The sequence below is a fragment of the Cryptomeria japonica genome, chromosome 10, assembly GCF_030272615.1.
Source record: "Cryptomeria japonica chromosome 10, Sugi_1.0, whole genome shotgun sequence".
NCBI classification, from domain to species: Eukaryota; Viridiplantae; Streptophyta; class Pinopsida; order Cupressales; family Cupressaceae; genus Cryptomeria; species Cryptomeria japonica.
This window is the reverse complement of record NC_081414.1, coordinates 364,962,899-365,034,987: the sequence shown is the minus strand read 5'-3', so window position 1 is coordinate 365,034,987 and position 72,089 is coordinate 364,962,899. Positions and strand designations below refer to the sequence as shown.

The 72,089-nt window shown below is 36.6% G+C and overlaps 1 protein-coding gene across 2 annotated transcripts; it reads left to right on the top strand.

Annotated features, from left to right (window-relative positions):
• The first annotated feature begins 21,512 nt into the window (after positions 1-21,512).
• On the top strand, positions 21,513-26,242 carry LOC131079976 (uncharacterized). 2 transcript variants are annotated; one of them, XM_058018028.2, is made up of 2 exons: positions 21,513-22,858; positions 25,561-26,242. In XM_058018028.2, the coding sequence occupies exons 1-2, from the start codon at positions 21,914-21,916 to the stop codon at positions 25,693-25,695; spliced, it is 1,080 nt and encodes a 359-aa protein (XP_057874011.2). In that variant the 5' UTR covers positions 21,513-21,913; the 3' UTR covers positions 25,696-26,242. The 2 variants fall into 2 exon arrangements, with proteins under 2 accessions (XP_057874011.2, XP_057874010.1); XM_058018027.2 differs by having other exon boundaries at positions 21,516-23,516; positions 25,561-26,233.
• The last annotated feature ends 45,847 nt before the right edge of the window (positions 26,243-72,089 follow it).

The window sequence follows — 72,089 nt, the reverse complement described above, 5'->3', positions numbered from 1 at the left end:
CTGCTGGTGTCGGTGGTCTGTGTGCCAGTGTAGAATCTAACTTTGCTGGTGCTAGTGGATTGCCTTGCCAGTGTCATAGGATTGTAAAGTTGCCATTAATGACAAAACCTTCAATCACCTATAATGTCTCATTGGAGTGTGCATTTGCCAACATAAACATCACAATGGTAGAAGCTCCTAAGTCTATCATGCATTTTTTTAACAACTTATTGCTCATAAATAATGTCACATAGAATGGATCAATATGTGATGGACACTTTTTCAATACTGTCCCCACATATACCTCTAAAATTTCTTCAACTTCTTCATCATGGACCTAATTGACTTGTTCTTAACTCTACCTGCCTTATCCCAAGTTTTGTCATTTTTAGTTGCCAATTCATTTACACTACACTAGAGATTAAAGACAAGGCATTTATCTTGTGATCTTTAATCCTCATCATCTCAAGTAAAGAAACATGCACCTAGATATGAGACAATTCTTTTACCATATCAAAAGAGATATAGGGAGATACCAAAGTGGTGTGAGTATTGTTAATTCTTGTCATAGTGGATTTTTATTTCTCCTTCATTTTCTCTTCACTTTGGGTAATTTTTTCCTTAGAATCTTCATTCTCCTTTTGTTTCATCTTCATATTTACCTTTACACTTTCATTTTTAGGTTTACAAGTATCAACAAATTTTATCTTCTCTTCATCTTTCTTATGACAACCTATTGCTTTACTATTATTATTTGTTCTTTTAATAAACATACCACTAGGCCTGCCTTGATTAGTGTTCACAATTCTACTTCTCAAATTGTAGTTTCTCTTGGCTTGTTCCACTATAGCAACTATAAGAGACAAAATTTCTTCATTAGTAGGTCTTCCAATTCACCTAGCCTAAAGATTTTTCTAGATGACCCAAGGAAATCTCTTATCATATGAAAATACTTGCTAATGATATATTTCCTAATTTTGCCTTTGGATGGCAACATCACAATCATATTTTGATGAGTAACACTCTTCACTATCAATGTATAGCTTTATTGATAACATGTTTATATCATTACCTTGATCATAATGAGTTCATTACAATCATCATATGGCACACCTGATTGTTCTAGAGATTGTGCTACAACACACTACACTGGGGAATGGGGCAAGTTACAAGCAACACACAATGGCCTATCTTCTACCATATTAGCTCCTTCCCTTTGTAAAAGTATTTGATCTCTTTATTTGTAGGACCTCTCTGATAGTTTTGCACTAGTTCTCCATTTCACCATTTTGTATTATATGGCATGTCATGTAGCCTCATTGGAATTTCTTGCTTATAAAAGTATTGTTAGACACAATGCACCACTAAGAGGGGGGGTGAATAAGTGGTTCTCAATATTTTCCCTTTGACAACCTTATGTGAGTATATTGGTCAATAGATCTAACTGAATGCAGACTTACTAGTTAGTGAGGATACTAATCACAAGTGCATTCACACAAGAGGGACATCACATAACACTAGCATATACGAGGAAAACCCAAGATGGGAAAAACATAGGTGAGAGATGTTGTTGGAGACTACTACTCCAATCCAGCCTCACAATAAAACTCTGATTACACTATTTAGGGAACCAACCCAAGGAGATACAACCCCTGCACCGAGATACAACTCAGTGAATACAAAAACATAATCATTTACAAATTAACAACCTTGTTACAAATGGATTTTGTAACTCTTCTACAATCTCTCTACGGGATCTTCTATCCATTTAACTGCCAATTCTCTACCTCACCCACTCACTGTTGCATTCTTATCTCCTACTACAACCTTATTGGTTCAGTCTCTTCTCCTCCTTTGCTTGTTCTCTCTTCTTTCAAATACTCTGCTGACCTCCACTAGTATTACCTTGTGTTGGTTCCTTCTTGCCTTCTCTACACTCTTCGGTTGCTCTTCTCTATCGGTTTGGTCACCACCAGTTATCTCACTATTGCTAGTTGAACACTTCAACCTTAGCCTCACACACACACACTCAATCTCTTTTCTCATACTCATTGATTATTTGACTGATTTTCTCTCACATGTAGAAGAAACACTCTGCCCTTCAGCAGCCCAAACAATATCTTTGTCTCACATACATATAGCCATATTTTCCTACCAAAAGCCAATTTGAATTTAGGCAATTAGGGTTTCTTCTTCGACCAATCAAATATTCATGAGATCTGATCCAATCTTCCTTGGATTGATCACTTGCATTGGAGGAATGCATCTGTACGCGTTTTCCATCATCCAATGCATATTTGTTAGAAAATAAAAAATCTAACCATGTTGTTCAGCCTCAAAAATAGTTGACACATTTATGATCCAGTTGTTTCCTTCTCTAGGTCATCTTGTAAGCTTATTTTGTGCCTTGAATACGACGCCAACAAAACTCTGACCTTCCTCTGTCGTTCATCCTTCATCAAGCCGCAAACCCTACAACTCCCTCGTGATTGTCGTAGTCAACATTTAATGTCAACCAACCACAACTACCTCTTTGGCACTAGACATCACCGACCTCTGCATTACCGCCACCTCAGATCCATGTGACACCATTGTCAACATTTGCCTTAGCACACTGTTTATGTCAGTTCAGACTTAGTCACCAACCACACACATAACCGGTACACTGACCCTACCGACACAAATCACCTTGTTGGTTATCCTTCCTGCCAATATATCATGTTTGCCTGATCATCAAACATGTCAGACTTCAGCAACCATCAGGAGTAACTCATCATGTGTACCTTCATCAATGAATGTCTTTCACTTTTGCTCATTCTATTCACTCTATTGCATACCAGTGATCACCTAGACGACTCCATGTCATCATCCTCCAATGCTCTACACGTGTGGCAATACAACACATCATCTGCATAATGGTAACTTCATGATTACAACTGTAGACTTCATCTTCTCCTTACTGGTTCTCTTCTCTGTTGGTTTGCCAAGATGGAAAACTCATCAATTCAACTCTCTTTCTCTATCCCAGTAGCACATTTTATCCTCACATGCTGATCTAGTGTGTATCTCTGATATTATACTCTAGGACTTCAATATCTTCCACTTGCTCATCCGGTCTCTGCATCCACTCACCTGCCTGTCTTAGGGAATCATTCTATCGGTACAAGTGTGACTTCACCAAGGAGAGGATACAACTTCTGGTTGACATATGTCACCCTTTCTCATAGAGGCAACACCCTTTGTCAGCCTATCACCTAGCCTGTGATAATATCTTCATCCAGTGGGAGTCCTGCTAGTTGACCTTACACTAGCAATCCAATGGCCTGCTCATACTTCACCTCCGATGTTGATGTGATTCAAGTAACATTCTACCTCCTCATCACAATCAACAACCCATCATGTAGTCTCTTCATTCCGTTTATATTCATCACTATGACAACAACCTTTTTCTCACTGGTCACTTTACTGCACCTCTAGCATACCAGTTTACACTCTTCTACATGATGATGGTCACCAATGAAAACACATCAAAACTTCTCCTATACCAGTTATCCTACTATAATGATTGACATCAATGATAGTAGTACCAACAATCTATCATACCATTTGCATCCTTCTATACCGGTTGACATCAACGATAACATAATGCCAACAATCTCCCCCTTTGGTGTTGATGTCAACACATGTGGTATCTAGTATACTACGATATCTTTCTCCCCCTTTGACAACAATGGAAAAGTGTCACATTGTAGGCTCTTTCTCTCCTCCTTGTCAGATTATGCTACATCTCTCTCTTGAGAAACATATAGGGAGCCTTCGTCTGACACAAATCATACTACTTTTAGCTTTATCTCTTCCTCTTTGACCTTCATTTTCTTCACTATCTCAAGGAGCACTACAAGAGATGGAGGGCTCTCATACCAACTAACACACATTGTGTGTACAAGTCTGATACCAATTATTGACAAGAATGATTGTTCCTATTTCTCCTCCTTTGACCATCAAGGGCTCAAACACTGCCAATTTGTTGATGCTAATATTGGTAGGAATTAAATGTGATTGTACTATTAAAATCACACATATGTTCTGTGCAAGTAGATCTACTGGTTAACCAGATTGTTCTTCCTTTCACCCAATGACAAGCACATCTTCTTCCTATTCTTTTTTTTTTTCACCGAGACAATAGATGGTGACTTTGATAGATAGACATACAAAAGTCACAAACACACATGTGTTTTCAAACATTTGCAAAATCTGCTACTGAGTTCAACATGTCTGATATTAATCAGAAAATATGGCCCTGAACTCCCCCTGAGTCCTGCATCTCCTTTAAGCCACAGGAGATATCACTTGTGCATTGAATGCACAATGTCAGTCCATGATCTACCAACTTATTATGTCATGTCTGCTTTATTTCTCTATTTTCCACATCTGCAGTCTTGGGAGCAGTGTTGACCTTCTTCTCCTTGTCGGTTCTCTCTTTGCAGATAGTTCTATAGTAGCATACAAGATCCATGCCAATCTCATGATTTGGGAACCTTCTAACATACAAGTTTGTTTTTCTTTTTCTGTTCATGGCATTGTACATGGTTGCCAATCTCCATGGATTCCTTGCATGTGTAGGAACACTTTTCTTCTCATTCCATGCAGGTCTTTGTCTCTCCTATGTTCTATAGCCACCTCTGAGTTGATTAGGATGGTTCCATCGGTTGTCGTAATACTGCAAGTTCTTCTTCTTACATTTAAAACTTCTATGACCAAATCCATTATCATTATAACGTACTATATTTATATTTTTAGGAGCAGCACATGGATTCTTGTTAGCATAATTAGGAAAGGGAACATGGATGTTTCTACTCTATGAAATATTCTGCTCATATGCACGAAATCTATAGCCACCTGATTTACTATTCCTAGGAAGAACACTTTGTCTATTCCTAGACCTCATTTTACATTCTTCTACCCTATAGCCATATCCTTTACATGCAAAACAATAACCAGAGGAAGGAGGCTTATTATCTACAAATTTATTCTGCCAAACATGAGGTGATCTTACCGGTTTGGCATCTTCATCTCTGCTTCTCCGGGAATGGATCCTAGGTTGTGCATTCTCTGCAGGCCTTCCATTAGATCCCTTCTTCTTCCACACTTGTCTTAATTTGTGGACAGCATCATCTCTTTGTCTTCTTCATGTAGGAGGTCTTCTAGGTTGTCTTCCCATGTTCTTGCTTCTGGTTAAGCTTTCTTCTCCTATCTTTTCATTTCCTTTAGGATCTGAATTGTTTCTTCTTGCAACATCAGTCTTCATCCTTAGCCTCGTGTCCTCACCCATTGTGGTTAGATCTATTTTCTTGCTTGTGGAGCATTCACCGGTACCACAACCTAATCCACCTGCATCCTTGGAGTGTTTTTGTTGGCTCAACATCCTATCCAAGGCTTCAGTGCCACCATCATACTTCTTTCTCAATTTAAGCTCATTTTGGCACTTATCAAGCTCTAATGTGAGCTTTGCAACTTCATCCTTTAGAACATGACACTCCTTTCCTTTAGTCTCCACCTCTTACTATAGCACTTTGCGCCTACACCTGTTGGTATCAAAATCTTATCTAGATTCCACATTCACATTCTTAGTGTCAACCACTTGTGCTTTTAGATTAGCAAGGGCTAATTCTGATTCTTGAAGACTATTAACAAACTAGTTCTGTTACACAATGCAACATTCTTGAACATCTTGTATTCTTTCCTCAGAATCTCCATTTCACTTTCCTTGGAGTCCAAGACTGATTTCAAATCATCAGTCAATCTTTTTGCCTCTTCTAGTTGAGTGGTCAATAAACTAACCTTTTGGTTTGATTCTTCAAGGCAGGTTCTCAACTAGTTGCAATCCTCATAAACTGATATTTTGTAGTTTTTAAATTCATTTCTAACATTTTGCAGCTCTTCTAGTGCACCTACTAGTTCACCTTAAAGATCAACTTCAACATCATCTTCTTCTTCATCATCACTTCCAAATAGATCTTTTCAGCTACATCTATCTACCTTATCTCCTTCTTCTTCATCTTCTTTATTATCACTACCAAACACATCATACCGGTGGGATCTATCTATATTAACCCCCTTTGATGTGCGATTCTCAAAATCTGTCTCATGGGCCATGAAGAGATGAGTCTCCTCATCACCATTGTTGTTGCAACAATCTAATCTGCATCTATCATTTGCACATGTGTCAGCTGCATTTCTCTTCTCACTCTCATAGATTGATCCAAAGTGGTAGGCTCATTTCCATAGAGCTTTTTCAGTCTATCCCATAGACTTTTTGTTGATCTGCACTTATCCACCTGTGGGGAGACATCACCAGTGAGCCCACTGAATATAGCCTTCATGGATTCTTCATTGCACTTGCATCTTATTTCTTCTTCAGAGCCAGTGGGAGGACAAACATTCTTAGGGAGACCATTAACTACTAACATCGATATATCAAACCCTAGAGAGGACAGGTAGACTTCCATTCTACAACTCCAAATGGAATAGTTTGAGCCATCAAAAACTAGAGTAGGGATTGATACTAAACAAAGCATTGTGTCCTTAATCCAGAATCTACCCAAGCTGGAGAAAGCTTGTCTGACTGGGAACCTAAGCTTTGATACCAATTGTTGGACACAATGCACCACTGAGAAGGGGGTGAATCGGTGGTTCTCAATCTTTTCTCTTTGACAACCTTATGTGAGTATACCAGTTAACAGATCTAACTAAATACAGACTTACTGGTTAGTGAGGAGACTAATCACAAATGCATTCACATAAGAGGGACATCACATAACACCAACATATACGAGGAAAACCCAAGATGGGAAAAACCTTGTTGAGAAATGTTGCTAGAGACTATTGCTCCAACCCAGCCTCACAATAAAACTTTGATTACATTGTTTAGGGCACCAACCCAAGGAGATACAACCCCTAATTTTAGGGCACCAACCCAAGGATCTACAACCCCTCCATCGAGCTACAACTCAGTGAATGAAAAAACATAATCATTTACAAATTAACAACCTTGTAACAATGGATCTTGTAACTCTTCTACAAATCTCTCTGTTGGATCTTCTATCCAATTAACTGTCAGTTCTCTACCTCACCCACTCACTGGTGCATTTGTATCTCCTACTACAACCTTATTGGTTCAGTCTCTTATCCTCCTCTGTTGGTTCTCTCTTCTTTCAACTACTTTGCTGACCTCAACCGGTATTACCTTTTGCCAGTTCCTTCTTTCCTGCTTTTCTCTACCAGTTTGGTCACCACCAGTTATCTCACTATTGCTAATTGAACACTTCAACCTTAGCCTCTCACACACACACTCAGACTCTTTTTTGATACTCATTGAGTATTTGACTGATTTACTCTCACATGCAAAAGAAACACTCTCCCCTTCAACAACCCAAACAATATCTTAGGCTCGCATACATATAGCCAGATTCTCCCACCAAAAGCCAATTAAAATTTAGGTGATTAGGGTTTCTTCTTCAACTGATCAAATCTTCATGAGATTCGATCCAATCTACCTTGGATCAATCACCTACATTGGAGGAATGCATTTGTACGCGTTTTCCATCATCCAATGTATATTTGCTAGAAAATAGTAAATCTAACCCCGTTCTTCAGCCTCAAAAATAGTTGACACATTTATGATCCAGTTGTTTCCTTCTCTAGGTCATCTTGCAAGCTGATTTTGTGCCTTGAATACGACACCAACAAAACTCTGACCTTCCTCTGTCATTCATCCTTCATTGAGCCGCAAACCTTGCAACTCCCTCGTGATTGTCGTAGTTAACATTTAATGTCGACCAACCACAACTACCTCTCTGGCACCAGACATCACCGACCTCTGCATGTTCACCACCTCATCTTCACATGGCATCATTGTCAACATCTGCCTTAGCACACTGTTTATGTCAGTTCAGACTTAGTCACTAACCACACACATAATCGGTACATTGACCCTACCACCACAAATCACCTTGCTGGTTATCCTTCCTGCTAATGTCTTTTGGATCCTGCCGATATATCATGTTTTCCTGATCAACAAACATGTTGGACCTCAGCAACCATCAAGAGTAACTCATCATGTGTACCTTCATCAATGATGGTCTTTCACTTCTACTCATTATGTTCACTCTGCTTCATACTGGTGATCACCTAGATGACTCCATGTCATCATCTTCCAACACTCTGCACCTGTGGCAACACAACACATCATCTAAATAATGGTAACTTCATGATTACAATTGCAAACTTCATTTTCTCCTTACTGGGTCTCTTCTCTATCAGTTGGCCAAGATGGAAAACTCATCAATTCAACTCTCCTTCTTTGTCTTGGTAGCACAACTTGTCCTCACATGTTGATCCAATGTGTATTTCTGATCTTATGCTCTAGGACTTCAACATCTTCCACTGGCTCATCTGGTCTTTGCATCCACTCACCTACCTATCTCAGGGAATCATTTTGTCAGTACAAGTGTGACTTCACCAGACATATGTCACCCTTGCTCATAGAGGCAACACCCTCTGTCAACCTATCACCTAGCCCGTGATAGCATCTTCATCCGATGGGAGTCCTACTAGTTGACCTTACACTAGCAATCTGGTGGCCTACTCATACTTCACCTCCAATGTTGATGTGATTCAAGTAACATTCTGCCTCTTCATCACAATCAGCAACCCATCATGCAGTCTCTTCATTTAGGTTGTATGCATCACTATGACAAAAACCTTTTCCTCACTGGTCACTTTACTTTACCTCTAGCATACCGGTACATACCGGTTTACACTCTTTTGCATGATGATGGTCACCAATGACAACACATCAACACTTCTCCTATACCGGCTATCCTGCTATAATAGTTGACATCAATGATAGCAGTACCAACAATCTATCATATCGGTTGCATCCTTCTATACCGATTGACATCAATGATAACACAATGCCAACAAGTATGATGTATTATTTGTCAATCCCTTTTGATTCCTAGAAACTTTATAACTTAAGTCCTTCAATGCATTCATTATCTTATCTATCTTATCCTCAACTACTGGTTGCTTCTATTGATGAACTTTAGGATTCCACAAAATTTTCATGTCATCTCTTTTGCTCACCTTTCTAGATACGTTTTTTGTTGTTCTTAATATGTAGTGTAATCCTAAAAGCATCCATAAGTGACTGGGGCTCTTTGTCCCTTAATTGACAACCCATCTTTGAATCATAAGAATTTTGATATAAAACCAAACACATTGACTCACTTGGTCTCATATGGTGAGGAAGTTTCTTCATCAACTTTGTAAACCTATTGTGAAATTCAAAGATTGACTCATTGTACCTCTTTTGTATGCTAGTGAAATCATTTACAATAAATCTAGGGCCAAAATTATCTCCATACCTTTCTGTAGACACCTAAAATTGTCCAGTTTAATTAAATAAATATCTTTATTTATTTAATTACTTTAGCCTAATTCTTCTATTAATTAAATAAATAAAGCCTAATTCTTCTATTAATTAAATAAATCTTTATTTATTTAATTAATTCATTTATCCTCTTCTAGCCTTATTTCTCATTTAAATAAATACCTTTATTTATTTAAATTATCCTTTTCTCTTAAATTAAATAAATACTTTTATTTATTTAATTAATTCATTAGCCTTTTCCACCTATGACACATGTCATTCATCTCTTAATTCATACACTACCTACCCTCTCATTATTTTCTTATTTCCTCTACCTACCCTGTAATCCTAGCCGACCATTTATCTTTTACACCTCTCAATCTTATCCCTCCATTTCTTAAAGTGTCTTATATTTAAGGAGATGCTTCCTTCATTATCAAACCTTGATCAGTTGACTACCTGACTACACTACGCTTTCGAACTTTCATATGCGATCAAGCCTACTTGCAAACACATTTCCGTTCTTTGTTGAGCTCTTGTGCACACATAAAATCTGAGAGCAAATATATCAAGCAAGATCAATGGAGATAGGAAGAATGTAGATTCAAACCCTATTGGACATGTGATGGTATAATCTTTGTGATTTCATTTGATTTGCATTGTCTTAGGTAATCTTCATATGTTATGGTGGATCTTTGTTGTTGTTAGGCTAGGGTTTTGTGGTTGAATTCATTTAGTCTTTCAATATTGTTTTATCCATTTTCACCATAAACACTTTCCATTAAAACTCCCTTGAACTCAACCATTATAGATATACTTAAATCAGGTTATTCTCTATACCATTCCCTAGCATCTTCAATGAGTGACTATATGAACAATTTCATCTTCACATCTTCATGATCAAAATCAAATCCATCCATAAAATTCATGAAGGCCCTAAAATGGTCTTATCCTAATAATGCATTATTTCCTATGAGTTTTGATAAGGCCTTCCTCACTTCATTGTCTATTAGATTAGGGTAACCTTCTATGTCATTGGAAATCAATTGTCTATTTCTATCTACATTTCCTAATCCCCTAACCAATACAGTATCTTCGATTTGACCTCCTTGGAGGTTTTGAGGTGAAACTTGATTTTCTTGTCTTTGTGAATTTTGGTAACTAAGATTTACATTTTGATTGTTCAATTTCTGATTAACATTCTAATTTTGAGGAGAATTATGCCATGCAAATGGATTATAACCAAATTGTTATCCAATGCTAATTGTACCTATATTATGGGACTGGTGAATTTTTTGATAACTTGAAATAGGCATGAAAGAATCACATACACTTAAAAGATAAGTTATTGAAACAACAACAATAGAAACCAATCTCTAAAATGAGTTTGAAGTCTTAATTGTGATCAAAGGTGGTTGTGAGATAGCAACTCTAACATATGAAACTTGTGGGATACTAGTTGCTAAAAATCCTTGGGAAGTAACATGAGAACCTCCTAGAACACTAGTAGGTGGTAATATATTCATGTCTTGAAACTATTTAAGGATCTCTTCTCTCCTTTTGAGATTTTGCATTCTTGCTACTTATACTTCCAACATTCCCACCTCTTTCCAAATCCTCGTCTAAATGAGGTCTTAAAGTTGATGGCATTGCATGATTTGAAATTGAACAATGATTTTCATTAGTGTATTTAGGTCTTAAGTATATGCAATAATACCTAATCTTACATATGGGTCTGAGTTGCGCACTTTAAGGATTTGTGGACCAAATGGTCCTGATTGAGGCTCTAAATAACAAATTTCATCACCATTTGAATCAACACTTGATGTATGTCTAGGGAGAACATGAGGTTTACTATATGAGTGATCATATCTATTTGGGTCCCATGCATTTTCAGTTAAACATATTCCTTTTTCAAAAAAGGTGTAATTATGTATATGCTTGTATTTATATCTTTATCAAAAGTAGCATTTTAGGTTGAGATATAGACCTACTTGTATCCTTTTCTTTCTATCTTTTGTTTAAGAACTCACCCACCAATTATTTATGTGGATCTTTTTGGTACAAAGATATTCTTCCATCCAGGATTTAGTGTTCATTTTGATACTGGTCTTTATCAATTCAAAGTTGTCACCCACATAATAGGAAAATAAGGATTAATCTTTAAACAATGAAAACCAAACTATTTATTGAATATCAACCTCTACAATACAATGACAAGGCTATTAGATTTTAAACATGTTACTTGCAACTTTTCCCCAATAGAGTGATCAATTTGATGGCATTTTCTACCTGAGTTCCCTATAATCCTCTAAAAACTAGCCCACACTTATGATTAAGGACTTCGAGGCCAGTGGTCAACGAACAAGGTTAAACTCTAAAGTCCAAACCTTCTACACTTTTGGCTCTACAAAATGAGGGTAATCTTATGACAATATCTCACAGTTCATCTTTTGAAACTTGATATTGCACTTTTAGCAGATATATTATCATCTAAGAAACCCAAAATTTATGATATATCTTTTAAGGCTAGGTTCTTTTGGATTTGATGTCCTAATGATAAGCGAATAACAAATCCTAGAATAAACAAAACTGAGAGAAATTAAAGTAAAATAAAATAGATATTTTTTAATGTTTGAATTAAGAGTTGTCCTAAAATACTTATCTCGTAAATCTTGTAGACTAGTGCCTTATAGGGCATTAGAGTCCAATCAAAATACTATCATTTGCAAAGTGCTACACACATTCTTTAATCTTTGGGCTAATAGATTTAATGCAATACGCTAAGATCCCCACTATTTATTGAGATGTAATTCTTCTCACAAATTATCTTTAAGCCCTTATATCTCGATCTAGTATTTTAACTATTCCCTTATAAAATAATAGAAACCAAGATATAAATTGCAACAAAACTACAATCATGAAATATCAAAGACTTGCTTCAATATTTCAAAAGGATTAAATACAATAACAAGGAGACAATTGCACCAAACAAGATCCAAAATACATTTTCATTATTTGATATGAAAATATGCTTTACAATCTAAAAAATGATATGTATGTCCTCTACTATCAACCCCTATTACAAACGCTACTCGATATTCTCCATAGAGATCAAAATTTTAGAAGTACAATTGCTATGAATTCCCTTTTATAGGAGCAAGAAAGTGAAAAATCTTCAAGCCAATTGTATTTGACAATCATAAATGCACATCATTCTAAGAATTAGGATGTTAGAAAGTAGTGGGAGACCAAAATAGAAAAGAAGTTCTGAGAGAGGAAAGGATCTTCATTTAGTTACAAAACAAGTTGACCAAAATCTACCCTTGATGAATTCAATTCCTTGGAGCATAATGTTGGCTGCTACTAGTGGAGAAAAACATTTATTTCTTGGTGCTACCCAAAGTAGTATGCTAATTTGTGATACAAAACTCACTCTTCTCCATACTTGGCATCCCACTATCCAGATATTGCATTGCCATGCTAAGGATATTTTAGCATCACATCCAATTTCTCAAGATAGGTACTATATTTTTAATTCATTACTAACCTTGAATCCTTCTAATAGATCTCATATTTGACTTCAAATGCATACAGTTCATCTAGAAATTGATTTAACTTCTCCATATTCAATTCATCTTCTTCATACACAATTGAAATTACTTTGGCCAGCAATGAATTGACTTATAACTTCCATCGATCTAATTATTTTGGGCTTCCTTGACCATCCTTTATGTTTGGCAACACTTTACATTCCATTTGATCAATGATCTTCAATTTCTACTCCAATTGCACTTTTAAGCTCATTGCTGATTTGGCAACATCTTCAAGCTTTCTGACACTATTGAACATTTCTCTCAACTCTGGTGGATTTTTATTATCATTCTTTGATCTCTTTATCATATCCATCAAGATTTGAGTCCTCCTTAGCAAATTTTGTTTGATTGGATCCAATTTCTCCATATCATGATCATACTTTATCTTTGCATTAACTAGGTTATAATTCCCCTTGCAAGCATCATCAATTTTCAAATTGATCCTTGCCAATTTGTGACTAACTAATCCAGTAACCATGTTTGTTGTGACCTCATTCTTTGGTGTCTTCTCTTTGTCAAGTTCATCCTTCAACTCTCTTATTTATGTCATCAAATATTTCTTATCTAAAAACCCTTGCATTAGAGTTGTAGGGTTTTGAATAATTGAGACAATTCCTCCTTGCAATCAATTTTCCTTTGAAGCTTTTGATTTTCAATGACTTGATGTGTTATTTCTTCAGGGCTTCATGGTATGTATACAACTTTTATGTGACTACCTTAAGATTGGATAGTGTAGTGTTCACCATTAAATTTGTAGCCTTAAGAAAAGGCTTGTCAACTACTATCTTTATTAATACATTTCCCCTAAACTAATCATAATTTTGAAAAAAATCACGCTTGTCAGTGTTAGGAGACAATGCCCAAATAGGCCATGACCCAAAGTTAGGACTAAAAATAGAGTGAGATAGATCTTATTCAACTTCTTCCTTAATGTGGTATATTTTTGTCTCTCCTTCTTTGTAGGGTGAAAAGATAATGCAGTGGCAATGCCCCATCTAAGTGACAATATAGCACCTACATCATTTACCATCTACTTACTTTGCTCTAGAGTTATGTTGAAATGATGGTCTCTTATTCTTCTCTTCCATCACTCTCTTATGATATTCCTCACTTCTCCTTATTACTATAGAATCTCTAAACTATTTTGATTTGACAAAATCTTCATCACTAATCGATTGATTACAAGCTAAGGCCCTTATAGCTCTAGTGGGACCATCTTCAATTTTTAAATTTTAAAGTTTCCTAATTAGTGGCATGACCAGAAATATCTCCCTTGATGTTTGACCTCTTGGAGAAAGTACTGGTGATGGTGGATAATCTACAAGTGTTGGAGGCACTTGTTCTAGAAAATCTTACTCTTGACAACTTGAGCCTTTGTGACATCAACTATTTTCATCCCTTTTCAATCAATGGGTGCTCTACTACTTTCATTTTCTTTCCCTTTTTTTAAAAGACATTAGACTTCTTTGCTATCTTTATCGTATCTCTCTTCAAAAGTTCTTTTGCAGTCAACATCATGTTTTTAATTCTCACCAAAGAGTCAGTTTCATTATTGAAGAATCTAAGGAAATCAGGTTCCCTCTCCTTTCTGATCTCTTCAACTCTCATTAGCATGTTCCATCTTCTTCTTCTCTCATGCACCTACTCAATGGTCAATCAATTCCTTATTATATCCTCATCATACAATGTTTCACCCTTGAAGTCCAACCTTAAGATCCTCATGAAGCCCTCAAGATTCTCATGAAGCCCTCAAGATCAAAATTTCTAGATTTCTCAAGTCTCATCCTATATGGATTCAAAGTTGTATAAATTTGATTCAAGCCATCATTGTTAGCAATGGTGAAGTCAACAAACTTGAATTGTATGGGGAAGAATGAAGGTTTCCTTGGCTTAGTGAAATGAATGTGATCAACTTCACTGAACTGCCTTATGACCTCTAAGGAAGCAATTCTCCATGGCAAACATTTGGGCAACACATGGGGTTGCACTGGACTCCCATAGACTTTGATTGTAGTTATTCTTGAATGGAGATACCAATATCCCCAATTATGTGAAATCCTAAGATCCTTCTATTGGCAAGAGACATTGTTTTGGTGATGATTGATGCATGAGGAATGCTTAGGGGTTGTCATTGATGGCAACTCAGTTAGGTAACCACATCCAGTGTACATAGATCTGATTTACTGGAAGTCATTTTGTTCATAAAGCATAAGTTTGGAAGGTGGAACACAATAACTAGTAGAGAAAGAGTAGAGTGAAAAATGGTGCTATTTCTCAAGGGGAGTTTGACATTTTGAAGTTTTGCAGTTTTGAGTGTACAGTTCATTTTTCACAGTGTTGCCATCAATGCCAAAGGGGGAGATTGTTGGCAAGAGATATTGTTCCAATGATGATTGACACATTGGGAATGCTTAGGGGTTGTCATTGATGGCAACTCAGTTTAGTAACCACATTCGGTGTACATAGATTTGATTTACCGGAAGTCATTTTGTTCATAAGGCATATGTCTGGAAGGTGGAACATAGTAACCAATAGATCATGAGATCATAGTGTATAGCTTGAGATTGGTGTTGTAATTTTGGTTGTAGTGATTAAGGAAATTGATTCGAGGTCCGAGGTAGTTTGTTTCGTGATCCCAGTATCTGGTGTTGAATTGTAGCAGGTTTAAGAGGTATGGTATCCGGTAATCTAGTTAGGTCAGAGTTATTTTGGTGTAATGTTTGTTGCGAAATATTAGGGATGATTTTGGTGATTGGTTTTATGTTTGAGGTGATTGGGCCGACTTATGGGAAGCTAATTATCATCTTGTTTTGGTCCGCATTTGTATTTGTGGACGGTTTGAGACGACTTAGTGATACATGTTTTATGTTGCGTGTTATGTAGTTTTTGGAGGTCAACATGGTTAATGATTCTTTTTGTTGGTGTGGATATATAAGATTGATTTGGTTGATCATTTTGGTGTGTGATATGATCGAAGAGAGTTTGTATGAGTGAATTTGTGTGTTTGGTGAATGCGATTGAAGGTTTTGGTGGTCCGGTGAATGACAAAGCAAGAAAACGGAGTATAGAGACAGATCGGGTGCATGAGAGAATTTGAGCCTAACCGAAACTGCAATTTGGCATAGTTAGATGCTATACTTTAGTTCATTCATCATTGCAATCATTTTGTATTATCCTATAAGCCAGTGAGCCTTCCTTCTAGTTGTAGCCCTTATTGTAATTGAGTAGCGAGCTCTAGGCAGTGTGCCTAAATGCAAGTGCATTCCCCTTATGTAATATTATCATACTTCTGGCCATAGTATAATAATATTGTGGGTTCAAATCCCACTATGGTTTTTCCCTTTTCGGGTTTTCACATAAAAATGTCAGTGTTATGATTGTTTGGTTATTTGTTTTGAGTTTATGCATATTACTTTCTTTCTTGTGCATCTGTTGGATTAAGAATCAAATTAATAAGTTTGCAAATTATAAAACATCGATTCACCACCCCCTCTTAGTGTTCATTGATTCCAACACCTTCCACCTTTCTGAAATCTTGAGAAAGTCTATCACATCCCTTGGGATCATGTCTTCTGGAATTGAAAAATAACTTCACACTTTCTGCACAAAATTCTACTAAAAAGATACAAAATTTGAATTGATGCAATGAGAATCCCAAATGTATGTCCAACACTGAATTGGTATCTCATTTCCTTCATTGTCCTACATTTTGAGTGGCAATTTGTCATTCCAAATCTTCTTTCCACTCCATAAGATCATATGACAAATTAGAGAGTGCCACTTGAAATCAAACTTGTATGGATATGCTTTGGCCTTGACAAAAATTTCATGAATCTTACTTTGCAAGTACTCTGGAAAATCAAATTCAATATTATTCATGACATGCTAGATCTCAGTTGCCACACGCATCATATCCACATAAATGGAATCTTTTGCATCTTAACCTAGTATTTGACATAGGCTGTAATATCTCTTCACAAAATAGTCTTCAAATATATCTAAAGAGAAGGGTTCTTTCTCAAGTTTAGAAATTGGAATAGGCTTTCTATCTGGGTCATCCCACCTAAATTTAGGAATTAATATTCTTTTGTATACATGATAATGAACTTTATATCCCTCTTCAAGCTCCTTAAAGTCAAATTTGGCTAATTTTTCTCTACTAAAACCAAATGTGTTTTCAATGACAACCTTATTAATATTGATCAAATCTTGGCCACTTGTAGTTAGTACTGTCATCCTCCTAATATCATATTTGTACCAACTGTTTCATGAGATATGCATCAACAAAAACATTTGGGATTGCAACTTTACCTAGGCCAAGCTCCAATCCATTTCTCATTGGTATCTTTAAGCCTCTTTACTAGTACTAGTGTAAAAAACGGTTCCATCCAAGCTTTGTAAATCTTGCATCCCTAACTCCATGTAGGTTATCCAATAATCTATCTTTTATACCTCTCGAACCATATACTAGTAGAGGCACTCTCTTTCCATGAAGTTGTTTGATTATGCCATCATCAATCTTTTGAGGAGGCTTCTTTCTGATTTTTGCAATGTAGGGTATATACTTTGTAACCTAGGGTTTTATGCAATTCACCTCTAACACAACTAAATTTACTTCTTTTTACTATAACTCAAAAAATATTGCAATTTTAACTAGAATAATTGAAGAAACTGAAAATTAGTTTACTTATCGATCAAAATGTGTTCCCATTAATATCGCCTACAAATGAGATTGCTTGTAACGATTACCGAGTCAAGTTACCATAGTCATTTTACCATTACTCCATTCGTGTGTGAAAAACCTATCAATTGGCTATTTAATCGGTTTGAATATGCACCATCCATTTGAGAAGACTACACAAAAATGAACAACCACGATTAAAAGATCAAACATTCAAAAATACTTCTTCTCCAGCTTGCTTTGTGTTGGGCTTCACCTAGAAATGTGTCACAAGAGTGTGATGTCGGGGGCATGACTAGGCACTAACACTTTTGGCTTTGCGATGCCATAGTCCAATGAAATATTTGTGAAGTGCTCCAGTGTGTCTTTGAATTGTAACATGCCCATTTATTGATCAGATGGTCCACATTCTCTTAAGGGATTGACAAGAGGGCCATATGGCCACGAGAGCCATCGATCTTTCCTAAAAGGAACTTAAGAGATATTAAATGCATGACTTATGAAATATTGTTGACTAGGAAAATTATTTTCTAAGTAGGAGGGGATGGTGATGAACAACATGAGACCACTTAATCTTATAACTTAAAATCGAATACCAACAATAGCAAGTCACCATCAAAATATAAAGCACAAGGTTTAAGGCTTATAACATGGCATTGCAACCTTGGGGTTTAGGATTTAATTGGTCCTATGATGCAAAGAAAGGGTAGAAATTATGTAAACTTATCAATCAACAAGTTAGAAGGGCATTTGGGGCATCACACTAGGCACTTTCTTTACAAAGCTTCTGTAGGCCTTGTAGCCCTCCTAACAGGTTTGTTTGTCCATAACGTTTGACGAAGATATGATATTCAAATTATGAACATAGATTTGGATACCAATTTGGTCCTTATAAAACATATCTCAAAATTCTATAGGGTTCCTTTCTACGGATGGGGTCAAAAATTGTATGTCCTTGTTCTAAATAAGCCTAATTTGGTTTGTAGGTTTGTATAAAACTTAGGACTTGACCTCCAAAGGTTCTCAGGCAAGGTTTGAGGCTTAGGTAGGGTCCATACACTCCATACATCACCCTACTTCATTCCAATTCACACTTGATGAGATGCAATGCAAATTTGGTTTTTCTACCAAGAGTTTCAACCTGATACATAGAGATATCAAACCTAGGGCATCACTTTTCCATAAGCAATCCTCTCCCCTTGTTCTTGCAAGTTTTAAATATTGAATAACATATAATTACAGGCCATTCCACCAATTTATAGGGTATTTCACTAGTGGAATGGAGGATTATACATTTTTCTTTGTTATTGGATACCCTAGGTAGCGTTTTTGACCTAACTGGAAAGAATTGCTTGTATCTCCCTCAAAACTCAATGACAGTCAACCAAACCAAAGCCAAATGAAAGGTAACTCATTTATATTTCCAACCATACCATGTACTTGTCATACATACGTCGTATAGACCCATACAAAACACTGCAACTATCAAAAATGTGTTCAGATTTACATGAATCGATTTAATTGATTGCTTCAACCTCCAAAAATGTCATTCATTCTCTTGGGTCAATGATACAATGCCTTTTACATGTTTACAATTATTCTCCAACTGACCCCCAATCGATTCTCAAATTAGAGACTAACTAAAACATCATTATGCACTCTATGACAAAATATGTAAAAGTTGCTTGGCAACATTGTGCAACTTTGACAATTTTTACATTTTTGCATTCTCTATCACCTAAGAACCCAACCATGACTCTGATCAAACTAGGATGGTCACAAAAGACCTTATTACATGAAATACATCACACAAAACCAAAAATCCAACTTTGGACACTTCGGACCTAATAGAGCTAGCCTTGGACCTAGGGTGCTCTTGCACCATCCTAGGACCTAACCATACATCAAACAAGGATATTATGAGGCAAAATTAACTCAAAACTTGTGGGTTATACTAGAGTTGACCACAATCACACAGTGGATGATGAATTTCATGAACAATGTGGTGAAGTAGCAACAAACAAAGGCTTCAAATGAGGACCAACAAGACGAGGAAAAGTAATATTTTTTTGTTGTCTGGTCTCATCTCATGTCTTTTTGCGCTCTAAAGTTATTAGCCGAATGTATTTAGGGCATAAGTATCTATAGTCCTTTACTATGTTCTCATTTGTGATATGATGAAATTTTGCTCATTAAAGGAGCTTTTTTGGGTATGATATTTACAATTTCTAAATAATCATAATTGCAATAGTGACTCTATAGTGTATTTGGCTTACCATGATAGCATTTCGTATCAATATACAACTCAACTTATCTAGAAAAAAGGAAAAATTCTTAACATAATAAAGATTAAGTATAAAAATAATTATATAAACTATTTACTATTATCATATCTTTAAGAGAATATATTTATATATATAATTATTGTATTATTTTAACCAATAATTTTTTAATGTAAGCTTTTTATTTAAAATTTAATTATACTTAAAAATATATTTAAATTTAAATTTAATATGTATAGTCTTAAAACACATGGTTGTGCAACAATAACAATATTTATATATTCAAATATTAAAAAATATTTAAAAGTAAATTAAATAAAGTATCTTCCCAAACCACTTGGTTGTACAACAATAACAATATTTAAATATTTGAAAGTTAAAAGTATTTAAAACTAATTAAATAAATCACCATTTCAAATTTTAAATTTAAATATAATATGTAGAATACAATCACATGTTAAATTTAGTATCATTAGGCTACATGATTTTTTTATCAATATTTCTTTTAGATTTTTATTATATGGATTTTTATTATACAAAACATTGGTAATAATAATCTACAAATGAAATCTAGAGAAATATTGACTAAAAATCAATATGACTTGGAAATTTCTCCAGTTTAAGTAACACACCTTGTCACTTCAACATAACCTCTTCTTCTATTAAACCTACTTGTAATCTCTAATACCTAAATATTGCCCAAAATTGACTAAAAATAAATATGAACCCTGAAAATTTCTTGATTTAAAGTAACATGTCCTGCCACTTTAACATAACCTCTTCCCCCTAAAACCCACAAATCAATTTGACCCGAAGATATTTCTTGATTTTAAGTAACATGGCCTACTACATTAACATAACCTAGTAACACGATCTGTATATACTCTTCCCCATAAAACCCACTTATATACTCTTCCCCATAAAACCCACTTGTAACCACTTGTAATCTCAAAACCTAAATATTGACTAAAAATCAATATGAACGGTGGAAATTTTCCTTGATTTTAAGTAACACGATCTATCACCTTAACATATTCTCTTCCCCATAAAATCTTTCTTGATTTTAAGTAACATGATCTGTATATACTCTTCCCCATAAAACCCACTTGTAACCACTTGTAATCTCAAAACCTAAATATTGACTAAAAATCAATATGAACGGTGGAAATTTTTCTTGATTTTAAGTAACACGATCTATCACCTTAACATATTCTCTTCCCCATAAAATCTTTCTTGATTTTAAGTAACACGATCTGTATATACTCTTCCCCATAAAACCCACTTGTAACCACTTGTAATCTCAAAACCTAAATATTGACTAAAAATCAATATGAACGGTGGAAATTTTTCTTGATTTTAAGTAACACGATCTATCACTTTAACATATTCTCTTCCCCATAAAACCCATTTATAATCTCAAAACTTAAATATCAATTAAAAATCAATATGAACGATGGAAATTTCTTGATTTTAAGTAGCATGATCTGTCACTTTAAAATAACCTCTTTCCCATAAACCCCTACCCACTTATATCCCCAATACCTTCATTTAACGGTAGAAATTTAAAAAATGCGTGCCCAAAATACATGATTGTGCTTACCATGGAAGACCAGATGCTCCGAACTATGGAGGAAGATAGGTGCTTAATCATGTGATACTGAAGGGATGTTATCATATTAACACTCTAAATATTCTTCAAAGCAGAATTCTGAACCAAAAGTCAAATTTTAATTGAAAATAATGGAGGGCTCCAAAAAGATTTGACACAGAACAATGCATGACTCCAAAAAATCTTGACAGAGAACAATGGAAGAGCCCAAAATGTTTAGGTCGGCACAAAATTTCCATATTACCCAACTTTTGGAAGTACCTCAAGGGTTCCTCACGCTGCAAGTTTTAATTCTATTTAACCTCAGGGGTTTGTTAAAGGCACCTCACGGAGATGATGGCTTCCAAGAGAGAAGCAGACAATTCAAGGTTCATTGATGGTATTAAGAGGATGAGAATCTGCTTGAATAGCGTTCTCAGAGAAGAGAAAGAAGGGGATATTTTTCGAGGATTTTCAAGTACAAGTAAGCAGCCTTATACCAACTGGCTCACAGTTGGTATTGGGCCATGGAGACAGGATGGCTCAGGCAAGGGTAAAATAATAGTTCCAGAGATGAAAGGTGATTCTGGATCAAGTGGACTTTCTACCAATTGGCTTACCCTTAAAATTGGCTCATGCACAGAGGATGGATCAAGCAAGCATATATATGGTATGCTTGAGGCCAAGAATGCAGAGAAGAAAGGGGAGAGTTCATCAAGTATAGAGGATGGCCCAGACAAAAGAGTCAGCTCATGTAGTGAGGATGACTCAAACAAGAAAGTAGAAGGCAGGGAAGAATCATTTTTCGTAGGTCATGTTCCAGAGGACATCTTGAACACAATATTTTGCAAACTCCCTCTTCATACACTGTTCCAAGTTCAAATCGTTAGCACTTCATGGCAAAGTATTATTTCTAGCTCTACTTACTTTCACAATCTCTGGGAGCAGAGTAATGTGCAAATGTGGCTGGTGATGGATCTAAATGATGAAACAAGTGGGTGTTCTAATGGGCTTGCTCTCTATGATGTCAGTAGAAGGCTAAGGTATATGAAGATATTTAATGATGAGTCCATATGCAGTAACTCACAATGGTTTCTCAGAGCTGGAGATGGGGGTCTCTTAGTTTATAGCTGTAGGAGAAATGGAACCCTTCGAGTGATCAATCCACTGACCATGCAGTCCCATTGTCTTGAAGATGCAAGATTGACCAGAAAAAGCAAGATTTCGTTTTACATGAAAAAATATCATGATAATGTGGCTGTGCAGCTCAAGATTGATCCAAAGGGGAAGACTTATCAGGTAATTCTTATAATTGGAAATCTTTATCTTCTTAGAAGAAAGAAATTTACTGTTTTGATTTATAGGTCTGCACAACGAAGATGGGAAATAAGAGACGCTCAATTAGAGCAAGGAGTGTATGGACATATGACAATTTGCTTTTTCCCATTCATTTTAACGCAGAACCAAAAAATATACTGGTTTTCTAGAAATGGGGCAGATGTTGGTACTTATGATCTGAATGGAGATGGAAATATCAAATTTCGTTATATTTTGGGGAGGCAAGATGTACAAGATGTGCACCAGACCTTAGGAATTGTTAGGTGCAGGGGCAGAATAATAATGGTTTGTAAACGTGAACCAATGAATCGCCCACCATTTACACATGCCTTGCTTTTTTATGAGCTTGATGAGCTCCAAAGGCGGTGGAGGCTTGAATATGAAGCTATTGTATCACCCAATGGCTATGTCAGCCATATAACTTGTGTTGGGGGGGATTATATTTGGGTATCTGCGGAAATCGAGGGCCGTGTCAGCCATATAATTTGTATAGATATAGATACTGGGGAGCTGAAAATATGGCCAGAAGTTTACCCGTGTATGTTCAATGTGAGAAACTGTCTATCCATGCCACTGAGCTTTTGTCCATGCTCTTAGATTTCCTGTCATTCTGTTGAAGGTACTCTTCATAGCTTTTCCTGAACCAATGAAATCTCTCTGCTGCTTCATCAATAAAGGATTTGTGGTTGTATTAGAATTTTTTTTTAATAAATGGTTGCATTAGTCTAGTTTATAGTAGAATGTATTCAAGTTCTGCAAATTTGTGAAATAAAGAATATGTTTCCTTTATATTTTATTATGGTAAAAGAGATCGAAACATTCTGAACCTTTACAAACAGTATCTCAAAAGTAAATAAATTAGGTTATGAAAGTATAAGATTTTTTTTTCTTTCTTTTATGTTATTACAATATAGAATATACTTATTTTCTCATTTTATGTGTGTTTTGGGGCTCTGATAGTAGTATCAAAATAGATTTTTTTTTAAAAATTGAAAAAGTTTTATTGTTTATATCTCTGTTGAAAATAGTAGTTATTTCAGATTGAGTTACTGCTAATTATAATTATTTTAGATTGAGGAATGTGGAAATATAGACATGAATTGTGAAATATTTAACAAAATGCCTTAAAAGTATTTGCAATATATCCAAACCTGAATCTATTGAAGAGGCTCTATAAAGCCAAATAAACTTGTCTGCATTGAAACACTGTTTGAAGTGTAGTTGCAGACATATATGCAGAAAGTGAAAGTATCGATAGAGGGCATGAACATAACAGATCTGCTGAAAGGATTTAATAAGTTTCAAGCAAATGCAGTTGGTGGCTGTAAAATCAGAATGCTTCGCTCGGGTGATCTGATATTATTTTCGGTCTTGGGTGAGATTATTAACTATTATCTCTTTTTATTGGACTTAAAAGGCCCTGTTCTTGGGCGTCATAGGGAGTTCATGGCAATGGCAGTCAGGTTTTTAGAATAGAGATTTTTGGGGGATGAACTGGACAATGCAGACAGAGAAGATGAATTCCTTGAATTTGCTCGGTTGAATGGTCTTATCCCTCCAAAATTGGAACGTAATGGGAGAACTGCTGATGGCCGAAGAGCTGTGAATGCAAGGGGTCGTGAGAACAGGGGTTGTGGCCGTCCGAGAGGGAGGGGTCATGCTCGGGTTGTGGATTCAGTTTAGGGCTGCTTGATTTCCATGCTATGCAGATATGATCTTTGTTTAAAATCTGTGTCTTTGTTTTTGTTTTTATAGATATGTCTGGACTCTATAATTTTTTGTTCTAATGGTTTAAGTTCTAGACTTTGAAGGCTGAATGTCAGCCCTTTTTCAGCTTAAAACTTTGTAATTCTTATCTAATGGAAGAATTTGGACAATTGAAGTTGCAAGCCCAATTTTTTTGTTTTTCAATCTAAACAGAATATTTGTAAATGTTTATAAATATTAATATAATCCTTTGACTATACCGTTTACCAATAAAAAAACAATCTTTACAAAAGATAATGAGAACTTTCAACATAGACATATATGCAAAATATGAAACCATAAACATTGTATGTAAACCATTTGATAATTGCCTCAAGGAAATGAAATCTATTTGTTGAACCAATGAAATCTATGTGCTACTCCATCAAAATGTTAATTTGTGGTTGTATTAGAAATTATAAACGGTTGTATTAGTGTAGTTTGTAATAGGATGTATTAAGTTCTGCAAATTTGTGAAATAAAGAATATGATTCTTTTATATTTGTATTATGGTAAAAGGGATTGAAAGGTTCTGAAATTTTACACAAAACATAATTATTTTAGATTGAAGAGTGTAGGTAGAATGTGGAAGTATAGACACAAAATATAAAGTATTTAACAAAATGACTCAAAGTATTTGCGGATACACAAACTGCAATTTGAAACATTGTTGAAAGTATATGCATCGATAGAGGGCATGAACATAACATAACAGATCTGTTGAAAGGATTTAAGAAGTTTCAAGCAAATGCTGTTGGTGGCTGTAAAACCAGGCTCTACAATCTTTATCAATGTTTCTCCCAGCTTGTGCTACAATGAGAGCTTTCAACAGAGACATATATGCAAAATATGAGCATTTGAAGGTAGAGTTAACCTACAATAATTATTTGACAAAATGCTTCAATGATTTTGTGCAGCGGATAGAAGACATGGGTAGGAGTACTATTTCTCCACATACAAGGAATGGGTTCAGTTCATACTTGCCTGTGTTTACAGCTAGTGCTCAACTGGGAGCTTTGAAAGAGGGCATAGGCATCCGTAAAATAATATAAAGAGAGGAGTGTCGCCAAATGGTGTAGCTGCAACACCTGTTGCAGACGTGTGCAAAACAAGTAAGCATAGACAAAGCACGTGAATTGTTTGACAGAATGCCTAAAAGAATTGGGGTTTCATGGAATGTAATGATCGCGGGATATGCACAGTTTTGGAGTTGTTCAAAAGGCTTTAGAAATTTTCAAGCAAATACAATTGGCAGGAGAGAGACATCTATCAAGGCACCAGGATGAAAAGTTTGTTAGATGTTAGAGGTACGTTTTCCCTGGTAGACATGAAGAAGGTCAAAGGTGGATGCTTGGACATTACATGAACAAATCGATCTGATAAACAGACACTTAATGTAGCAGCTAGCATAGGTAAACCTTATCTGCTCTCCCTTACTTGTTCTCAGATGGATTCATGCTATTGTTTGATTGGAAAGCACCCTTCTTGATATCAAGAATAATTGCTAAATGGTTTCATCAAACACCTTTTCCTTGTTCCAGGTGAAAATATCACATATACATGTACATAATTCTTAAAGTGTTGTCTTAAAAGTGTTGTTGGGTATAGAGTTGTAATTTTACTAAATTTTCACAAATCCTTAAATAATATATTGTACATGTGGTCTTTAAGTTTGTAGAATTAAAATTTAGACAATTGAAATGTATTACACAAACATTATTAGTAAGTTTCATGGCATCTCTTCATCTTATGGATCATATATTAGGATGTGGTTCGATATGGGTAATGGTTCGAAAATGTTAGTATATCAAGTATTATTGTGTTTGATCTTACCAAATCAACACCCTATTGACGTTGAAGTCTTCCCAAGTCACCCTTAGTCTTTACTAGCACTCAAGGCATGAAACCAACATCTATGTATTTTATTACCCATGTTTTCATTAGTTTTTACTTATTACACAACATCCCAATGGGTTATACTAACAACCCCTCTATACCTCAACCCCCATTGGATGCCACTTTCATCATTGAATATAATTCCTACCCTAGGCTCAACATGTTCCAACGAATGTGAAAATCAAAACAAAAAGCAAATCAAAAGCAAATGATTCAAGGTTCTCATACTCACACTATCCTAGAATTTATCTTGTAAAGTGATAACAAAACGTTTCATCACTACACATTAATAGTAAAGATACTACTTGAAATTATTAAAATTGGTAGAAGACTAAGCAAGATATAAGAAAATAAGAGATTTATTTATGTTTCATATATTGTTTTAAACACAACTATTATAATCTATTTGGCCCTAAATGTGTCAAGATATCATTGTAGTAACCCTTGATTACATCTATTGGAAGTTTGTATGCGCATTCTTAGAATGCTATATCCTTTCAACCTCTTATTGGCATTGTTGTACTTGCTCAAGAGTTACTTAATCGAGTCTTGATGATCAATAACTTAATAATATAGTTGATAAGGACTTCATTAACATAGCCAAATCAATATATTTGTGTAGACATTGAAAATCGTCCTTCACTTGTGATAATGCTTTTCATTAATTTTCCGTCTCCTCTAATTGAATGATTTTTATCGTTCAATTAGGGTTAGTGTCATTCTTCCATTTCCATGTAATTAAACAATTTTGATTATTGAATTATGGTTTTCTTCCAATCCTCTCTTTCACCTTAATCAATTCATCTCTCATCGTTTAATCACCTTGGCTTAACTATTCTTCTAAGATTAAATAATTATGTAATTATTTAATCCCTTTACTAATCACTCTTCTTAGATTCAGTAATTCTTAAATTATTTAATTCATCCCATTTTCTAAATCTCATATAAATTAAATGAATTTAATTATTCATTTAATTACCACTAATATGTGGGTGAAATAAATAAATTTTATTTATTTATTACACTCCACTTTCCTCACTTCTAACTCTAACTTAGCGAATCCCTCTCTTCACTTAACTCTTCCACTTTTTTAACCTAACTCCTCTTTGTCTCCACTTTTCACTCCCACTTGCCTATTTCTCTCACTTTTCTTTCCACTTAGCTCCTCTTGTGCGATCTTGACCATCCATTCCCTGAAATTGGAATTGATCCAAGCCATCCATCGATCCTCAAGAACCTATAAATTTCAAATCTCTTCTTATCCGAAGAACAACCACCTCTTTGATATCTTCTCACTACTTTCACATCATTTGGAGCTTTCAAATTTGCTTTGTGCACACATAAAAAATTGAGAGCCCTTTTGGATAAGAATAAGGACAATGGAAATTTCGTGAATTCAATGTAACATGGTTTTATGGTTTGTGTTTTGTTCATTGCATTTTGAATTCATTTTCTTCATTGGTTGAATAGTGGTATTTTTCTTTGAAATTTGAGTTTGTGGTTGCTCACATGTTTCATTGCATCTGTCCCTGTTTTATATTTGGCAATTTATAGTAAACTATTGCATGATTAAAATAAGGAAACTATCTTTTAATTTGATGGTGTAGTTAAGATTGGGTCAAGAAAAATTATTTGTAATCTTTTTTTTACTGTTTTATGATATCTTATTAATGATCATGAAAATCATAATCAAATGTAAATGGTGAATGCCAATATTATATGTTTAGGGAACTATACTAACACAAGAATATTATATGAATCTCAAATAGAACTACTTTCCTATGGGTTGTGTGTGAAAGGAAGCCAATTGTGGAATAAACACTTCCAAATGCTAAATCTAACAGTAGAGATTATGCAAAAAAGTTCTTACAAACACTTAACTATTACAAATTGGATAAACATATGCAAAATCGGAATTAAACAATTAAACTCACAACACTAGATATACGTGGGAAAACCCTTTTGGGAAAAAAAGCCACACTCCAAAAGTTGGAGTCAATTATATTATCACCAACAACCAACATTTACAATACAATTCCTAGAACCAATGCTCTTCAGGGGTAAATACAACAACAAAGAAATCTAGAGAGTATCTAACACAAAATCTTATTAGAAGATATCCAACACATCATACAAAATACACTAAGAAGCCACATATTTATAGAAATCAACACAAGTGGAAAGTGCCCATGGTTTCCAAAACCAACTCCAACACCAAAGAGATATGTGCTTTCATAAACAACAACTTGCTAACCCCATGGCATGTTGCACATAGAGAAACTTCCAAAGCAACAAAGCATAACTCATCTATAATGGTCACCTTGCCATATGCAACACCTACCTCTCACCACTTGTAAAAAGTGAACTCAAAACATAAATACTAATTGCCAAATAATAAATTTCCATTACTCTTCCATAGAACCAGTAACTGTTATAATAAATAAAAGAAACAGACATAGTTCCAACATAGCAACCTATGACAGTAGTCCCCTCTTTTTAGGACTTCCAAAGTGGGTGTAATAAAATAAATAAATAAAATAAAAAAGTTTGGACTCTAAGTTTGAGACACCTTAATCCCAATAGTGTGAGCCAAGGTGATTATGTATTGATTAGTAAACCTAGCCCCTAAGTTGGTATTGTGAAATCTTAGGAACTTGTGCATAGGTGTCCTTTGAGAAACCTTGTGAGAATAACTATGTATGACTTTGATCCGTTTGGAAGCATGCATATAAGTAGTGCTTAGATGAAGGGTACCCTTATGACCTCAAGTTTGTAAGGGGAGTGTTTAGGGGAAAACAAATCTAGATATTAGAGTAGTCCTTGACTTGTTTGTACTTCCCTCTTTTGTAGGCTTTAGATGAGACTAAAATGGGTATTAAAAGACTACATGAAAGAGTTAATAAAACCATATAACTTGCATTCAATACATAATGTTGTTTTGAATAGAAAGATAAAGGAAGTGAATTGGTTGAGTACCATATAGTTGATATTTTCTTAAGGGAACATGTTGAGTTGAGGCCATCTTGTGTTGGTTCTATGTGATTGTTATATGTTTGTGAAACTTAACCCCAAACTATAGGAATCTATACATTGAATCCTAAATCATTCGATTGTGTTATATTTATACACTTGACCAGTATTGTGAATCTTGTTATGTATGACCCTCACAAGTGTTAACTATTGAGATATTTATGTAGTGTCAAACAATCATTAGACCGTGCCTATGATCAATCTCTAGGCTATTGCAAGAGATTAGTCAACATTCACCTGGTTCATGTAAGTGAAATTGTTAATGCCTACCTTGGATATGATATGGTAATAGTTAGCATGTTGTCATTGGACTATTTCAATGGTATATGTCTAAGCTATTGTTGTATCTTTTGGATTAGCTAGCATTCACCTTGTTCATAGAGGTGAAGGATTTCTAGGGGCTATGCATAATTTGATACGGTAACAGATGCATGGGTAGTTACCTTACTATGCGAGTAGCGGTAATTAGAGCTAATTGCTATATTAGAGGGTTCACTGGTAGTCACTTATAGCATGAGGGTGATTGATGCCAAGTGTTACCCAGGACTGTGAAGAAGATAGTTGACAATATCACTAAGGTCACCACGTGGTACATGTTGGAAGGTACTTCTTCCTGGGTGGATAGACTTATAATTTGTATAGATATAGATATTAGGGAGCTGAAAATATGGCCAGAAATATGGGAGTTCGATGGGAGAGACTATCTATCCACGCTATTAAGTTTTCACCCGATCTCATAAATTTTTGAGATCTGGTGTCTAGTTGTAGGCTCTCTTCGTAGCTTTTAGGGTCCCTTTATTGTATTTCCATTGTTTCCTAAATCAATGAAATCTATTTGTCGTTCCATCAATAAAGGTTTTTAAAAGAGTTTAGGATTCAAAATATTATATGGTTTTGTTGGAAATTATCTTTAAAAAAGAGTTATAGTAGTTCAGATTGTAATATAATTTATTTATTTCTCTTAATTTACAAAATAATGAATATATACATTTTTACTTTTCTTTTATGTTTTTATTATGCTCCCAACCTTTACAAATAAAATCTGAAAGGCAAATAAATTTGATTCTAAGAGTAAATTTATGTTGTATTCTATTGTATAGATAAGTTTTTAAACAATAGAATATGTTTTTTTAAAAATTTTATGTGTGCTTTCTAATTTTAACAATAATAATATCAAAGTAGATTAAAAAATAAGAACAAAAAAATTATTATTTTTGTTGTTTCTTGATTCGATTATATGTGTCTATTTTGCATCAATGTTTTCGATCACACTGTGATCCATCTTTCTACCCTTTATCTATCCAACATCTTGATGATGGATTTGTGATCCACAATGTCGATACAAAAAAGACACACACAATTGAATCCAGAAACAACACAAAAAATTATCATGGATTGTGGAAAACTGATATCTCGTAAAAAAATTATTATTTATATTTCTGCTAAAGATGATAATTATTTTATATTAAATTAATATTTTTTATTAAGAGTCAAATAGGTTTTGAGGGGACCTGAAACCCCTTACAATGGGTTTTGAAGGGACCCGAAACCCTCTAGACATAGCGGGAGTCCAAACTGTTGGCAGTGGGCCAGCGTCCCTCACGGGGATTCGCAACATGGTTTAACAACCTCCTGTGGATTCTATAAGTCTAGTGGTTGTATCGGGCATTGACAGGTTGATCTTTTGGTGCAACGACAACCCTAGCTTGTAAAAAGTTGTATCAGAGCTTGGTCATAGGTTCGAATCACGCAGACCATGACGAGTGATGTTGGGAGGAGGATTGTTGGTAGTGGGCCAGTGTCCCTCGTGGGGATTCGCCACATGGTTTAACAACCTCCTGTGGACTCTATAAGTCTAGTGGTTGTATCGGGCATTGACAGGTCAATCTTTTGGTGCAACGACAACCCTAGCTTGTAACACGGACCCCATAAACAAAGCGTTGCTAAAAGATACCCCAAAGACTACCAACAACCAAACATCAACAACTAAGCAACAAAGATTTGGCCAAGACACCCACAAGGCCTAAGCCATAAAGCAAGAGCTATCAGATTCACATTAACGAAGGGTTTTGCAAGACTCTTGTAACCTTTGAGAAAAGGGTTTTTCTAGGCTCCCTTAACCTTAACTATAGGTTTTAAGAAGCCCACATAACCTTCACTTTTAGTAACAAATAAATAAAACATAATAATCTTGTTGGAAATTGGGTTTTAGAAAGGCTCCCAAAACCTTCAACTAGTGTTGAAACACAAACCTGTCAAACACCAAAATATTGAACCCCGCCATGGTCTCCACCTCCATAGGAGAAAGTTGATAGATAAATAGAAGCAAGGTGTTCACAACATTAGTGCAACCGCCCATCAACACTAGGGCATAAAAATATCGCTTGAAGCTCCTTCCAACTTCACCCACATGCCATACTCCACCTCAATAGGATCAATAAAATGGGAAGAAGGGAGGAAATAAAGCCAAACCTTGACCATCCCACAAATAGAATCTCCACTTCAATAGGAGAAAAATAGAGGAGAAATAGAGTAAAAGCATCATAAGCCTTCGAAAGAAATCTATAACTAGAACACCAGAGAGCTCCAACAATCCACACAAGGATGGCTATCACCTCGAAACCCAATAAATCCCTTAATTGAAAATAAGAAGCCACAACAAAAAATGCTCCATAAAGAATGGAAGCCAATGACTCAAGCATGGAAAGAACATCAAAAGCCCCATCAAGAGCAACATAAAAGGGAAAGAGAGAATGAGTAAACCAAAAACACATACCCCACAAATGAAGCAGGAGGAAAGCCCCAACAGAGAAGGAAGCCTCAAAAGCACCAAAAAAGAACCAAACCCTTACATTGCTACCACTGAAAACATTGACCGAAGGAACACAAGCAACCCCAACAAAATAGATTAACCCCCGAGGATCAAAAGATCCCAACAATGCCACAAAATAGGGGAGTAGGGCACCAAAACCCTCAAAACGAAAAAGCATGTAGCAACAAGCTGAAGCCAAAAAAGAGACTCCAAGATCCAAATTGGCCATGGAAGAACATGAAAGCATTTGAAAAAGAAGCCCCAAAAATTCAAAATGACAAAACCACGAATACCAAAACCCAAGGCCTTGGCACCTGTGGCAACCAAGGAACTGATCCCAACCACCTCATAGAAGGTAACATGAGCAACAAAAGTATGACCTCCCTATGCACCCACCATATCTGCCTTCTTTGTCACAAAAACACCAACATCTAACCCAAAACCGATAGGGGCAATGAATCCTAACAGAGAAGTAGAATTAAGAAGGACATTCGAAAGATGCAGAGGCACCTTGACCCAACTTGAACCCTCCATGAAAGAACCAAGAAATAAAGAGATCCCAACAACCCATGTAAAGGGAAAAACGAACCAAACCCTCAATGCTACCCATACATCCTCATCATCACCTGAATCAAAATATGCCACATTTTCTTCCTCAACAGAAACTACTCCTCTGACAACCCTAACCCTATCGCTTCTTGATGCCCTGAAGCTCTCGCCCATAGCTCTTGTTGCCCTTCAAATTAAATTAATGTTAATTTTTGTTAAAAAGTAGTCTTATTTCAAATTGAAGATTATGTGTAGAATGTCAAGTATTAGACAAAATGCCTCAAAGTATTTTAATCTCATAGAATGTGTGGTTGCAAGATATACACACTAAGACCTATTGAAAGGTTTTATAAATCTAGAAAGGAAGCATAATAAACAAATATATGCAGTGAAGAGGATCTATGAAGTCTTTTACAATCATTATCAATAATACTTTGAAACTATTTGAAGCAATTTTTAGGTGATGGGCTATATTGTATGGGGTTTTCATCTTAAACCCATCTCACACAAGAAACCAATTGTTGGTAAACAATTTTATAGTCATGGTTTTTGTTGATGTGAAAATTTCATTGCCTCACACCTAAAAATAAAATTTTGCCTTGCATTTAATATAGATCTGTATTATCAAATGGAATTCAGTCTTGAAATCTTGGGTAGTAGTAAAACCCAACAATTAGATCTCTTTAACACCACCCATACTTGAAAACATGCTACCATTTTTATTATGCTTAACCATTGGAGAGATGTAAATGACCATCCAATTTCTAGGATGCATTAATGTATAAGTTACTCTCATACACATAATTTATATATTGATACATGTAGAAATTGGATAACCATTTCTATAAACAACAGAGAAAAAAGTGAATTTATAAATTTTTCTCTGATCATATGTAAGATGGTAATTGAAAGTTCCTGAGTTTGTTGTAGTGGCTTATAAATGAATCTTGATCTGTAATAGAAGTTCACAATTTTATTTGATAAGGGAGACAAACCTGTTGGTTCACGTTTTATCATTTATCGAACATTAGAATAAAATATCCAAGGATACTCTAGCCTATCTTGAACAAAATCACTACGTGTGCCAAGATTACAAGAAAGACCGCATGGCGACTCCAAGGTTTATATGTGAAAACGAGCAACTTTGTGTTGGATAGCTACCTTGGTTATGTATGCTGAAATACAAGGGGGACTTACACTTGGCTTGTTCAATTCACAATGAAGATCCATCGTTTGGGTTTTGAATAATGGACTTTAAGAAAATTGAAAAGGATATAAGGGTTAAGAGGTTCTAATCTATTCCTAAGAATTCAAGAGATGGTATTGACTAGGTGAACCCAATAACAACACTTTGCTTCGCCACGCTAGGACAACTACACAAAGTGGGTGCAATCTTCAAGGGATGTGCTTATGATTTTCATGTCATGAATAACTACCATCAAGTCGAACAATATTCATCTAGACATAAGTTAAGCATCCATAAAGTAAGCTCAAACTAACTTTACACAATGAACAAGGATCATTTGTGCATCAAAAGTATTTGTGGAAGATTCACCATAAATAAATACTTATTATATCTTGCATTTGTCTAACATACGTGAAATAAAATCTAAACTATGATGAGGGATAAGAACCATGCGAACTCCAAAATAAGAGAAGTAATCACCATCAATTTGAAAAATGCATTACTTATTACTTTGGCAGTCATAAACAACAATTTACTTATCTCAACATGTTTTGCAACATGCTCCCATGACTTACAAATAAGGGGCGAGCTCAATTTAGGGTCCCCAATTACAATTCAATTGTTAGGATTGATTTCAAATCAATGGTCGAGATTATAAAATAAAACCTAATTAGGGTTTTGTACAACTAGCTACCCCTTTATGATCCAAGAGGATCCTGAAAACCTAAAAAAATTCAGTCTCAAAATCCAACAAAACTTGCATCATTGGAAAGAGCTCACTGACAGATCCTAGTGTAACTTGAACCGCATCAAAAGGAGGTTATATGCATGAGTTATGCTCGATCAAAATTTGGTCAACACGTGATCAAAGATGGTCAAACAGAAAAATTGATAATCATGGAACATTTCTCTACAAGCTCCATCACGTAGAGCTTGACAAGAGCTTTCTAACGTATTTTGAACAGACCAAATGCGAGTATGTATGTGGAAGTTATGACTGGTCAAGGTTTTGGTCAAACTTAGTCAAAATGATGATGTGGCTTGACACTGGTAGTTGACTGGATGTTGATGTGGCAAGTGTAGGTGATGTGGTAAAAATTTGGATCCCCCTAAATTCACGTACCACTACACCATGCTTTATTTTTGAGAAATAAAGTGGTGGAGGTTTATTTTATTTCACAAAATCCATTTTTGTGGGATTCCAAGTGATTTTGTGGGATCCCAAGATTTTATGGGATTTAAAGGCAAATCTCCTAAAATTAACAAAACAACAATTAACCCATTTAAAACAATTTATAACTAAAATAACCTTTAATGGCTATTAAATAAAAGACAAAAATCTAATGAATAAAAACAAACTCCCAAAACTAATATAGCCCATGAATGGAAAATGATAAGGGCTTAAAAAATAAATTAAAATGGTTTTTAATGGGGATTCTTATTGTTTTATTTTTAAAATAAGGGAAATTATGTATAAAAGGGGAGTGAAGGTGTTTGATTTTTCATTGAAGTGATTTTTGACAAGAAATTCTCTTGAAGAGAATTAGTCAATTGGGAGGATTTTTCCAAGCACAAAGACATTGCTATTTTGTAATATTTTCCTTTGTAATTGGGTTATGAGGCAAAATTGAAGCCTAACCTAAGTAGGAGAGTAAGAAGGTGACTTTAGGTGCAAAATAGAGATTGTGAGAGATTTTGGTGTAGGACTAAATCTTGGGTGATGTACAGAAGCTGTAATTGTTTGGCATCATTAATAAAGTAGTTCCTCGTTGAGAAGCGGACCTAGAAACGTAGCTCAAATTGAGAAAACTCCATTATCAATCGCGTGATCTCTATTCTTCTCTTATGTCTTATAATTCTCTTTCAGTATCTGATTCTTTGAGTTTTATAAATTTGAAATATAAGTAATTAGTTTATGTTTCATTAATTTGGATAAAGAACAAGTGAATTCTACTTTTTGTAATTTCAACAGTTAAAATACATAACCATGCAATTATGTTGGATCATAGAAAATAGTTTGAAATTAGGAGTTAAGTGCAATTACTTTGTAAACTTCTACAATCAGATCAAGTGGTATCAGAGCAGTTTAACAGGAAAAATTGCAAGTTAACCATGTTGAAATTAAAGCAAGGAGAAGGTGCACTTGAAGCGTTTAATCCAGAGATTGGATCGAGGTGAGTGACTCAAAGATCAACCATGACACAACCAGAAGAAGGGAAACATCTTGGTCTTGAACTCTTTGAGAGCGAAGAACAGTTTCTTAAAGCATTCCTAGACATGAAGATGATGATGGAAGAGTTGTACAAGGACACGGAGAAGAAAATGGAATACAAGGACAGAAAGAAGAAGGAAGTTGAATCCTCGTTGAAAGAAGACAAAGGTAAAGGAGTAGGAGGTGGTCGTGACCCTCCCGAACCTCCATCCCCATCTTCTTCATCCTCTTCATCTTCTTTGTCTACTTCTAAAAAGAAACAACCTATGCAAACACCTTTGTTAAAATTAGATGTTAAATTTGTGTTGCCTATTTATCACGGTGAATTGGATGCAAAAAAACTAGATAATTGGCTTAAGTAGATTGAAGTGTATTGCAGGGTTCAACAAAACTTGGACAATTCTTCCAAAATCTAGCTAGCTACTCTTTGAATGGGAGGCACTGCATTGGTTTGGTGGGAGAGTAAGATTCAAGATGATCTTGCTATGGATGGTTAAATCATTTCATCTTGGTTACTTCTTTAAAGAAACAATTTTATCCTTTGGGTTATATGCAACAAGCTATTATGGACTAGCAAAATATAAGACATGGTAAAGGACAAATGGTGCAAGAGTATACGTAGGTGTTTAGGAAGAAATCACTTACTCTTGGTATCCCTCTTTATACACAAGAAACATTATTAAAGTACATAGGTGAATTGTATTCAATTTGAAACATACAATCCCAATGTTTAATCCATCTAACTTTGATGAAGTGTGTGTTCAAGCAACCCATATTGAAGTAGGTGGAAGGAACATAAGTTTCAGTTCAAAGAAGGAATTTATTCCTCCAACTGAAGGCAATAAGAAGGGTAAGGAGAGGAAAGCATCTACTATGAAGAAAGAGGAAGGTGAAAAGCCTACTTGTTCACTTTGTTAGAAGAAAGGGCATGAAGATGCGAAGTGTTGGAAATTGCATCCAAAATTGAAACCAAAATGGTTTAAGGATTGTAAAGGAAAACAAAAGGCCACAATTGTCGTTTAGGATCTTGGATCAGATTTTGATGACCAAACAAATATAACAGTTGTGGGTTTGAAAGGTAAAGATTTGGTTGGAAATGATTCTACCACTGATATTTCATGTGCTTCTACTTCTAAAACTTGTGATGTTCCTAAAGATAGCAAAAGATGTGAATTATTTTATATAAGGGTGATTTCCAAGAGCTCTAAGATTGATACACTAATAGATAGTGGGTCCCAAGTTGATGCAGAGCATCATGAAAAACCAATCACAACTCTAGGATCATGTTTCAAGCCATATTTTAATCATGATAAAAATTCATTAGAGGCATATTTCATCATTCTTCAATAATCAATCAATCAAGAAAACTTAATCTAGGTATCAAACTTGCCAACTTGTTGCCCCTTTGGATAGACCTATACACAGAGGTCTATACCTTTTTAATCAGAACTAAAAATCTCAATCCCTTTGGTCGGATCCTGAATAACTGTATTATAAACAATTATCATCTCTGCACAAAGACCAATTTTGACTGTCATAAATCTGGAAAATGAATGTTTGCTACCTACTAGGGCATCATATTTCACAACAAATACTTAACCAAACTAAAACAATACCATACTAAAATGAAATCCCTCTGAGTCTACTTTCATAATATACAAGTCATTAATTTTTCCAATGGTGAAATCACAAGATAAGTACAAACCATTTCCAACAACTCCATTTAAGACAATTTAAAACCAGTTTTCATCAAAATCTTCATAACTTCTACAAATATAAACAAAAACGCCTCAAACCAAAGGGAAAAAAAATATGATTCACATATCTTTCCAATAATTATATTTAGAGGTCTTAATAATATCATATGAGTTCATACCACACGCTGCAATGTGACTGTTCTCAGGAAGTATCAAATCTGCAATTAACAACTTTCACCAAAACTTCCATATCTTCTTCATTTCTAAACATAATAACTCCAAACCAAAAGGAAAAGAAAGGTAATTAACATATCTAACTATCCATTATACATATACAAAGGTTTATAGGCCATACATGGTCTTACAAGGCCTGGAACCAACACAAAAACTGGAAAGCCAACCAAAATAACAATAGTAGAATGCACCAAAATGTATCCAAAATGTTCTCCTTTCTTCTCTATTCTTCCAATAATGATTTGGTTCGACCAATACAAAATATTTATAGACTCTTTGGTAGTTATAAACCATCCAACTACATTTATGACCCTTCATCTTCCCTTTTACAACTTTATGTGCAATTTTTGCACTTTTACATTTTTGCAAATGTTGCACTTTTGCAATTTTCTTGCAACCTTGACACTTTTTCCTAATGACTCTCCAAATTGTAAAAACCCCCTAAACATGTCCAAATAATATATTTAATATCTTTTACATACTTGATAGCCTTCTCATGGCCTTTTATACAATTTTGACCATCTTGACCTATAAGGGCCTATATGGACAACTAGGACACTTGCTTACATTTTTAGGCTTCCAAGCCTTACAAATCATTCCAAATGGATTAAAATACATTATAAATGACCTTAAAATATCAATTATATTTCAAATGATGACTTTGACCATATCTTGGTCTTACACCATGGGTGCTCCTGCACCACACGCTAATATAATTTCAGAAGAATTTGTTGAACAGTTGGGATTGAAAACAAAGTCACATAAGAAATCTTATCCACTAGGTTGAGTGTGCAATGATAATAGATTGCGAGTAACTAAGCAATACAATTTAAGATTTGCAATAACATCTAAGTTTATAGATGAGGTTGAATTTGATGTGGTTCCACTTGATATCTGTGGGATTGTGTTGGGTAGCCCGTACGTATATGATAGAAAGACAATCTTCTATAGGGAACATAATTAATATCACTTGTTTACAAAAGGAATTGAATACATTGTGCATTCTCATCCAATTAAGATTGATAAATATTTTGTGACAACAAGACAATTGAAAAGGGTAGTTAATGCAAACAATAATTTGGCACTTATGTCTATACCATAGGAAGTGTCATTGCATGAAAGCATATACAATTTTACTGTTGTTCCAATTATGAAAGACAAGCATGATGTTGGTGCATTCTTTTTCTCATCTGCATATTCAGTTTTGTTATTAAACTTTCTACTATTCAACAGTGTATGGTTGGTAGCAACAACAATGAATGTGGATGAAAATATGATGTACTTAACAATGTCAGTACAATTTTGATTGTTGTTGCGATGAGTCAGATGCACGGGTTCTAAGAAGGAAGGACAACTGATACTGGGCAAGTGAGGCAAAAATGCCCTCACTTAAATTACACAAAAAACAAACTTTTGGTGGTCCAAAAGATTCTCAATTGGGAGGAATGATTCAAGAGGATCTAGAAAACCTAAAAAAATTCATATTCTCAAAATCCAACGGAACTTGCATCATTGGAAAGAGCTCGCTGACACGATTCTAGTGCAACTTGAACCATGTCAAAAGGAGGTCATGTGTAGGAGTTATGCTCGGTCAATATTTGGTCAACACATGGTCAAAGATGGTCAAATGGAAAAATTGATGATCATAGAACATTTCTCTACTAGTTCCATCACATAGAGCTTGACAAGAGCTTTTTGACGCATTTTGAATGGACCAAATCTAAGTTCGTATGTGGAAGTCCGGTCAAAGTTTTGGTCAAACTTAATCAAAATGATGATGCAACTTGACACTTGGTAGTTGAATGGATGCTAACGTGGCAAGTGTAGGTGATGTGAAAAAAATATGGATCCCCTTACATTCACTTACCACTACACCATGCTTTATTTTTGAGGAATAAAGTGGTGGAGGTTTATTTTATTTCACAAAATCCATTTTGTGGGATCTCAAGATTTTATGGGATTTAAAGACTCCTAAAAATTAATAGAACAACTAATCCATTTAAAATAATTTATAACTAAAATAACCTTTAATGGTTATTAAATAAAAGACAAAAATCTAATGAATAAAAACAAACTCCCAAAACCAATGTAGCCTGTGAATGAAATATGATAAGGGCTTAAAAAACAAATTAAAATGGTTTTTAATGGGGATTGTTATTTTTATATTTGTAAAATAAGGGAAATTGGTTGTAAGGGGGTTATATTGTTGTTTTGATGGTTAGGCCTTATTAAGACATTTTTATGTCTAAAAGGGGGGTGAAGGTGTTTCATTTTTCATTGAAGTGATTTTTGACAAGAAATTCTCTTGAAGAGAATTAATTGATTGGGAGGATTTTTCCAAGCACAAAGACATTGTCATTTTGTAATATTTTCCTTTGTAATTGGGTTATGAGGCAAAATTGAAGCCTAACCTAAGTAGGAGAGTAAGAAGGTGACTTTAGGTAAAAAATAGAGACTGTGAGAGATTCTGGTGCATGACTAAAGCTTGGGTGATGTACAGAAGACGTAATTGCTTGGCATCATTAATAAAGTGGTTCCTTGTTGAGAAACGGACCAAAGACGTAGATCAAATTGAGATAACTTCATTATCAAGCTCGTGTTCTCTATTCTTCTCTTTTGTCTTATAATTCTCTTTCAGTATTTGATTCTTTGAGTTTTTTAATTTTGAAATATAAGTAATTAGTTTATGTTTCATTAATTTGGATAAAGAACAAGTGAATTCTATTTTTTGTAATTTCAATAGTTAAAATGCATAACCACACAATTCTGTTGGATTAGGGAAAACAGTCTGTAATTAGGAGTTAAGTGCAATTATTTTGTAAACTTCTAAAATCAGATCACTTGACCAATGAGAAAATTACATTTGAGGACCCTTGTCCTTCTTGCTAAACGTAAACCAATAATAAAATAGAAGGTTGTTGCATTCTGAAGTGTACGTTCTAGAAGCTTTTGGATAGGTCAAGTTCATTGAATCTAGACATGTTGACTTGGAATAATCTGATTGTTGAATGTCCTCCCTGAATTCTCCAATTTGTGTTGAGAAATTGTCTAAGTATGGAAATTTGTTTGGAATACTCTTCTTGCCACCATTTGATTTTGATTGGGAGCTTGTCTTTAATTCTTCAGGAGATGAAATCCTTCAAGAAGTTGCCCTGATTGCTTCAAGAGGTCTTGGATTGTAGATTGTAGATGAAATCCTCCAAGAATTTTGGAATTTCTTTTTATATTTTCGCCAAGTCTGAAGACTTTCCTTTCTTGATGCCTTGAAATTCAGAGAAGAACTCCCCTGTGCCTACACCACAATGGAGGAAACTGGAACTTTCTCTGTGATTTATTTCCCATACTTAGCCAAATTTTGGCTATTCAATTTCATTTTGTGACACCTTCATGTGACCCTTCCAACACCTAGCCAAGATTTTGGCCATCTCTATGATCGAATGAACTTTGCCTGTGGATTTTCCCTCAATTCTGAATTTGGCTTCTGCTAAGTAGGACAAACTCTACCCTCAGACAAGGATTTTCTTCATTTCCTCTTTATTCTTCTTCTTTTTCCCTGTTTCCTCTCCAACACTTAGTTAAAATTTGACTTTGTTTTGGAAAATTTCACACTTAACTATTTTTTGTTTCCTCTTGGAAAATTCCAACACTTGGGTCAGACTTTGAAAATTCCTTTCCTTCCCTGGGTAGGTGAATGTGTTGGCAAAGAGTCTTTAGAAATTCATGTGTGTTGAAAAAATTTGAGTGTTGAAAATTTCTCTAAGTGTTGAATTTATTTTCCCTTTGAAAATAATTCTAAGTGTTGGAAAAAATTTAAAAATATTCTAAGTGTTGAAATTTATCTTTCCAACCCCTTCAATCTTGATCCTTTGTTAATGGTGAATTGCATGTGCTTCATGTCAAACTTATTTGTTTCTCTAGCCATTTCTTCTTTTCTTTTGGCGATCTTGACAATCTTTATGTCTATGCCAATTATGGTTTGGGTGAATTTCATAGGCTTCAAAAAATTTCCTCTTATATGTTATGGAAAACTTCTTAATGTTGTCACATGGATTTGCACCCAATGCAAGCTTGAAATTCCTGCAATCTAGTGACACATTGGACTGCTCTAAGGCTGTGGGTATCCTATTATGAGAGATCTTCGGATTATAGGCCGGCTTCTTATTTGATCACCTTATATTAACTTGAAATTGACTTGGAAAAGGGATAGAAGGATATGCATATATGAAACTATTTCTAAAAAGGTGATCCACCAATGACCGAAATGATCTAAAATGCTTACAAACTCACCAAAATGCTCAAGTAATGAAGCTATTTCTAACACATGGCTTGAATACACATGCTTGCAAAAATGATTTTCATGAAAGTTTAGTTTTCTAATGTTCACAAAAGGAGCAATGATATTCTCACAATTCTAATACAAAAGAAAAACTCACAATCACAAACTTGCACTATAACATGTACCTTTTATACTAAGCATCTGAAGAAACTGAGATAAAATAAAGGATTCAATGGAAGAATCACAATTTTTAAATCAAATATGCTTACAAACATAAAACTTAGACAAAAGGTATCAAGGAGGAACTCAGCTTCAATATTGAAAATAAGGAATTTTCTGCATTACAAATCTGGAAAAACTCATATGAAATGAGTCACAGGAGCATGAATATCTGATGCTACACAAGTACAAGAAACTCCAGGACTAGAGAACTAAGTGACAAAAATTCCCTTATACAAGTAAGCTTTCAAAATTCAAAAATGAATTTTGGCTCCCAAAAATATGTGTTGTCATCTCTTGACCAAATCAGGATTCTAACTGAAAGAAAAACTCCTCCAAAACTGATGACTTCTCGTCATTTCGTTCTAAGTTCACCTGGACGGATAGTTTACAAATTGCACACCTTCTTATTGGGTTATCGACGTAGCATAAAAACACTCTCGCCGATATCTGATGGCGCGCTCCCAATATCATGTTGTTCGATTAGGTCTTCAGTGTAGCTCCTAAACATGTTGTACCAATAGCCGATGGTGTGATCTAAAACAATATGCTTTCCTATCAGGTTATCGGGCGACACGAAAACTAGTCTTGCCGATACTCGATAGCTCCACTCTGAACTTACTCTAACTCGCTCCAATCTGTCGGTGACCTCATCGAGATATCAAGGTAGGTGGAAAATACTTTCATCGATATCCGATAGCTCCTTTTCGGCCTTATGCAAACTTAGTAGGCATTGGGGTAGGGTAAAACTAGTTGTTCCGATAGCCGATGTAGCACTTCACAAAATTCTTTGCTTGTTCCACCACTTGGTCGCTAAGTCGTGGAAGCCCTTGCCACGTATTACAATCTGACCTATCTATGGCCACCACCTAGTTCATTCTCATATCCAGCCGACCACCGTCTGACTTGCCACGTGACCACCATCTCACCTTAGGCTGGACCCACCACTGGACTTATCTTGTCTTTGTCATTGATCCATGATAGGAAAGTGTCGATCATCTTCGCATTGTGGAACAATGACAGTCATTGGATCGGCTCCAACCTACTCACTCCTTATCTTCTTGTCTCGCTCACCTTTTCTGCACATGCTTTGTCACCAAGTCGTGGTGAGTATTCAGCGATCATCTTCCCATTGCGACATAGCGAGAGCCATCAGATCATCTCAAACCTGTCGTTCATCTGCCTTGATCTGCTCAATATTTAGTCTCTCTGAGTGGCTCTCTCTTATGCCACAGTGTCACCACGTGTCAACCGCTGGTTCTCTCATGAGATCCTCTTGGATTTCCACTTGGACTTGCCACTGGACTTGGACCCACCTTGGTTCTTCTTCTATATTATTCTTTTGGCCAAACATCCTCCCTCAGCGAACTGCTCACATGTCTCATCGGTACCTTAGTTTCATCGATACCTTATGTCGATGGAACCGATGCTTTCGATGAATCCTTTTAGAGATCCATCCAAGCCAAGGTCTGTTTGATGGGTCACTCTTTGGTTTGTCTGCGCATCTAGTTGGCCACCATCTGGGTGCCACCTGTCTGCCACTTGGCCAGTCACTAGGGTATTCATTTCGGGTGCTTCACAACCGTGGTACATGATAGTCATGGATAGCCCCAGAATTTCACTCCACCATCTGATCTTGCTTGATCTGCCGTTGGATCTCAACAACCTTCTCGAGCTTTAACTTTCCCTTTTCGACACGTGTCTTGTCACCAAGTCTCGGTGAGTATTCGGCAGACATCTTTCTATTGCGGTATAGCGACCACCGTCAGATCTTTCTTGATCACAATTGATTCCTGACTTCCTTGCTGGTTAATTTTCCCTTCTGCTACAAAATTCAGGTGCCTTGAGATGTGCGCACACATGGGGGACCCACCAATACCGAGTTGCTCCTTGTCAAAAGCCCGTAATATTTGACATTAAGGATATATGTGGCTTTGCCTTTAAATGCAATGATTTTCCTCCGTGCGGCCAATGTGAGATAAATGGTCTACGCCTGGGCCTTTCCATCGGGTCATCAGGATACCATGAAACCAGGGCTACCGATGACCGATGACTACACACACCGCTTTGCACTTTCTGTCGGGTCATCGGGAAGACTTCAAAACCTGACTTCCAATGGTCGAGGAGAACTTTCCACACTCCGCACTTCTTATCGGATCATCAGTGTAACATTAAATAGCTCCTTCCGATAGATGATGACTTACTCTGGTCTGTCCACTTTTCTATCGGGCGTCGGTGTAGGGGAGAACCTTTCCTGTCGATACTCGATACAATCGCTCCACGCCTATGCTTGCTCATTGGGGTAAGTCTTGCCGATTGGGGTAGGTCTTGACGATAAGGCAAAAATTCTAAAACTGCAAAGAAACACCCATCTCCATCAGCATGTTGGGCTCAACCCTCGTGGGAGCCACATTTTAAACCACATGTTGTATTTTACTTTTCTTGTATCTGCACATGAAGCAAACAAGTTAAAAATAAAAAAACAGTGCATATATGATTTCTTACTGATGATTTGACCTGATATTTATTGATTTGCTTGACACTTTTCAATATGAATGAAAGCAAGGCCTCATTAGGCCACCAAATTTAGCAAGTGAAAAAAATTGGTAACATTTTTGACAACCTCTGCAGAGTGTTGTCCTGCTAAACATCTTGACTAGTTCCCTTATGCTTTCTATTGGGCACAAAGTCACTGATACTGATAGAAAACTGAAACAACACATCACACATGACTGCAAAAACTCTCTTTTCTCTCAAAAACCTATCTTAATATATTGAGTACAGGTGTGTGGTTTATGGCAATGAGCATAACACCTTACTGTCATGAATTAGGCATGTGTATTGACATATTAGGATAGGACAAAACAACAAAACACTTCTGAAACACTGCAACAATTTATTGCAGCTATATGAGGGAGATGCCTTTTGTGTGTGACAAGGGATAAACATATTCTTTGTTTCATATAATGGACACCTCTCTTTTATAGCTTCGATGGACTGCAGTAGTATGACTCTTATTACTCCTTAAGAACTGTGCACTAGGCACTTAGGGAAAACAAAACTACAAATTGACCCATCCTACACTAACAACAAGACAAAACTTAGCTAAACAAAACCATTTATAGGATGACTGAAATAGCTTCCCTTTCTTCCTAATTTACAATGACTTGCATACTTAAGGTCAGCTAAGGAGAAATAAGGCACATAAAGATAACCAACAAAATGAAGTACTATCTTTTGAACAAGTCCACCTACCTGATCAAACTGATCATATGAATTGCTCTCCCAAAGAGGATATGAGGATTGAACATCTACAAAGGCATCCTTGGTTTCATCTCCCAGGAAAGCTTCATGCATGGGGACTTTATTGGACTTCATCTAGGATGAGTACCTAATAGGACAACCTCTTGTAAGGACAAAGCTCAGGCTTTCCTTATTGATCTCTTGTTCATGGATGACCATCTTATCATCTTGTTGATTGGAAAGGTCTATCTCCTGTGACTGACTCGGTGAAAAAATGGTAACCTCCTCCATATGATCATGTTGTTCATGGTAAACCTCACTTAGAGGTGTTGGTTTGGTATCCAAACTGATACAAAAAGTATCTAAATCATTTTAGAACATGTCTTCCTCAATGTCTTCTTCACTTTTCTGAGTAGGAGGAATGATTTTTGGCTTAATGCAACTTTCATCAAGCCCTGATAAAACATCAGCAATGTTCTCTTTAATTATAGGTTCTTATTTGAGAATTTGTTCAGCTTGAACAACAACCTCTTGCACAAAATCGTCATCTTCTCCTTCATGTTGATCAAGAACTTGATTTACCAATGATGTATGTACAACTCCTTCATCTTGATCATAAAAAGAAGGAAGTTCATCAGTTATGAAGTTAAACACTTCAACATCATTATCCTCCTTTTGATGTCCCAGTTGGTTTACTAGCATTGAAATATTCACAATATATTTCTCTTCAATATAGTCCAATACTTCATGTTCTTGTTGTTCTAAAACCACTCCTACAATTGGACCATTTTTAGCAGAAATAAGAGGATCATCAACTGAAGCGATATGAGATTCATATTGAGAGGTCTTCTCTTGCTCAATCTTTTGTTGCTACAATTTATGACACTTTATAGCTAAATGTAGGGGATGTATATTTATAATCTCCTCCCAAATAAGTAACATATCTTGATCAATGGGTTGCTCTTCTTCTTTTTGTATGTCAAGGCACAGTTCTATTTGCATAGTTGATGGAGGAATCTCACTGGGTGGAATAGATGAAGCTTTCCAACTTAGAATCCGAATGATAGGAGGGTCATGAGGAGGCTTACTATTTTTTATTAAAGACTCACAAGGTAAGTCTTTGAAACTTGGAAACTTGTTCTCATAAACCTCCTCCTGCATAGGACGGTTTGCAGCTTCAAATGATGGTTGGTTGAAACTTGGGATGCAAGGAGCTGCTTGAGCTTGTTGCCTCTAAACTTGAGCTAGCAAAAAATTCATTTGCTCATCTTTTGCTACTAGTTCTTTTGCAAGTTGTTCTTCAAACTGCCTTCTTTGACCTTCCAACTCCTGCTCATGCAAATAGGCTTGATAAGACCATTCTTCTTGCTACAACTTAAGCGCTCTCTGTCTATCAATCTCATCAAATTGGCTTTGAAAGTGTGCAGCCATATCTTTTAGACACTGAATTGGTTCTCTGAAACTAAGTATTGCCATATTTAGACTGCCAAGGAACTTGAGCAGGGGTGGGTGGGTGGTAAGCATATTGAATATGTTGGTTATCTGCTGACAATGAGTTATTTGGGTTAAAACCAACATTATGTCTATTTTGATATGGATGGAAAGATGGTATAGGAGAAACATTCTCATGGCATGGAGGTGGGTATACATTTTGGCCATAGAAATTTGACATCCCCAAACATATAGACAACTTGAAACTAAAATGAAAGAATTGATTTGAAAATAACACCAACACTTGATCCTTGAAACCAGTAGTTTTAAACTTTGAGTTGCCAGGTGTATGAGTAAAAATTGCCTCCAAAGGTTGGAAACACTGTTGCTCACACCAAAACAATAGCCAAGGTGTCCTTCTATGAACTGTAAAGTCCAACAGTCCCACTGGGTGTGCCAAAAATTGTTGTCACATGGATTTGCACCCGATGGAAGCTTGAAATTATTGCAATCCAATGACACATTGGACTTCTCTAAGGCTGTGGGTATACTATTATGAGAGAAAACCTCCGGATTATAGGTTGACTTCCTATTTGATCACCTAATACTAACTTGAAATTGACTTGGAAAAGGGATAGAAGGATATGCATACAATGAAACTATTGCTAAAAAGGTGATCCACCAATGACTGAAATGATCTAAAATGCTTACAAACTCACAAAAATGTTCAAGTAATGAAGCTATTTCTGACACATAGCTTGAATACACATGCTTGCAAAAATGATTTTCATGAAAGGTTAGTTTTCTAATGTTCACAAAAGGAGCAATGATATTCTCACAATTCTGATACAAAAGAAAAACTCTTGCAATTAGAAACTTGAACTATAACATGTACCTTTTACACTAAGCATCTGAAGAAACTGAGATAAAATAAAGGATTCAATGGAAGAATCATAATTTTTAAATCAAATATGCTTACAAATATAACACTTAGACAAAAGGTGTCCAAGGGGTTGAGCTTAACTGGTTAAAACACTGGGTTCTCACTGTGGAGACCCAAGTTCAATTCCCAATAGGGACATTTGAAGTGGAATTCTAAGTTGTGACTCTTGGCCTTCCATAGGATGGGGAAGGTCTTGGGGTCAATCTAATCAAACAGAATAATAATAATAATTCAAAGATATGCAATGGGGATGGGGCCCCCTATTGTGTCCCCACTGGTTCATAGCTCCAGTCAAAAGCTATTTAGGCTTCGGGCAATTACCGATAAAAAAAAAAAAAACACTTAGACAAAAGGTATCAAGGAGGAACTCAACTTCAATATTGAAAATAAGGAATTTTATGCATTACAAATTTGGAAAAACTCATATGAAATGAGTCACAAGAGCATGAATATCTGATGCTGCACAAGTACCAAAAACTCCAGGACTAGAGAACTAAGTGACCAAAAGTCCCTTATACAAGTAAGATTTCAAAATTCAAAAATGAATTTTGGCTCTCAAATATATGTGTTGTCATCTCTTGACCAATTTAGGAATCTAATTGAAAGAAAAACTCCTCCAAAACTGATGACTTCTCGTCATTTCACCCTGAGTTCACTTGGACGGACAATTTAGAACTCGTACACCTTCTTATCGGGTTATCGGCTTAGCTTAAAACACTCCCACCGATATCTGATGGCACGCTCCCAACAATGTGTTGTTCCATCAGGTCTTTGGTGTAGCTCCTAAACATGTTGTACCGACAGCCGATGGTGTGCTCCAAAACAATATGCTTTCCTATCGGGTTATCAGGCAACATGAAAACTAATCTTACCAATACCCGATTGCTCCACTCTGAACTCACTCTGACTTGCTCCAATCCATCGATGACCTCATTGGGATATCGGGGTAGGTGGAAAAAACTTTCACAAATATCCAATAGCTCCTTTTCGGCCTTATGCAAACTCATCGAGCATCGGGGTAGGGTAAAACCGGTTGTTCCGATAGCCGATGGTAGCAATTCACAGAATTCTTTGTTGGTTCCACCACTTGGTCACCAAGCCACGCAAGCCCTTGCCATGTGTTACAATTTGACTTGTCTGTGGCCACCACTTGGTTCATTCTTGTATTCGGCCGACCACCATCTGACTTGCCACGTGATCACCATCTCACGTTAGGATGGACCCACCGCTGGACTTATCTTTTCTTTGTCCCTGATCCGCGATAGGTAACTGTCGATCATCTTTGCATTGCGGAACAATGACAACCATTGGATCAAGTCAAACCTACTCGCTCATTATCTCCTTGTCTCACTCACCTTTTTTGCACGTGCTTTGTCACCAAGTAGCGGTGAGTATTCGATGATCATCTTCCCATTGTGACATAGTGTGAGCCGTCTGATCATCTCAGACTGGTCGTTGTTCTGCTCGATCTTTAGTCTCTCTGAGAGGCTCTCTCTTATGTCATGATGTCACCACATGTCAGCCACTGGTTCGCTCATGAGATTCGCCTATCTCGCCACTTGGACTTTCCACTGGACTTGGGCCCACCTTGGTTCTTCTTCTATATTATTCTTTCGGCCAAACTTCCTCCCTTGACAACCTACTCACATGTCTCATCGATACCTTATGTCGATGGAACTGATGCTTTTGGTGAATCCTTTTATAGATCCATCGAAGCCAAGGTCTGTTAGATGGGTCACTCTCTGGTTTGTCTGCGCATCTAGCTAGCCACTATCTGAGCGCCACCTGTTTGCCACCTGGCCAGTTGCTAGGGTATTCATTCCAGGCACTTCACAACCACAATACAACGACAGTCATGGATAGCCCTAGAATTTCACTCTACCATCGTATCTTCCTTGATCTACCGTTGGATCTCAGCAATTTGCTTGAGCTTTAACTTTCCCTTTTCGGTACGTGCCTTGTCACCAAGTCGCAGTGAGTATTCGGTGGGCATCTTTCTATTGTGGTATGGTGACCACCGTTAGATCTTTCTTGATGACTGTTGATCTTCCTGACTTCCTTGCTGGTTAATTTTCCCTTCTACTACAAAATTCATGTGCCTTGAGATGCGTGCACATGCGGGGGACCTACCAACGCTAATCTGCTCCTTGTCAAAAGCCCATAAGCTTTGACACTAAGGATATATGTGGCTTTGCCTTTAAATGTGATGATTTTCCCGCATGGCCAATGTGGGATAAATGGTCTACACCTGGGCCTTTCCATCAGGTCATCATGATAACATGAAACCAGGGCTACCGATGACCGATGACTACACACATCACTTTGCACTTTCCATCAGGTCATCAAGAAGACTTCAAAACCTAACTTCCGATGACCGATGATAACTTTCTGCGCTCTGTACTTCTTATCGGGTCATCAGTGTAACATTAAATAGCTCCTTTCGATAGCCGATGACTTACTCCGGTCCATCCACTTTCTATCCAGCGTCGGCATAGGGGAGAACCTTACTTGCCGATACCCGATACAACCGCTCCATTCCTATGCTTTCTCATCGAGGTAAGTCTTGCTGATTGGGGTAGGTCTTACCGATAGGGAAAAAATTCTAAAACTGCAAAGAAACACCCATCTTCATCAGCATGCTGGGCTCAACCCTCGTGGGAGCCACATTTTAACCCACATGTTGTATCTTACTTTTCCTATATCTGCACATGAAGCAAACAAGTTAAAAAAAAAACAAAAAACAGTGCATATCTGATTTCTTGCTGATGATTTGACCTGATATTTACTGATTTGCTTGGCACTTTTCAATATGAATGAAAGCAAGGCCTCATTAGGTCACCAAATTTAGCATGTGCAAAAATTTGGTAACACTTAACACCTTGAATATTTTTTCCTTAGCCTTGGGTGGATTTGGAGAGTCCTAGGCCATTCTTCCTTGTGTCATCTTCCTCTCATCATGGGAGGACTTGAAGGCTCTCTAGCCAAGGCGGACCTTGGGACTATGCTTGCACTTTCTTGGGGTGGAATTCAAGCTTCACATACCATGCTAGGATAGACTTTGGATGCCCTCGGACAAAGAAAATTTTCTCTTTTGTTAGGCCAAGGTGGACTTTGAGCCTTATTAGCCATGTCACTTGAGTGGAATTGAGCTTTGATTAAACGTTCTAATCATGTCTTTGAGCCTTCTCTTGAACATGAAAAACTTTGGATACATTTGGACATACTAAATTTGTTCCAATTTATCTTTATATCTTCAATTTCCCCTAGGCGAACTTTGAACATGTCATGTCATCCCCTTATTTCTCCTAGGCATACTTTGATGTTTTCATGCCATAGGAGAACATGAAGTGTGCTAGGCCAAGGTGGACTTGGTATCACCATTTCCATCTTTCCTAACTGCTGGCAAAATTTTCTCTTCTTCCTATCATCTTCCAGCCCTACTTCTATTGCCATGCTCAAGTTTTGATCTGCCGTGTGGATATATGCACAAAGTTGTGGTACCAAAAAGGTGCCACACTTAAAAAAAATGAAAAATTCTCATAAAGCACACACCTTATAAGGCATGCCCACTATAGGGAGCGCACCCTATAGTGCACGTTCCTTATAAGGCATGTGCCTTATGCACATTTAAAACTTTAAAAACACCCTGCTCTGCATTTTGGATTTAAATTTATTTTCATTATTAGGAAATGAGATTAGACAAGAAAATGTTGAAAACACTCAATCACCTCCTCATGAAGACCATATTGAAGAAGAAGCACATCAAGAACCTCCTACAATCCCTAGACAGCTCATAGGTACACAAAAAAACCTATTAGGTCAAATAGAAAATAGCCAAAAAGAGCTTGAAGGTTTAATCACAAGGTTAAAATATCCCACTGGAACAAACTCCCATAGGACAAACCTTGCCAGTTCTTTGCAATCTATTGTATCTCACATACAATCTGCAAGTGGGGCAAATAAATTTTTGGTCCAGTAAGAAGGAAGAACAAAAGCAATTTTATGCTAACAAATTATCATATGTGGCAGTGAAGAAAAAGAAAATTAATAAATTTGACTTGTGTGCTCTTTTTACGGACCCCTGAACGAATCAACCTTTACACCCTGGATGTAGGATATTCCCTATTCATTGGTGTCATCATGAAGGGATTAAGAACAATTTTTGGGATAGGTGGTGGATGGTATTTGATCAGCCCCCATGCAATAATCATGAGGTACCCCAATACTTTTTGAGAAAACTGTACTGTGAGTTTGTCCTTAATGAGATCCCCAACTATTTTGATTTTCTAGATTTCCAAGGTAGAGGTGGGGGTTCCTCACATGATAGAGAGGTTGCATAGCATGATCCAAATCTCCCACCAAGACCCTTGGCCAAAACTATGGTGGAGCATGTTATTATTCCTTCCATTGTGAAGGAGAGTATTGAGGTCTTAACTCTAGACTCAATTAGCTCACTCTCAGACCCTTATACAGTATGCTAGGCCTCTAGTAGAGGGTGATGCGAGTGATGATGTTGATTCTTCTAGGCATCAAGTTCCAACTTATTTTTGTTGATCTTGTGGTTCTCTTTGCACTTATGATCCTAATAGTTCTAAGAATGCACGTGCACGAGCGGAGTTTTCTACAAAGAACATTATCATGACATAATCCTTGCTGAACAAAACATTTGGCATTGATACCCAAGTGAATTTCATTACAAGTTCATTTCATTCTTTTTATTAAATCTTATATGTAAATTTCAAAATATATCTAAATTAGTAAATTATTATGATAAAAAATCAGGGTCAAAGTGTTCACAATACTAGCAACATTCCTGCAACACCCTTTTTCACGACTTCATTGATTCCACAGGCATACAACGAGTGAACAAATATAATTATTATATGTAGATAGTTGAACCTTATGTGAATGATTTTATAATTACTCATTTTGGATGTCAAATGGTTTGATGCTAGAGCTTCAACATCAACACCTCGCAGTGTATTTCATCAACAATCTTTCACCTAGGTAAACAATTTATCTTTAATGTTGTTATTAAATAATATAGATAGTTTTGCGATTAATCAATATACTTTGTTTAATTTTCAGATGTTGACATCAGAGACTCCTCCTGCTGTCCGTGTGTTAATGGAGTGTGGTGTTGCTGCAGCAGTAGCAAGTTCAACTGCTTTGATAGAATTATTAGACATATTTGTAAATTTAGTAAATTTAGCATTACATTTGTTTTCTTAATAATATGTTATTGAAAATTTTAACGACACTTGTATTTAGTTTAATTTATATTGTGATGCTTACGGGAGGGGCTTGTCACTCTAGACCATGAATGTGCACCTGTTGTGGATGAACATCATGATTATTTGTATGCGGTATGTGACTATTCTATTATATGTCATTCTAAAATTCAATTTTTGTATATGCTAACATCATTCTTTTCATTGTATCAGGTGGAGTTACAAAAAAGTCTGGAGAGGAGGTCGAGTGGACGTACTTGAAAGACACCTGCATCATATACATCTCCATCCCCTTGATAGGAAAAGATATATCGTGATCTGTTTCCTTCCCCTAGAGGGAAATGAATAGAATAGGGTCCTATGTTGTATGCCTATATGGCAATTTTGAACTTATGTTTTGTATTACGAATATGTGACATTCTATCTCCATATGGCTTTTGGCAAGCTCCTATTTGACTTTATTAGATACCATGTTGTATGCCTATATGGAAAATTTGAACATATGTTTTGTATTACGAATATGTGACATTCTATGTCCATTTGGCTTTTGGCAAGCCCCTATTTGACTTTATTGGATATCATGTTGTATGCCTTTATAGCAATTTTGAACATATGTTTTGTTTTATGAATATGTGAAATTCTAAGTCCATATGGCTTTTGGCAAGCCTATTTGTTTGTATTGGATATATTTGATAGTTTTAATGGTATACAATGTTGCATGGATTTGTAGATTTTTGGTTAATGCAAATCGTTTATCATGGTTATCCATAATTGCAATACAAATGATTAAATGAATAATTGCACAAAGTTTATTGTTACTTAAGCTTTGAACCTAAATATGTGTTTGTAATCCAAAACACAAGCTTATGGAGATCAACACAAATTCAATAGTTATAGTCAAAATAAGACTATATAAAGGAAACATGGAAACAACCAAAATTAGACAATGTAAGACACCATTGTACCAATACCCATTCTAAAAAAATCGCATAACCCATAAACTTATATTCATCTAATGCATGCACTTAGGCGATTTTGCTGGTAGGGTGTCGCCTGCAATGATCGAGTGAGTTGGAGAGAAAAAATAAGGCATTCCTAGTGCAAACCCGGCCACCCCAATGTGTACGAGCTGACGGTTCGGTGTCGTGATGAGCGGATTGAAAGATAGGGCATTGTGCAACTTTTCATTGAACTCATCTGATGCTTTTTGTCGCAACTGAGAAAGTGTCGCCACGAGCAACTAGATCTGAATCTACCAAAACCAAGAGACGTTTGTTTAGAGTGCCATAACATGACCACGTAGGATCAGATGACTCATTCTTATGATTAACATGCACCGAGAAACGCGATGCCGAATATTGACAACTTTGAGCAACTTGAGCACTTAGGCAATTTAGCTGGTAGGGTGTGGCCTGCAATGATTGAGCGAGTTGGAGAGAAAAAAGAAGGAATTCCTAGTGTAAACTCGACCACCCTGATGCATACGAGATGACAGTTCAGTGTCGCGATGAGTGGATTGAAAGATGGGGCATTGTGCAATGTTTCATTGAACTCATCTGACGCTTTTTGTTGCAACTGAGAAAGTGTTGCCATGAACAACTGGATCTGAGTCTATCGAAACCAAGAGAGTATTTTTTAGAGTGCTATAACATGACCCCATAGGATCAGACGGCTCATTCTTATGATTAACAGGCGCCGCAAAATGCGATACCAAATATTGACAACTTTGAGCAACTTGATCACTTAGGCGATTTCACTGGTAGGGTGTGGCCCGCAACGATTGAACGAGTTGCAAAGAAAAAAGAAGGCATTCCTAATGTAAACTTGACCACCCCGACGCGTACGAGCTGACGGTTCAGTTTCGCGATGAGCGGATTGAAAGATGGGGCATTGTGCAACTTTTCATTGAACTCATCTGACGCTTTTTGTCGCAACCGAGAAAGTGTCACCACGAGCAACTGGATCTGAGTCTACCAAAACCGAGAGAGGATTTTTTAAAGTGCCATAACATGACCCCGTAGGATAAGATGACTCATTCTTATGATTAATGGGCACCGAGAAACGTGATGCCGAATATTGATAACTTTGAGAAACTTGAGCACTTAGGTGATTTTGCTGGTAGGGTGTGGCCCGCAACAATTGGGCGAGTTGGAGAGAAAAAAGAAGGAATTCATAGCATAAAAATGGCCACCCCAACATGTACGAGCTGACGGTTCGGTGTCACGATGAGCGAATTGAAAGATGGGGCATTGTGCAACTTTTCATTGAACTCATTTGACGCATTTTGTCGCAACCGAGAAAGTGTCACCACGAGCAATTTGATCTAAGTCTACTGAAATCGAGAGAGGATTTTTTAGAGTGCCATAACATGATCCCAAAGGATTAGACAACTCATTATTATGATTAATGGGCATCAAGAAACGTGATGCCGAATATTGACAACTTTGAGCAACTTGAGCACTTAAGCGATTTCGCTGGTAGGGTGTGGCCCGCAATGATCGGGCGAGTTGGAGAGCAGAAAGAAGGAATTCCTAGTGTAAACCTAGCCACTCCAATGCATACGAGCTGACGATTTGGTACTGCGACGAGCGGATTGGAAGATGGGACATTGTGCAACTTTTCATTGAACTCATCTGACGCTTTTTGTCACAACCGAGAAAGTGTTGCCATGAGCAACTGGATCCGATTCTACCGAAACAAAGAGAGGAATTTTTAGAGTGCCATAACACAACCCCACAGGATTAGACGACTCATTCTTATGATTAACAAGCGTCGCAAAATGTGATGCCAAATATTGACAACTTTGAGCAACTTGAGCACTTAGGCGATTTTGCTGGTAGGGTGTGGCTTGCAACAATTGGGTGAGTTGGAGAGAAAAAAGAAGACATTCCTAACATAAATCTAGCCACCCCAACGCGTACGAGCTAATGGTTCGGTGCCGCAATGAGCGGATTGAAAGATGGGGCATTGTGCAACTTTCATTGAATTCATCTAACGCTTTTCGCCACAACCGAGAAAGTGTCACCACGAGAAACTAGATCCGAGTCTACCAAACTGAGAGAGGCTTTTTTAGAGTGCCATAACATGACTGTGTAGGATTAGATGGCTCATTCTTATGATTAACGGGAACCAAGAAATGCAATGCCAAATATTGACAACTTTGAGCAACTTGAGCACTTAGGCAATTTCACTGGTAGGGTGTGGCCTGCAATGATTGGGCGAGTTGGAGAGAAAAAAGAAGGCATTCCTAGTGTAAAAATGACCACCCTGATGCATATGAGCAGATGGTTTGGTGTCGCGATGAGCGGACTGAAAGATGGGGCATTGTGCAACTTTTCATTGAACTCATTTGATGTTTTTTGTCGCAACTAAGAAAGTGTCGCCACAAGCAACTGGATCCGAGTCTACCAAAACGAAGAGAGGATTTTTTATAGTGCCATAACACAACCCCACAAGATTAGATGGCTCATTCTTATGATTAACAGGTGTCGAGAAATGCGATGCCAAATATTGACAACTTTGAGCAACTTGAGCACTTAGGCAATTTTGTTGGTAGGGTGTGGCCCGCAACAATCGAGCGAGTTGGAGAGCAAAAAAAGGCATTACTATCGTAAAATTGGCCACCTCGACACGTACGAGCTGACAGTTGGGTGTCGTGATGAGCGAATTGAAATATGTCGCATTGTGCAACTTTTCATTGAACTCATCTAACACTTTTCATTGCAACTGAGAAGTGTCACCACGAGCAACTGGATTCGAGTCTACCGAAACTAAGAGAGGATTTTTTAGAGTGCCATAACATGACCCCACAGAATTAGACAACTCATTCTTATGATGAATGGGCACCAAGAAACACGATTCTGAATATTGACAACTTTGAGCAACTTGAGCACTTAGGCGATTTCGCTGGTAGGGTGTGGCCTGGAACAATCGGGCGAGTTGGAGAGAAAAAAAAGGCATTCCTTGTGTAAAACTAGCCTTCTCGCCGTGTACAAGTTGACAGTTCAGTGCCGCGACTAACGGATTGAAAGATGGGGCATTGTGCAACTTTTCATTAAACTCATCTGACACTTTTTGTCGCAACCGATAAAGTGTCACCACGAGCAACTGGATCCGAGTCTACCGAAACCGAGAGAGGATTTTTTAGAGTGCCATAACATGACCCTGTAGGATCAGATGGATCATTGTTATGATTAATGGGCACTGAGAAACACGATGCCGAATATTGACAACTTTGAGCAAGTTGAGCACTTAGGCGATTTCACTGGTAGAGTGTGGCCCGCAACGATCAGGCGAGTTGGAGAGAAAAAAGAAGGAATTCCTAACATAAACCCAGCCACCCCAACATGTATGAGCTGACGGTTCAGTGTCGTGACGAGTGGATTGAAAGATGGGGCATTGTGCAACTTTTCATTGAACTCATCTGACGCTTTTTGTCGCAACCAAGAAAGTGTCACTATGAGCAACTAGATCCAAGTCTACCAAAACTGAGAGAGGATTTTTAGAGTCCCATAACACGATCCTGCAGGATCAGATGAATCGTTCTTACATGTCATGAACATCGAGAATAACCATACCGAATTTTGACACTTTTTCACACTTTGAGTGATTGACAACAAATGAGCAATTTTTACATCTTTTACCATATTAGTAGGGTATACTTCACAAAATGATCCCATGTGATCTCTAATGGTCCAAAATGACATTATTTACATAAAATCATACAAAACAAGACAAAAAGACAATTTTTATATTACAATACCTCGAGTAGTAAAAAATACAAGTCATGTACATATATCCAAATAAGATTGATATTACAATTTTTTACATTTACATTTAATCCAATGAACCATCTGGATCTTCTCTACTCTTTATCGTGTCTAGTATGGCCTCATGGTCAGACTCATGAACCTTCCATAAGTTTGTGTTTAGTGGTATACCCCCATATCTGATCAAATGAACATTTGAAGCTATAACAAGGTTAGAATAATGAATAATCTTCCTATGTGTCTCGAAGTCCTCGAACAACCACAAGTTAGACTTCTTCACTAGGTACCTTCTAAGCCATGTACTAGTAACAACTATTGATTATGTGGGGTACTCAATATTTTCTCCATCTACCACAGGGCCATCTAATTTCTTTTTTGCGTCCACACAACAACACAGGTAATAATTTGTTCCTTCTTCATTGTCTTCATTTGCAATTACTGCATAAACATGCCCTGCAATGATAAAGTGAGAAGAATTTAGCAAACAACTAAGGTAAAATATTAAAGTAAAAAAAATTTCATGTGGATAATTTACCTAGTTGGACTAAATATGACACATGGTCAAAGTCAATTGATGCTTCCATCTGTGTGAGTTGTAGTGCACTCGGAGGTCGGTATGTCTCAAGTGGGATTAGAGGCCTCATACGCCATTCATCCACCCACTCCTTTGACTCACACTCATTATAGGAACCATCTCTACATGAAGAACAATAACATGCCATTCGTTGTGTATGGATAGTCCATGAACCTGCATTAGAGATTTTGAAAGAGTGTAGCTCACTCGATCCTGTCAATGTACACCAATATTCTAATTTTGCAATGTTAGTATCATCTACCAACCAAAAAAATCCATGATCTGAAGAATTACCTTGATTACTTGGACCAATTGTACCATTGCACCACTAAACAATTGATTTTTCATCTTTCAATTTTGCATTCCCTTTGTACTTTAACTCTTCTTGTGCTAAAGCTCTTTTAATACATGCTCCTGCACCATCATGCTCCCCTTTTCCATGCCCAGCCTTAGAGAAATTCCACATATGTTGAATAGTAGTCAACTTATGCATCCTACTCAACCAATAAAACATCCAAGAGTTCTTAAATTGTGATGCACAATTATCTGACCATATGATATGTTGATGGAATGATATATCTCGACTAGCCAAATCATCGTAGAATATCTAAAAACAACCTTCCACAAACTTTGTAGAGTGTGAGCGATCATCATTGATGTAAAAATGATACTCCCTCAATAACTTCCTATCCTCTTCCATACTATCATGTGCTTGAATGAATGCTATATGCACAAATATAGCAACTTGTGTGGAGTTGTAATATTGTGATTACACCTCGTTCTGTGGTTGTAGTGTGTAGTTCTCTGCAAAGTCAACAATTGAAATGATTGTATGAAGTGGAAATGTGTCCTTGCATAACTTAAATTGTGAGTCCAACCAATGAGCTCGATGGTTATGCCTTGCATACTCATACACTATATTGTCATGAAAGATGGCCATAAACTGATACATTGGAATCTTCTCACTAACCAGTTCACACCTTTTTGCTTCTTTTTGATCTTTTAGCATGTAGGCCACTGTCTTATATTTTCTAAATTCTACTAATTCATTACCATTTCTTGTCCAATATCCATATGTTAACAAATTTGTAAATGTCGCAATCCACCACAATTAACACATGTGCCATCCAAGCAACACTTATTGTAATATACTTGACCATCTACTCTTTCACATAAGATGCTAGATATGAATTTCCTTGAAGATGTCAGTGGACCATTTATGTTGCATTCCCGCAAAAACATTGTTAGCATACAAATCTATACATATGTGTTGATAAACATCATAATGGTTAGAAAATTCAATATGTACTCTACAACAACAAGTTGTGTGTGTGTGATTTATTTTGACATAAAAAGGATTTACCATTTCAAATAATCTTTGACTAATTTTTATTTGAGGATACATACGTTGAAACTTGGCAAAAAATTGTGTTTGACTCATATCCAAAAAGAGTTTCGGATGTGGATCATGGATTTTACTACCAATCCTCCTTCTTACAACATCTCTTTGATTTGGAGAGACCCTTGTGTTATTCTTCCAAAAATCTTCAATTAGGGATCTCAAGGCTTCAACAATTGCTTTATCTTTCCGTGGTAATCTACCGGAAAATGGCCATAACTCATTGTTATATGGATCCTCCGCTCTTTTTCGCCTTCCCATAACTCTCATTATAGTTTTTCTACTTATCTTCAATTGTTTACTTGTCTTTCTAAGGAGGCGAGATTTCTTAGTTTAAGTGCTTACAATTGTTAATGTAATGACATGTTGTGTGGCATTACTATCTTCTATACATGAGTTAGAACCAACAATATCATATGCATTCATCAGATTCTTCACAATAGATTTGTTGCTTGATTCAATCAATGTTCTTAGCCCAAGAATCTTCATTATGGGCCTAAATTTCAGATTTCTCATCATTTCAACAAATAGTTGACATCTTCCTGTCTCATTTAAATGCTCCAAAAATATTTTCCATATCTAGTTAGCATTTCTTTGATAAGTACGCTTTGGAATCTTGTCAACCATTGGTTTCAAAACATTAGCATCAATATCAATCAAATACTTAGGATTTCTATGCAAAACTCTAGGAGGTGCTCAAACTTTGAGTTACCTCAAGATTATGAATGTCAACAAGATTAGGGATAGGTGGCATACCTTCAACTGGAGATGAAAATGATGACATACCTTGAAATTGAGGTGTACAAGATGGTGTAGCTCCAATACTTGATGTCAGTCATGAAGTACTTGCAACATCAAATGTCATAGAGGGAGTGCATTCAATATGAGATGTTGTAGACACAAACGGTGTGCCAATAAGAGATGGTGTGCCTTCAACTTGAGATGTAAGAGATGGGGTATCTTCAGCTTGAATTGTGGTAGACATGCTCTCAACCTCAGGATTCAATTGTCTCATTGCACAAAGGTTTTGCATCCATTGCCTTTGTGTGGTCACTTTTGTCTCTCTCTTAGATTGGATGGATATTTCATGTTCCTCTTCAATTGGGACCTCTTCTTCTATGGTATTCAATTTCCTTTGTTCACGAAGTTGCTTCATTCATTCTTTTTTTTTTTGCATTCTTAGCTTCACACTCTTCCGGTGTTACATTTTTTGGTCATTTCCTTGGCATGATGATGATTTCTACATGTACATGCACATAAAAGAGAATAAAGTGAAATTGTGCATCTATGTCTATCCTAATTATGCATCTATGACTATCCTAATTATGCATCTATGACTATCCTAATTATGCATCTATGACTATCCTAATTATGCATATGTTAAAATGGATATATAAAATTAAAATTATTTCATGTATTCCTTTTTAAAATTATTTCATAAGATCTTAAAAAGGATGTATGAAATTGCAAATTTTGTTTAAAACCACTAAACAAATAATTTTCTTATACAACTTCCTTCAAATGCATTGTTAAATCTAATGTAAATCTAATAGGATTATAATCAATTTTGGCTCACACTTTTATTCTAACATTTAAACAAAATAACACTTAATAAGTATTTGAATTCTAAAAACAAGAAAATATTATCTCAATTATTCAAATTTGATAAAAAAAAATATGTTCTTCCTGTTTGACGTTGCCAAATGAAAAAAAGGGTGGTGGAGAGCTAATGAAATGTATAAAATAACCTTGCATAAAATGTCAACACCATGCAAAAAGCATTTTTTTGTCTGAACATGTGCAGAAAGAAGACAAAATGAGAGAATGTGGGCTTGGATCACGAGTCAAGGGTCCCATATAACCATTTTTTAGTGTAGCTCATTTGGCTAGCGCCAAATATGGCACTAGCCAAATGACTTCCATTGAAAATTTTTAACCTTTGATAAATTTCTACTCTATACCCTATAGTTTGATAGCCACAACCATAAAAATTAAAACATATGACCCTTTAGGACACAATATGGTGTCATTAGGACACAATATGGTGTCGTTATGGGTTGTATGGTGTCCTATGGGGCCATAGGACACCATATGATCCCTTAGGTGTTGTTAGGGATCATATTGTGTCTTAACGGGTCATATGGTTTGTTATGACCCCTTAAGACACCATATGACCCCTTAGGACACAATATGGTATCGTTATGGGTTGTATGGTGTCCTAAGGGGTCATATGATATCCTATGACCTCTTAGGACATGATATGACCCCTTAGGACATAATATGGTGTCGTTATGGGTCGTATGGTGTTGTAAGGGGTCATATGGTGTCCTATGACCACTTAGAACACCATATGACCCCTTAGGACACAATATGGTGTCGTTATCGATCATATGGACACCTAAGGGGTTATATGTTGTCCTATGGGGCCATAGGACACCATATGATCCCTTAGGTGTCGTTAGGAATCATATTGTGTCTTAACGGGTCATATGGTGTGTTATGACCCCTTAAGACACCATATGACCCCTTAGGACACAATATGGTGTTGTTATGGGTTGTATGGTGTCGTAAGGGGTCATATGGTATCCTATGACCCCTTAGGACATCATATAACCTCTTAGGACATAATATGGTGTCGTAAGGGGTCATATGGTGTCCTATGACCCCTTAGGACACCATATGACCCCTTAGGACACAATATGGTGTCGTTATGGGTCGTATGGTGTCCTAAGGGGTCATATGGTGTCCTATGACCCCCTAGGACACCATATGACCCCTTAGGACACAATATGATGCTGTTATGGGTCGTATGGTGTTGTAACAGGTCATATGGTGTCCTATGACCCCTTAGGACACAATAAGATATCGTTATGGGTCCTAAGGGGTCATATGGTGTCTTATGACCCCTAAGGACACCATATGACCCCTTAGGACACAATATGGCATCATTATGGGTCGTATGGTGTCCTAAGGGGTCATATGGTGTCCTATGACCCCTTAGAACATCATATGACCCCTTAGGACACAATATGGTGTCGTTATGGGTTGTATGGACACCTAAGGGGTCATATGGTGTCCTATGGGGCCATAGGACACCATATGACCCCTTAGGTGTTTTTAGGGATCATATTATGTCTTAACAGGTCATATGGTGTGTTATGACCCCTTAAGACACCATATAACCCCTTAGGACACAATATGGTGTTGTTATGGGTCATATGGTTGTTGGTATTTTGGATATGTTGATATGGTTTTGTCATTGATGTGAGCACTTGTCAAACTTGTCATCACTTGTCAACACTTATTAGCACTTGGAGATTTTGGTCATGTTCATCGGTAAGACGAAGAATTATGCAAGAGACTGGTATTTGGTTCACCGGTAGATTATATTGTTCACCGGGACTTGGAATGACTTGGAAACTACTTGGTTATGTCAAAGACATTATTTGATCACTTGGTCTTGGTGATTTGGTTATTTGTTTATCCGGGTTTGGATATTTTCTATTACCGGCAAATAGGTCCAGGTTATACACCGACAAACTTATCTATTCCAGATCAGCACGAAATGTTATGGAAATGGTTTATCATTGTTGTAAATGCATTTGAGCCGACATCATGCATCAGATATTGATTTGTCTGTAATTGACTTTATTGTAATATCTTTTAGTGACCGACCTATTCAATTGGTCTTAGGTTATGGTATATATGTAGGATCTTATTTGTAAGATTGATATGCGATTGGGAAAAAGAATTGTAATAGAGTATATGAGAGAATAAGCAGAGCTATACACATAGACATCATTTGAAGGTTGAAGGAGGGTTTTTGTGAAGGCAATCAGAACTACACCAGTACTGAATCCAGCATATGAAGATTCTATTTTGTGCAGTACATTATCATTGGATTTAACCATCCAATTGTAGTTAGTGTGACTCTCATTTTGTGATTGAGTAGTGAGCTCTAGCCAGCTGGCCTTTCAGCATGTGCAGAATCCTTATTGTAAACACATACTATCTGTAGTAGTATCATTTGATTATGGGTAAAGCTTCTCATCATGGTTTTTCCCCTTACAGGGTTTCCACGTACAAACATTGGTGTTATGTGTTGTGGATGTTGTTGTCTTTCTATTTCATGCTTTAATCTTTACCGGTATTGTAATTAACTGTTAAAACTATCTACCGTCATAAATTTTGGTTTACCAGTATTAAGCATTAAGTTTTGGTTAAGCAAATTTTGGTTGAATTTATTAGACAACTGATTCACCCCCCCTCTCAGTTGTCTCTGCGACCTAACAATGGTGTCCTAAGGGGTCATATGGTGTCCTATGACCCCTTAGGACAACATATGACCCCTTAGGACACAATATTCTATCGTTATGGGTCATATGGTGTCCTAAGGGGTCGTATGGTGTCCTATGACCCCTTAGGACACCATATGACCCCTTAGGACACAATATGGTGTTGTTATGGGTCATATGGACACCTAAGGAGTCATATAGTGTCCTATGGGGCCATAGGACACCATATGACCCCTTAGGTGTCGTTAGGGATCATATTGTGTCTTAACGGGTCATATGGTGTGTTATGACCCCTTAAGACACCATATGACCCGTTAGGACACAATATGGTGTGGTTATGGGTCGTATGGACACCTAAGGGGTCATATCATGTCCTATGGGTCCATTGGACACCATATGACCCCTTAGGTGTCGTTAGGGATCCTATTGTGTCTTACAGTTCATATGGTTTTTTATGATCCCTTAAGACACCATATGACCCCTTAGGACATAATATGGTGTTGTTAAGGGTCATATGGTGTCTTATGACACCATATGACCCCTTAGGACACAATACAATGTCGTTATGGGTCGTATGGTGTCCTAAGGGGCCATATGGTGTCCTATGACCCCTTAGGAAACCATATGACCCCTTAGGACACAATATCATGTGGTTATGGGTTGTATGGATACCTAAGGGGTCATATGATGTCCTATGGGGCCATATAACACCATATGACCCCTTAGGTGTCATTAGGGATCATATTGTGTTTTAACAGGTCATATGGTTTGTTATGACCCCTTAAGACACCATATGACCGCTTAGGTTACAATATGGTGTTGTTATCGGTTGTATGGTGTCCTAAGGTGTCATATGGTGTCCTATAACCCCTTAGGACACCATATGACCCCTTAGGACATAATATGGTGTCGTTATGGGTCGTATGGTGTTGTAAGGGGTAATATGGTGTCCTATGACCCCTTAGGACATAATACAGTGTTGTTATGGGTCGTACAGTGTTTTAAGGGGTCATATGGTGTCTTATGAACCCTTAGGACACCATATGAACCCTTAGGACACAATATGGTGTCGTTATGGGTTGTATGGTGTCCTAAGGGATCATATGGTGTCCTATGACCTCTTAGGACACCATATGACCCCTTAGGACACAATATGGTGTTGTTATGGGTCATATGGTGTCGTATGACCCCTTAGGACACCATATGACCCCTTAGGACATAATATGGTGTCGTTATGGGTCATATGGACACCTAAGGGGTCATAGGGAATCCTTTGGGGCCATAGGACACCATATGACTCCTTAGGCATTGTTAGGGATCATATTGTGTCTTAATGGGTCATATGGTGTGTTATGACCTCTTAAGACACCATATGACCCCTTAGGACATAATATGGTGTTGTTATGGGTCGTATGGTGTCGGGGTCATATAGTATCCTATGACCCCTTAGGACACAATATGGTGTTGTTATAATAGACACCTAAGGGGTCATATGGTGTCCTATGGGGCCCCATAAGACACCATATGACCCCTTAGGTGTCTATAAAACCCATAACAACACCATATTGTGTCCTAAGGGGTCATAGGATACTATATGACCCCTTACGACACCATACGACCCATAACAACACCATATTATGGACACCATATGACCCCTTAGGTGTTGTTAGGGATCATATTGTGTCTTAATGGGTCATATGATGTGTTATGACCCCTTAAGACACCATATGAACCCTTAGGGCACAATATGGTGTCGTTATGGGTCGTATGGTGTTGTAAGGGGTCATATGGTATCCTATGATCCCTTATGACACCATATGACCCCTTAGGACACAATATGGTGTCTTTATGGGTTTCTAAGGGGTCATATGGTGTCCTATGACCCCTTAGGACACCATATGACCCCTTAAGACACAATATGGTGTCATTATGGGTTGTATGGTGTCCTAAGGGGTCATATTGTGTCCTATGACCCCTTAAGATACCATATGACCCCTTAGGATATAATATGGTGTCATTATGGGTCGTATGGTGTCCTAAGGGGTCATATGGTGTTCTATGATACCTTAGGACACCATATGACCCCTTAGGACATAATATGGTGTCATTATGGGTTGTATGGATACCTAAGAGGTCATATGGTGTCCTATGGGGCCATAGGATAGCATATGACCCCTTAAGTATCGTTAGGGATCATATTGTGTCTTAACGGGTCATATGGTGTGTTATGACCCCTTAAGACACCATATGACTCCTTAGGACATAATATGGTGTCGTTATGGGTCGTATGGATACCTAAGGGGTCATATGGTGTCCTATGGGGCAATAGGACACCATATGACCATATGACCCCTTAGGTGTCATTAGGGATCATATTATGTCTTATCGGGTCATATGGTGTGTTATGACCCCTTAAGACACCATATGACTCCTTAGGACACAATATGGTGTCATTATGGGTCATATGGTGTCCTAAGGGGTCATATGGTGTCCTATGACCACTTAGGACAACATATGACCCCTTAGGACACAATATGGCGTTGTTCTGGGTCATATGGATGCCTAAGGGGTCATATGGTATCCTATGACCCCTTAGGACACCATAAGACCCCTTAGGTGATGCTAGGGATCATATTGTGTCTTAACGAGTCATATGGTGTGTTATGACCCCTTAAGACACCATATGACCCCTTAGGACACCATATGTTGTCATTATGGGTCTTATGTTGTCCTAAGGGGTTATATGGTGTCCCAAGGGATCATCACATACCATAAGACCATAGGACACCATACGAACCATACTAGGGGCTCATATGGTGTCCTAAGGGATCATAGGACACCATACGAACCATACTGACACCATATGGTGTACTAAGGGGTCATATGGTCTCCTAAGGATTCATAGGACACCATATAACCCCTTAGGACATAATATGACCTCTAACGACATCTAAGGGGTCATATGGTGTCCTATGACCCATTAAGACACCATATGGTGTCGTTATGGGTTGTATGGTGTCCTAAGGGGTCATATGGTGTTCTATGATGACTTAGGACAAAATATGGTGTCGTTATGGGTCGTATGGTAATCTAAGAGGTCATATGGTGTCCTATGACCCCTTAGGTGTCATCAGGGGTCATATTGTGTCCTAGGGGGTGATATGGTGTCCTATGACCCCTTAGGACCTAGAGAGAGGAGGGAGTGAGGAAGAAACTAAGGGAAAGAGGTAAGAGAGGGAATTAGATGGGTCTAAGGATGAAGAGGGAGATAGCTCAAGGGATAGGAGAATAAGGGAATTGTGAGAGCTAGAGAGGAGAGGGACAAAGAAGAGTATGTATCTATTCCACATTTGGTGTGCACCAAATAGGGAGAGTGCCAAATGTGTACATAGAAACCCCCATCTCACTCTCTCTTCTTTATCTCCCTTCCCTCGTAGTTCCATCTCTCTCTATGAACTAGATCTCATATTATCTCTCTCCCCTTACCTCTTCTCAGGCTCTTCAGTCTTATAGATACATACTCTTCTTTGTCCCTCCCCTCTCTAGCTCTCACAATTCCCTTATTCTCCTATCCCTCGATCTATCTCCCTCTTCATCCTTAATTGGCATGCGCCAAATGGAATATCCATTCATCACATTTGGTGCATGCCAAATAGGGCGAGCACCATATTTGGCACATGCCAAATGACTCACTTTGGGAAACACCAAACCTATGGTTTGGATTTGCCTTGGGCATCCAACCCAAAGGTTTGGATGACCATTTTAGGCTAGAGACGTATTTTTATCAGAACATTGAAAATTTTGACATATTTTTGGTCGTGTTTTCCATCAGGTTTGCATGTGTTTCAATAAAGTTAAAAAAAATACCTTGGTAAACTTGAGCTCCCTCTTAGCTATCCAACAATGTAATTTATTTCAAATTTTGATTTCGTTGTCTTTCATCTATAATTTCTTTTGTTAGTGTGTCCGTTTTTTGCCGAAAACCAACATGCACTATTTTGGGTATAGATTTTTACACACTCATCATATTTTTAAAAAAATTACATTTTTAGAAACTAGAATCCATTCTACACAATTTAAAAAAAAAGTTTTAATTTTTGATTTGTTTTCAATGATTTTAGGGGGAAGCACACTCAAATTTCTATTTTTCAGGATGTGTCCACTTCAAAAATTAGTAAAAAATCTGTAGACGTCTAAAAATGGTCAACGCTTGCAGAGTCATATTTTAACATTTGCGTATTGCCTTATTTTAGGGTTTTTTGTGTCGCATTAACATTTCTTCTATGTTGCACACTTGGTCTTTATCATTTGCGAGAATTGAGTCTCTCTTCTGCATTCTTCATCTGTCTCACTTTTGAATTTGGTCTTGTTGATAACAATCTTTAGTCATGATTTTGGTTGATCTTATCCTGTTCCATCAATATGCATGCTCATTTAGCATATTTTGACATCATCAATTCGATTTCATTTTGGACATCGTCAATCCTAATTGATGATAGCATTAGGGTTTTTGTCCTCTAGTCAATCTTGTCATTTTGCGATCGATTGTCGTCCTTCTCAATCATGTCAATTTGGATCAATTAGTCATTGTTCCTCGTCAATTGGCGCATTTATCAATCAAATCATTTATCAACATTGGTCTTTTATCAAGTCAGAATCATGATCAAATCGATCCTACATCAAGACCTAATTGTCGTCCTTGCATTTCTAATTCATCTTTTAGGGTTTTATGATTTATTCATTTAACCTTGTTTGTCATTTTCCCTCTAGGATTAATAATTTATTTATTTATCCTAAGTATTCTTGTCACAATTAAATGTTTATTTAATTGGCTAACTAATTCCTCCTCTCTTTGTGAATTAATTAATGAATGAAAAATTATTAATTAATTTACCTAATTTACTAATTTCTCCTAATTTCCTAATTTTCTAATTTTCATCAATTTTCTAATTTCCTAATTTCTAATTCATCTAATTTTCTATTTTCTCTAATATTTCCCCTAATTTCATGGGAATGACATAGCAATTTGTCATATTTTGTCATAATTTGTCAATCAATCAATTTTGACATAGCAATTTGTCATAATTATCAATCAATCAATTTTGCATAGAAAGTGTCAATTTGTCATAATTTGTCATATTTGTCATTCTTGATTTAAAATTTCCTTTCAAATCTCTTCATGCTAATCTTGTCATTTCTCCAATTTATCTATAAATTGGATGAATTTATTCAATCAAAGATCCCAATTGATCACTTTTTTGAATCCCTGAATCAATCATGTTTCTAGTACTCTTGCGCTATCGTCTTGTCAATCTTGCTTTCATCTCATGCTTATGCACTTGAAGGTGAGATCCACAAAAAAAAGCTATTTGAAGGAGAAAGAAGGACAATGGAGAATCATGGAGGAGACATCCACATTTGAGATGGTTTGCATTTGAATTGAATGTTTCATTTCCATATCTATATTGAATGTTTGTAGGTTTTGTTATCATTGCAATCTAGTTTTTTGATTGAGCTAGTTTAATGTTTCTATTGCTTTGATGATTTCCGAATTCCTATCTACAAAATCATATACTCATTAAAAAATTAGCTTAAAATTTTGGCATAAACTACAAGGTGTTAGCTAATTTCTCACTGAAGCGATTTTAAAAATTCAAAAAAAAAGTTAACATTTTAGGGGGGCCACAACAGACACTATGTTATGTTTTTTGCATAAAAACAGGACCACTGTTTGTGGCCCCCCTTTTTCAAGCCCTTAATCTCCACCATTGAAAAAAAAAAATAGTAGTTTAGAAAGTAGACTCGAAGAACTCTGACTCTTTTTCTTGTTGCATCTTCAAATTTGGAGTGTAACTATCTTCAATTTGTCGTTGAAGTTCAGGCATTGCTGATTTCAGAAAAAAAGTGGCATCTTAAGACCCCCTCTTGGTACCACAACTTGGTGCATATACCCGTGTTTAGATCTTCTAGAACAAACCCTAGCCCTAAGCTTTTTCCTTTTCTTTTTATACTTAAGAGACATAATTTTTTGATTCTGAAGTCATGGGCACTAATGTCATGACCTAAGGGACCCAACCATAGGTCTACTTTCAAAAAGGCAAATTGGAGTTCCTTATATAGGTAACTCACTGTACTAGATGAGGTGAGAAGTCATTTAACTTGTGAGTACCACTTAATATGGTACAGGGTAGGATTGTTACATTCAATCTTGTTAGAGAGTGTTGTGATCAACTAGAGTAGAGGCCAAAAGCCTAAACCCCATAGACGCCACTAGGGAACTTCAAAATGTTTACTTCCACATTTGTTGATGATAGTGGCCACCAACAACTTGAATAACAACAAATGAAAAGACCAAACTAGGAACTTATAGAGAATAATTCCTGGGATTGTCTAGTTGCTCATCTCGAGTCCTGAATTATGCTAGGGAGGTGTTTCAAGGTGTGTGCCCTTGGTCTCCTTGTGTTGTGCAACACAACACTCGGGTTTGTGACATGGCTTAAACTACCTCTTGTGGATTCTATAAGTCTAGTGGTTATATTAGGCATTAACAGGTTGATCTTTTGGTGCAACGACAACTGTAGTTATATCAAGTGGTATCAGAGATTGGTCACATGTTCAAACCCCTCGTTTGCGCTAGGGGGATTATTTCAAGGTGTGTGCCCTTAGTCTCCTTGTGTTGTGCAACTCAGTGCTCATGTTTATGAAATGGATTAACCGCCTCATGTGGATTCTATAAGTCTAGTAGTTGTATCGGGCATTAACAAGTTGATCTTTTAGTGCAACAACAACCGTACTTGTAACATGAGGATCCTTTTGTTTGCTCCTATTTGTATGAACCCATAAAAGATAATAGTAAATCCATAAAATAAAAAATAAAACCTATTGATTTTAAGAAATATTTTGTTGTAAATGGTTTTTTATATTGTGGAACTATTTTATGTATTCCATTTTACTACATGGTCTATCATATGATTCAATTAATAGTTAATTTTTTCATTTAGTAGCTATAAAAAAATCTCTCCTATTCAATAATATAATTTTTAGAACAAAGAATGAACCAATGAACTTTTGCTCATTTTATTAATAAGTCAATACACCTATAAATAGATACATATAACTTTAATAACATCGTATAATATTGCTAATTGTTTTGACAACTATATGTGATGGATAGGTAATTGATAAACTAACATACATGTTTACAATTTTATATTGGCACATGTTCAATACCCTCTTTGTATTATAATATTAAACTAGCAAACAACATAAAACACTGCATACTATAGAATATATTCTTTGAAAACAATTCTTAGATCAGTAAGAATTGTTCAAGTTGCTCCTCAACTTTAGGTATGGTCACAAGTTCCCAACATCATTAAACACCATTTGCACATGAAGTGTCTCATCACCCTTTTAAAGGTATAATGTTGAACTTCCAAAGTTTGGATCT

Bases quoted from the DNA above. Each gene is read 5' to 3' on its own strand.
- LOC131079976 (XM_058018027.2), top strand. From the start codon at position 21,914: ATGATGGCTTCCAAGAGAGAAGCAGACAATTCAAGGTTCATTGATGGT.